At 42.0% G+C, this 72089-nt stretch overlaps 1 long non-coding RNA gene across 1 annotated transcript; it reads left to right on the forward strand.

Annotated features, from left to right (window-relative positions):
* The first annotated feature begins 5843 nt into the window (after positions 1-5843).
* Positions 5844-37769, forward strand: LOC125100762 (uncharacterized). The gene is made up of 3 exons (XR_007127646.1): positions 5844-5989; positions 33196-33244; positions 37735-37769. It is a non-coding gene; the product is annotated as an uncharacterized LOC125100762 (long non-coding RNA).
* The last annotated feature ends 34320 nt before the right edge of the window (positions 37770-72089 follow it).

The raw sequence follows: 72089 nt of genomic DNA on the forward strand, positions 1-72089 counted from the left end.
TGTCTGTTCATGTCTTCTGCCCATTTCTTGATTGGATTATTTGTTCTTTGGGTGTTGAGTTTGGTAAGTTCTTTTTAGGTTTTGGATCCTAGCCCTTTATCTGATATGTCATTTATCTGAATATCTTCTCCTATTCTGTCAGGTGTCTTTGGTTTTGTTGACTGTTTTCTTGCTGTGAAAAAGCTTTTGATCTTAATGAAGTCCCAATAGTTCATTTTTGCCCTCACTTCCCTTGCCTTTGACAATGTTTCTAGGAAGAAGTAGCTGTGGGTGATGTTGAAGAGATTGCTGCCTGTGTTCTCCTCAAGGATTTGGATGGATTCCTGTCTCACATTGAGGTCTTTCATCCATTTTGAGTTTATTTTTGTGTGTGGTATAAGGAAATGGTCCAGTTTTATTCTTCTGCATGTGGCTGTCCAATTTTCCCAACACCATTTGTTGAATAGACTTTTTTCTTTCTTTCTTTCTTTCTTTCTTTCTTTCTTTCTTTCTTTCTTTCTTTCTTTTTAAAAGATTTTTTAAAAAATTTATTTGACAGAGATTACAAGTAGGCAGAGAGGCAGGCAGAGAAAGAGAGAGGAAGGGAAGCAGGCTCCCCGCTGAGCAGAGAGCCCGATGTGGGGCTTGATCCCAGGACCCTGAGATCATGACCTGAGCCGAAGGCAGAGGCTTTAAACCACTGAGCCACCCAGGCGCCCCAAAGAGACTTTTTTCTATTGGACATTTGTTCCTGCTTTGTCGAAGGTTAGTTGACCACAGAGTTGAGGGTCCATTTCTGGGCTCTCTCTTCTGTTTCATTGATCTATGTGTCTGTTTTTGTGCCAGTACCATACTGTCTTGATGAGTATAGCTTTGTAATAGAGCTTGAAGTCTGGAATTGTGATGCCACCAACTTTGGTTTTCTTTCTCAACATTCCTCTGACTAATCGAGGTCTTTTCTAGTTCCATATAAATTTTAGGATTATTTGTTCCATTTTGTTGAAAAAAATTGATGGTATTTTGATAGAGATTGCATTAAATGTGTAGATTGCTTTAGGTAGCATAGATATTTCCACAATATCTTTCTTCCAATCCATGAGCATGGAATGTTTTTCCATTTCTTTGGGTCTTCCTCAATTTCTTTCATGAGCACTTTACAGTTTTCTGAGAACAGATTCTTTGCCTAATTGGTTAGGTTTATTCCTAGATATCTTATGGTTTTGGGTACAATTGTAAATGGGAACTCTAGTTCTGATATATTACTAATGTCCGTAATGATTAGGTCTCTAGTTGTCAGTATTGCCTCTTGTCTTTTTTTTTTTTTTTTTTTTTTGGTGAGTTTTTCTGTATTGTCATTTTATCCAGATAAGAATAGAAGAATGAGAGAACAAAATACTAAAAGGGTAACAATGACCCCAGAAAAATATATACTAGCCAAATCAGAAGAGACCTGAAACCAGGGAGAGAAGAAAAGGGGAAATAAAGAAAAAAAAAGAATATATATTAGACTGGTGAATAGAACAGAGCCACATCCTTGATTTTGGGTGTATTTTAGTCTGTTAGAAGAAACTACCTCCCTAAATTTTAAAGAAAGAAAAACCTATATGTATATATACAGAAATAAGGGTAAACACAATGAAGGGATGGAATATGACTGTAAAGATGAAAATTAAAAAAGATTCTAAAAAAGGAATTGATAAGAAGTTGGTTGAAAAAAGAAAAAAAAGAGGAAAGAATGTGATCAGGCTGGAGACTAGAACAAAGCCATATGCTAGATTTAGGGTATATTTTGGTCTTTTAGAAGAAATTGTATCCCAAAATTTTAAAGATTTTATTTATTTATTTGACAGAGAGAGATCACAAGTAGACAGAGAGGCAGGCAGAGAGAGAGAGAGAGAGAGGGAAGCAGGCTCCCTGCTGAGCAGAGAGCCCGATGCGGGACTCGATCCCAGGACCCTGAGATCATGACCTGAGCCGAAGGCAGTGGCTTAACCCACTGAGCCACTCAGGCGCCCCTGTATCCCAAATTTTTAAAGAAAAAAACCCCTTATATGTATATAAGAAATAAGGTTAAATACAATGAAGGAATAAAATATGACTATAGCCATGAAAATTAAAAAAGATTTTTTAAAAATGTATTGATTAGATAGTTAAAAAAAGAAAGAGGAAAAATTAAAAAAATAGAATAAGAAAAAAATAAAATTAAAAAAATTTAACTTTGAAAGACTAAAGGATCATGGGAAAAAAGCCACGAATCTGTGTGTTGCTTTTGCATAGCTCTGAAGTTCTGCAGTTCTCATTAATTGGTAAATTTGGTCTTGGCTAGATGTTCTTGCTGATATTCTGGGCGGGGGGGGGGGGGGACCTGTTGCTATGATTCTCAAATGTCTTTGCCCAAGGCGGAATTTCACCGCCCTTGCCAGGGGCCAGGCTAAGGAATCTGCTCAGGTTCACTCTCCGGAGCTTTTGTTCCCTGAACGCTTTCCGTAGAGCTCTGGAGGATGGGAATGAAGATGGCGACCTCCCAGTCTCCAGCCTGGAGGAACTGAGAGCTCGGGGCCCCCCTCCTCAGTGCACCCTCAGAGAAAAGCAGTCAATCCTTCCCGTCTCCCTGGTCTCCAGCTGTGCTCCGAGCTCACGGCCTGTGACCGATGTTTTCTATCTCTGGTGCACAGCCCCGTTTGGAGTCTCCACACCCAGCAGATTCCTGCCACAGGCTCCCGCACCTCCCAGAGGAGGAAGGAAGGGGTCTCCCCAGATCTGCCATGTGTGGGGTCCCTGCCTGAAGAGCAGTGGCCTGTGCCTTGGATCACCGTTTAAGGTAACCCTGAGCTGAGACCCCCCTCCTCAGTTCCATCTCTGTAGCCGGCTTCCCTGCTCTAATACCTGTGAGCTCTGCCACACTCGGGCACCCCTGGTCTTTTGTGTCCCTATGGGTCATGAGACCAGACTGTCCCCCTGGGGGCTCCACCCCTGCTTAGCCTCTGAAGCAACGTCCCTCAGTAGAGCAGACTTCTAAAAGTTCTGATTTTGTGCTCTGCTGCTCCACCGCTTGCAAAGAGCCGGCCCCTCCCTGCACTGTCTATCTTCCTGTTGCTTTGGATTCACTTCTCCGCACGTCCTACCTTCCGGAAAGTGGTCAATTTTCTGTCCCTAGTATTGCTGCTCTTCTTCTCTTCTCTCTCCTGTTGAGTTTATAGGTGTTCAGAATGGTTTGATAACTATCTAGCTGAACTCCTGGTACCTGATGATACTTCCATCTTCTACTCCTCCATCATCTTGCTCCTTCCCCAGGTTGGCTAAATTCAATCTAATCACATAGACAGAAGAACATGAAGCCAAAAGAGAAGAAAAAAACTGTAAAGATTAAAAGTACAGAAAAGAGAGGAAGAAAGAACCTTTAGAGTCTGAAGCAGGTGGCTCACGATGTCTTTGGCCACTGCCTGACTGTGTCTGGGGATGGATCCTGGCAGACAGGGTCTGGTGTTTACTGTCCCTTGCTTGCAGTTAGGGAAGGACTGCCTGGTAAGTAGGTGGTGGGAGAGGCTAAGCTTTTCTCAGGCCCTTGCTTGTCTTCTCTGAGGGATCTGCTACCCTCTGTGGCCCAGTGTTCTCCTGAGTTTAGGAGTCCCTGCCTTCTGGTGAGCTGGTATGTGGCTGGACATTAGAGTATTAATGAGTGAAGGGTGTTTTCATTTAGTTTAGTTAAGTTCCACAAATTCTTTTTTTTTTTTTTAAAGATTTTATTTATTTATTTGACAGAGAGAGATCACAAGTATACAGAGAGGCAGGCAGAGAGAGAGAGGGAAGCAGGCTTCTTGCTGAGCAGAGAGCCCGATGCAGGACTCGATCCCAGGACCTGAGATCATGACCTGAGCCAAAGGCAGCGGCTTAACCCACTGAGCCACCCAGGCGCCCCAAGTTCCACAAATTCTTGATTGTCTGAGAGATGCCAGGTATCTCTTGCCACTGGAAGTAAAGACGGAAATGCCACATGGCCGCTCATTTCATTCTAATGGGAGATGCAAGGCCCTGTGGCAGCAGCAGGTAGAAGGCAAGAATGACTCAGCTGATTGGGCACTCCTTCATCTAGATTGGGACACTTTAGAGACTAAAAGGAGATACTAAAAAAATCATAGTGGAATGGTGTGAAGGAGGTCACCTTATCTTATTGGGGGCTCAGGGAACCAGGAGAAGGGTCTCTTCAGTCCAGCCTAGCTGGTGGGTTGTGGGGTGGGGGCTTAGACTGGAATTCCAGAGAGTTGCTTTGTGGAAACTGTGCTTGTGTGGTGTCTTCAAGCCTGAACTTTTGCATTTTAAAGCAGGACTCTGAGGAAGAGGAGCAGCTATTTCTGGAAATGCTTTTATTGGTGGCATTGAGGATAGTTGCCCCAAGGGGTGCACAGGAGAAAATCTCCCAAATTCTACTACTCTGGGTGACCATCAATAGACCTTCTTTACTTAACAGGCATTTATCATTTGTAGGGGCAGCAAAAATCACTTGATGTTTCACTGTTCCTCATTTCAGAAAAATAAGACCAACTGATGAACTCAGAGCTCTTAAAAACAGGGAGAAGTCATTTCCCCACCTTCCCTCTCTCTTTCTCTCTCTCTCTCACAGTAAAAAGTAAATAAAGCCATGTAACAAGGTCATTCCCGGGCTAGGAGATAATCTCTCATATAGCTTTTAGCATTCAGACAAAGGTAGATTCTTGGCAGCACAGCTAAATGGTGCCTACTGGGTGTGTGCTCTCCCTCACCTGGCATGGCCCCGTGTCTTGCCTTCATCGCCAGGTTTCTTATCTAATCACCTGCCCTACTCTTGCAATCTCACCTGCTGAGAACACAGTCTCACAGTAGCTTAATTGCCTAGCTGTGGCTTCTATTTTGCTACTACTTTGCTGCAAGTAAGGATATTTACAGTCCCTGGGAGATGTTGAAACAATCCCAAGATAGCAGACATGCAAATGCTTTGCCTGACTAGCCACTACTTATTAAAACATATGGTTTAAGGACTGGCAATTTTATGTTTCCATAAAGTACTGTATGGTCTTGTATAATGAGGAAAATGGCAGAATATAAGCTGATGTTTATAGAGCAGTCAGATCTGTGCGTTTTGTAGGCACAGACCATGAATTCTAACTTAAGAGTTTCACGTTAATATAGGGCTTTTGCATTATGGGTTTTTTTTTTTTTGCATTATGTATTTTTAACATTTTTAATTTTTAATTTTTAATTTTTTTACTCTGGTAAGGATTAACTTCTGTTTCTTTTGTTGGATTATACTTCAATCTACTGTCTTTGACCTTGAGATATTTCTGGGTAAATCAAGGGTAAGAAAAGCTTAAGGTTCTTCTTTCAGAAAAAGTGCTAAAAGCCCAGTGTCTGGTTAGGTAGATGGTTGTTATGGGTTAAAATGTGTTCTCTGAAAAAGATACATTGAAGTCTTGACCCACAGTACTTCAGAATGTGAGCTTATTTGAAAACAGGGTTACTGTGATGTAATTACTTAAGACAAAGTCATGTTGGATAAGGTGGGTTCCAAATCAAAATGACTGATGTCCTTATGTGAAGGTGGCCATTTGAAGACACAGACACCCACGGGGAATGCCATGTGGAAACAGAGGATTCGAGTGAGGCACCTACAAGCCGAGCAGTGCCAGAGATTGCTGGTCAACCACCAGGAGCTAGGGAGGGGCAAGGAAAGTTTCCCCCAAGGTTCAGAGGGAGGATGGCCCTGTGAACACCTTGATCTTGGACTTGTGTCCTCCCCAATGGAGACAATAAATTTCCATTGTTTAAAGCTGCCCAATTTGTGGTACAGTAGTTAACACCCCTCCATCTGCACTTTTGCTCTCCAAGGTTTCGTTTGCCTGTGGTTAACTATGGTTGGAAGCAGATGATGGTCCTTCTGACTAATAGCCTAACACTGGGTCACAGTGCCTGCATCATTCACCTTGCTTCATCTCACTGCAGAGACCTTTTACCATCTCCTATCTCCACCAGAAGGGTGAGTACAGGACAAAAGAATATTTTGGGAGAGAAAGGCCTCAGTCACTTAACCTTTATTACAGTATATTACTATAATTGTTCTAGTTTACTGTTAGGTTATTGTTAATCTCTTACTATGCCTAACTTATAAAGTAAACTTCATCATAGGTATGTATAGGAAAAAATTACTATATATAGATTTCAGTACTCTCAGCATCCACTGGGGTCTCGGAACAGGCAATGGAGTCCTGGAACGTAGCCCCATGGGCAAGGTGGGACTTGTGTTCTGGTAGTGCTAAGTGCAAGGTGCACTATGTTCTGGTAGTGCTAAGAAACTCATGGCTAATGTCATCTGGGCCTCTGGTGGATGCCTCATTCCCAGAAATGGCTCGAGGTGGCCTGGATGGAGTAATACGGTGTGGGAAGAAGACATCTGGGACAGAAGGTGAGATAGTCATCCTTCACATTTGTGGGGTTCCTTTGCCTGGATTGTTTTAAGCCTCCTGTTCTTCTCAGTGGCTTTACCATCCCTTTTCCTCTTGGTTTCAGCCCCTTTGATAATGGGTGGGGGGGATGGATAGGGTGTTCATGCTCTTGACAAGACCAGTCATGGTGCTGTAACCCTTGGCAATAGTGGCACATAACTCAGAATGAGGAATGGTCCTTCAGAATGAGAAATGGATAGAGAAGCACTGAGGGTAAGTGCTGTGTGTCCATTGGAATGCTAACTGGGACGCAGGCAGCCATATATTCTGAAGTAGAGAGGGCCTATCTGCTTCCAGGTAATGGAAGCCCCATGTTTTTGAGCCCCTGGGTCTCATCCCCAGGCCACCAGTCTTGCATTTCTGACCTCCATCTTGTGAGCTGCTTTTGGATTCTTCCTAGCTACAAGATTTATTACATTTCCTTTCTGCTTGCATTAGAATTCCTTCTTGTCATTTATAACATTCCAACTCCACCTGCAAATTTTTCCTGACTCTTTCCTTTCTCCCTCTTTCCAGGTAAAGAATTACTTTCTTTTACTTCCATTTTACCTTATAAATCCTCTGATTAGAGGACCCCACAGTAACTTTTTGTTTTGTATGTTGCTGGACCCCATTAGGCCACACATTTCTTGAGAACAGGGGCTGCATCTTACTCATTTTTATTTTTTAGTGCTGTGCCTGGATTATAGCTGTGCCCAATTTTTAGGGAGGTTGACTGGGCAAATGATCAGATGAATAATGAACCAGCTCTAATGGGATCATAATGTTTAAGCAGTAAAGGAACCTAGAGTTGTTCCTAGGTTGGTTCCTGTAATGGTTTTCAAATTCTAGAAGCCGTATCTTTTCTTCAAGGGACATCTTAGGCAGAAGACCATATGTAAAGCATATGGGAATGGAATTGTTCTGGTTGAAGTGGAGGTGGTTGGCCCAGGATGCTGCTGCCTTATCTTTTTCTCTGACCTTTCCTCCCACGAGCTGGCCTCTTTGGAACTTCTAGGGTTTTGTGGATCGCTATTTGGTAACCTTTTTTTGTTAGACTCACTGAACTTGAGTTTCTCCATCTGGATTCCCTTCCTTATTAAGACAGTGTGAGAAATTGTAAACTGAGTCTATTGTACTACAAATACTTACCCCACACGTGTATGTGCACTCAGGCCCACATATACATCCCTCTCTCAGGTCCCAATGAAAATACTGCAAAAGATGATGTACATAGCTCAGAGTCTCGCAGGATAATCTATGGAGTTATAGTGGCTCTGTTGGCATTCTGAGAATAGGACCAGCTTAAAGGATTAAAGGGTAAATCTACTTTCTGAATTATAACACCTTTTCCAAACCCCTTTCCAATTATACTGTTCAACTTACTACTCAACATCGCCAGAACACTTTATATGCTTTCATAAACCACTGACCTGCCATGAGAGATTGAAAATCAACAAATGGTATTGGGAAAACTGGAATGAAACTGGACCACTTTCTTACATCATACACACAAATAAATTCAAAATGGATGAAGGACATACATGTGAGACAGGAAGACTTCAAAATCCTAGAGGAGAACACAGGCAGAAACCTCTTCGACCTTGGCCAGTAGTAGCAACTTCTTACTAGACACATTGTGGGAGGCAAGGGGAACAAAAGTAAAAATGAATTACTTGGACTTCATCAAGATTAAAAAGCTTCTGCACAGCAAAGGAAACAATCAACTGCACTGAAAGGCAACCTATGGAGTGGGAGAAGATATTTGCAAATGACCTATCTGATAAAGGGTTAGTATTGAAAATCTATTAAGAACTTATCAAATTCTATTCCCCCTAAACAAGTAACGTGGGTAAGAAATGGGTAGAAGACATGAATAGACTTTTTTCCAAAGAAGACATCCAGATGGTTAATGGACACATGAAAAGATGCTTAACATCACTTATCATCAGGGAAATACAAATCAAAACTATAAGGAGATACCACCTCACACCTGTCAGAATGGCTACAATTAGTAACACAAGAAAGAACAGGGGTTGGCAAGGACTCAGAGAAAGAGGAACACTCTTGCACTGTTGGTGGGAATGCATCCTGGAGCAGCCACTCTGGAGAACAGTATGGAGGTTCCTCAAAAAGTTAAAAATAGAACTACCCTATAATCCAGCAGTTGCATTACTAGGTATTTACCCACAGGATACAAAAATACTGATCCTAAGGGGTACATACACCCTGATGTTTATGGCAACATTATCAACAATAGGCAAACTATGGAGAAAGCCCAAATGTACATTGACTGATGAATGGTTGAAAAAGATAAGGTATATATACAATGGAATATTACTTAGCCATCAAAAATGAAATCTTGGGGTGCCTGGGTGGCTCAATTGGTTAAATGGCTGCCTTCAGCTCAGGTCATGATCCCGGAGTCCCATGATCAAGTCCCATGTTGGGCTCCCAGCTCTGCAGGAAGTCTGCTTCTCCCTCTGACCTCCCCTCTCATGCTCTCTCTCTTTCTCCCAAATAAATAAATAAAAATTAAAAAAAGAATGAAATCTTGCCATTTGCAATGATGTGTATGGAGCTAGAGTGTGTTATACTAAGTGAAAGAAGGCAGTCAGAGAAAGACAAATGCCATATGATCTTGCTCATATGTGGAATTTAAGAAAGCAAATGAATATATGGGAAGAGGGGGGAAAGGAGCGAGGGAAAGAAACTGTAAGAGACTCTTAGCAATAGAGAACAAATGGAGTGTTGATGGAGGGATGTGGGTGGGGGATGGGCTAGATGGGTGATGAGTGTTAAAGAAGGCACTTGTGATGAGCACAGCGTGTTGTATACAAGTGATGAATCACTAAATTTTGCTCCGGAAACCAATATTGTACTGTATGTTAACTAACTAAAGTTTAAATAAAAAAAAAGAAAATAAACAAACAAATAAAAAGAAACAAACCCAGGAGACTTTCACATTAAGTGAATTCACATTAAGGCAGGGTGTCTGAACTGATTTGAACAAAGGATCCCTTCAAATTATATTGAATTGAAAAAGTACCACAAGAACTTATGAAATAAAATTTGCATGTGAATTATAGTAGATACCAAATATGGAATCAATATGAAGTAATTGCTGTAAAAAATGAATTTTATTTAAAAATTTTTTATAATATAATGGCATAAATTAGATAAATGAAAAGTTTTGTTAAGAATAAAAGAATAGGGGTGCCTGGGTGGCTCAGTGTGTTAAGCCTCTGCCTTCGGCTCAGGTCATGATCTCAGGGTCCTGGGATCAAGCCCTGCATTGGGCTGTCTGCTCAGCATGGAGCCTGCTTCCCCTCCCTCTCTGCCTGACTCTCTGGCTACTTGTGATCTCTTTCTCTCTCTGTCAAACAAATAAATAAAATCTTTAAAAAAAAGAATAAAAGAACAAACTGTACAGATTGAGCAAAAATTTATTCTACATTCTTTACCTAGAGCAATATTTTTGTTGCCATTGTTGAGGTGTAATTGACATAATATATTAGTTTCAGGTGTGCAACGCAATTATTTGATATTTGTCTGTATTGCAAAATGATCACCACAGTAAGTCCAGTTAACATCTGTCACCATATATAGTTACAACTTTTTTTCCTTGTGGTGAGAACATTTAAGATCCATTCTCTTAGGGGCGCCTGGGTGGCTCAGTGGGTTAAAGCCTTTGCCTTCGGCTCAGGTCGTGATCCCGGCGTCCTGGGATCCCCACATTGGGCTCTCTGCTCCGCGGGCAGCCTGCTTCCTCCTCTCTCTCTCTCTGCCTGCCTCTCTGCCTACTGGTGATCTCTGTCTGTCAAATAAATAAAAAAAATCATAAAAAAAAATCTATTCTCCTAGCAACTTTCGAATATGCAAGACAGTATTATTTATTTATTTTTAATTGACATATAATATATTATTCATCTCAGGGGTACAGGTCTGTGATTCTTCAGTCTTACACAATATATAGTGTTCACCACAACCATACCCTCCCCATTGTCTACCATCCAGACACCCCTCCATCTCATCTCCCTCCCCTCTAGCAACCCTCAGTTTGTTTCTTGAGATTAAGAGTCTTGTATGGTTTGTCTCCCTCTCTGGTTTCTTCTTGTCTCATTTTTTTGTCTCTTCCCCTATGATCCTCTGCCTTATTTCTCAAATTCCACAAATGAGTGAGATCATATGATTATCGTCTTTCTCTGATTGACTTATTTTGCTTAGCATAATATTCTCTAGTTCTACCCATGTCATTGCAAATGGTAAGATTTCATCTTTTTGATGGCTGCATAATATTCCATTTCGTGTATATGTGTGTGTGTGTATAAGATCTTCTTTAGCCATTCATCTGTCGATGGACATCCAGGCTCTTTCCATAGCTGGCTATTGTGGACATTGCTGCTGTAAACACTGGGGTGCTGGTGCCCCTTCAGATCACTACATTTGTATCTTTGAGGTAAATACTCAATAGTGCAATTGCTGGGTTGTAGGATAGCTCCATTTTCAACTTTTTGAGGAACCTCCGTACTGTTTTCCAGAGTGTCTGCACCAGCTTGCATTCCCACCAACAATGTAGGAGGGTTCTCCTTTCTCTGTATCCTTGCAAACACCTGCTGTTCCTAACTTGTTAATTTTTGCCATTCTGACTGATGTGAGGTGGTATCTCATTGAGGTTTTGATTTGTATTTCCCTGATGCTGAGTGATTTTGAGCACTTTTTCATGTGACAAGACAGTATTATTATCTGCAGTCATATTACATCCTTATGACTCACACATTTAATAACTGGAAACATTTAAAATATTTTTTAAAAAAGATTTTATTTATTTATTTGACAGACAGAGATCACAAGTAGGCAGAGAGGCAGGCAGAAGGAGAGAAGGGGAAGCAGGCTCCCTGCTGAGCAGAGAGCCCGATCGCAGAACCCTGAGATTATGACCTGAGCCAAAGGCAGAGGCTTAACCCATTGAGCCACCCAGGCACCCCTGGAAACATTTTAAAAAACTATTTATTTGTTTATTTGAGAGAGAGAGAGAGAGAGAGAGAGAAAGAGCAAGTGGGGGAAGAGGCAGAGACAGAGAATCTCAAGCAGACTCTATGCTGAGTTGCTGAGTGCAGGCCAGATGTGGGGCTCAGTCTCATGACCCGAGATCATGACCTGAGCTGAAACCAAGAGTTGGGTGCCCAACTGACTGAGCCACCCAGATACCCCTTAATAAGTGGAAATTTTTACCTTTGACTTCCTTCACTCATTTTGGCCACCCTCCATTCCCTCCCTCAGGCAACCACTAGTCATATCCATGACCTCCATTTTTGTTGTTGTTTTGTTTGTTGTAGATTCCACATGTAAATGAAATCATACTTTATATATCCATTTCTGTCTGAATTATTTCACTTAGTGTAATGCCTTCAAGGTCCATCTATGTTGTCATGAGTGGCGAGAGTACATTCTTTTTTATGGCTGAATAATATTCCAATGAGTATGTAAACCATATTTTCTTTATCTACTTACCCATCAATGGACATTTAGGTTTCCATTGTCTTGGCTGTTGTAAATAGTTCTTCAGTGAACATGGGTGTGCAAATATCTTTTTGAATTAGTGTTTTGAGTTAGTGTTTTCATTTTGTTTAGATAAATACTCAAAAGTGGAATTGTTGGATCATATGGTAGCTCTATTTTCAATTTTTTGAAGAACCTCCATACTGGCTTTTTCCACAGTGGCTGCATGCATTTACATTCCCACCAACAGTGCACAAGTGTTCTCTTTTCTCAACAGCTTTGGCAGTACTTGCTATTTCTTGTTTTCCTGATAATAGCCATCCTAACAGGTATGAGGTGTTAAGTCATTGTGGTATCGATTTACGTTTCTGTGATGATTACAGTGCTGTTGAGCATTTATTCATGCACCTGTGGGCCATCTCTATGTCTTCTTGGGAAAACGCCTATTCAGATCCTCTGCCATTTTTATTTATTTATTTATTTAAAATTTTAAAAGATTTTATTATTTATTTGATATATATATAGAGAGAGACAGTGAGAGAGGGAATACAAGTAGGGCAAGTGGGAGAGGGAGAAGAAGACTCCTTGCTGAGCAGGGAGCCTGATGCAGGGCTTGATCTCAGGACTCTGGGATCATGACCTGAGCTAAAGACAGACCTTAACTGACTGAGCCATCCAGCTCTGCCCATTTTAAAACGAGATTGTTGTTTTTTTGCTATTGAGTCATACAAGTTCTCTATATATTCTGACTACTCTTTATCAGATAAATGGTTTGTAAATACTTTCCTCCAGTAGGTTGAATTTTTTTTTTTAAAGATTTTATTTATTTATTTGAGAGAGAGACAGTGAGAGAGAGCATGAGCGAGGAGAAGGTCAGAGAGAGAAGCAGACTCCCCGCGGAGCCAGGAGCCCGATGCGGGACTCGATCCCAGGACTCCGGGATCATGACCTGAGCCGAAGGCAGTCGTCCAACCAACTGAGCCACCCAGGCGTCCCTAGGTTGAATTTTTTATTTTGTTGATGATTTCCTTTGCCATGCAGAAGTGTTTTAGTTTGATGCAGTTTCTTGTTTATTTTTGCTTTTGTTCCTTTGCTTTTGGTATCAAATCTAAAAAATAATTGCAGAGACCTATGTCAAGGAACTTACCTCTTATATTTTTTTCTAGGAATTTTATGGTTTTAATCATAAAAATAAATCATAAAATTTAATCATTCAAGTCTTTAGTCCATTTGGAGTTAATTTTTGTGTATGGTGTAAGAAAGTAGTCCAGTTTCATTTTTTACATGTAGTTGTCCAGTTTTCCCAACACCATTTATTGAAAAGACCATCCTTTCCCCATTGTATATTCTTGGCTCCTTTGTTGTAAATTAATTGAGCATATAAGTGTGAGTTTATTTCTGAGTTCCTTATTCTGTTGTATAGATCTACGTCAGTGCCAATACCATAGTTTTGATGACTGTAGCTTTGTGGTATAATTTTGAAAATCAGGGGGTACTATGCCTTCAGCTTAGTTCTTTCTCAAGATTGATTTGGTTATTTAGGGTCCTTTGTGGTTCCATATGATTTTTGGGTTATTTGTTCTATCTGTGTGAAAAATTCCTTTGGAATTTTGATAGGGATTGCACCGAATCTGTATGAAAGCAGTGTTTTTACTTTTATTTTATTTTTTATTTTTTATTTTTTAAAAGATTTTATTTATTTATTTGACAGAGATTACAAGTAAGCAGAGAGGCAGGCAGAGAGAGAGAGAGAAGGAAGCAGGCTCCCCGCTGAGCAGAGAGCCCGATGCGGGGCTCGATCCCAAGACCCTGGGATCATGACCTGAGCCGAAGGCAGAGGCTTTAACCCACTGAGCCACCCAGGCGCCCCGAAAGCAGTGTTTTTAATCATTTTTCTATGTCTACTAAATTTTATAATGATACTGCTGAGTCAATTTCTCACATCAAAAACCATGTAGAGCCCACTCTTCTATATTTTAAAATTACAGTTTCATTTGGAAATTCCATTTTGTATGAGGAGTGTTGTAGCAGAAGGAAGATTAAGATCACTTATATATTCTATTATAGTCAGGTCAGTATGAATTAGACTGCTTTAAAATTCATGAATTGTTTTGCCTTGGACAACCTCTTTCTCAGTTTCTTAAAAACCCAAGACAGAAAATTTTCAGTTTTAATTTGAAGAATTCCAAATTTGTGTATGTTTGATTTAAACACACGTTGGGGGCTACAAACCTCTCTACTTTCTTTCTTTCTTTTTTTTTTTTTAAAGATTTTATTTATTTGACAGAGAGAGAGATCACAAGTAGGCAGAGAGAGGCAGAGAGGGAGGGAAGCCGGCTCCCTGCCTAGCAGAGAGCCCGATGTGGGACTCGATCCCAGGACCCTGGGATCATGACCTGAGCAGAAGGCAGAGGCCTTAACCCACTGAGCCACCCAGGTGCCCACCTCTCTACTTTCTATGCAAGTTATCTTTCTTTTAGAAGTAGCACTGTGGGAAGTATGTATGTGAGGTGTAGATGTTCAGTACTCAATAAAATAAAAAATATCAAATCCATACGCCAGACCAGGTTGGAGTACAACCTGCCTTAGAGATATGGTTTGCTCTGCCCACCAGGAAGCGCCCTGTGAGCTCATCATTTGCAAAAATGCCTGGTGCCTAGTGTCTTAGATGCCTGGGGGTCAGGTCAGGTGATGTCTTGTACAGTTGCAGACCACAGTATTTCATTGCTTTGAGACACCAGTGGTTGCACCATTGATTTAATCATAGCTTTTTAGGAAAAAGATGTGCCACACATTAATTAGTAAGATCATGTTGATTCCAGAAACTTTAAAGTGTGAAACAAATGACTCATCTTAGAAACAAAGAAATAGTAAAGCTATACCTATGCGCCTAGCATTTTTCTAAGTTTTGTATATTTAGAGGAAAAATATTGCCTCTTAAATATCTGTATCTATCATATATACATATTATTATTTATTGGTTTGGAACATAGTTTGGAAACATTGCTATAAGTTAAAAGGGAATACAGAATTCATCAAACAGAAAAATAACTCTCATAAAAGTGGTGCTAGCCAAAGGAAACCAAAGTGGGGAGGAAGGCACGCCAAGGCAGGTCTGAAATAGTCATTGACAGCAGATCAGGACCTTGCAAGCAGGATGCCAGCAAAGTGCTCTCTGCTCCCATGGTATGTCCCCACAAAAGAGAATTTGTGTAAAATTTGGGCAATTGTTTTGAAAGCCACAAAGAATATCTGAAGCTTGTGTCATTTTCCACATTTGTTCCTGCTTAGCTGAGAACAGGAAGCTGCAGATGGCCATTAGTCATATGAATTGTGGGGTCTGAGAGTGCTTTCGTGGCCATTAGGGTCACTTGTGGGAGGGGCCAGACTCCCAGGGTCCTGAATTCAGTCATTGCCTTCTCTCCTGGGTCCCATCCCTGCCAACCCAAGGTGCCCATGCTGCCCTGTTACTGTGCTGGAATATGCCTGGGGGCGAGGGGTGAGGGAGGGTGTTTTGATATAGCTCCATAGTTCTTCAACTATAGATTCTTTGGGGCCATATTGGCAATTTGGAAGTATTGATTCCCACTCCCTCAACCCCTAGGCTTTTAGGTGTTCCAAGTTTCATTAGAACTTCCCACAGAAATTTGGCCAAAATATAGAAAGGACATGATTTCAAATGTACATATTTTAAAGTATCCCAAAAGATTTATTGCAGAAGTAAGTTAAAGTTGATGAAGAGAAGTTTTCAGATCCTATGTTAAGATGTCGGCTGACTTGAGCCAGAGGGTTCAGACTTAGAGCGTGTGAAGGAGGACATGTGTGAGTGTCTACAGGATTCTAGTATAGCCGTTCTGGCCCCAGTAGGAGATAATGATGGTGAGCGACAGAAATATTTTCACTGCTCGTTTATTGTTATTTTTCATTATTATTATTATTTTAATTTTTATCATGGTAAAACCCACATAATTCAAAATTTATCATCTTAACCATTTCTAAATGTACAGTTCAGTAGGATTAAGTGCATTCACTGTGTCATACAATCAAGCTCCAAAAACATTCATCTTGCAAAATTGAAACTCTGTACTCAGTAAACAACAATACACCCCAGATCCCTCTTTCCTCAGCCCCTGGCAGCCACCATTTTATTTTCCGTCTCTGTGAATTTGTGTTAGATGCTTTATATCAGTGGACTCATATAGAAGTTGTCCTTTTATATCTGGCTTATTTCATTTAGCATAACGTCCTCAAGGGTCATCCATATTGTTATATTGTTATATGTGTCAGTGTTTCCTTTCTCAGGGTGAAGGGACAGACATTTTTAAAGAATTTTGAGAGTAAGCCACATCAGCTGGGTATGTAGAGGGCACTTACTGCATAGTCACAGGATAATTTTCATATTTCTGGTCATGTTTCTTAAAGTCTTTCAAGTGTTTATGGTTTGAAGTTTCAATAAGCAGAACCAGTAAGGACGTCCTGTAGATGTGGATGATGGATGGAGGAGACCTGAGGGTGCCTGAGAGTCTCTGAATGTTGTACAGATGGTCTCTGCCATTGCTGGTTTTCAGAAAAAGACTTTCTTTTTACTTTCTTTTTAAAGATTTTATTTATTTGTCAGAGAGAGAGAGAGAGAGAGAGTGCGTGTACATAAGCAGGGGAAGGGAAGGAAGAACAGGCAGAAGGAGAAACAGGCTCCCCACTGAGTAGGGAGCCTAATGTGGAAGTTGATCCCAGAACCCTGAGCTCATGACCTGAGCCGAAGGCAGACACTTGACTGACTGAGCCACCCGGGCATCCCTTCTTTTTAACTTTGAGTAGTGCTTTCCACTCAGGTGGGGCATGATTCTGCCCTCCCTCAGGGGACATTTGGCATGGTCTGTAGGCATTTTTTATTGTCACAACTTGGGGTGTGATATGGGCCATTGGCATCTGGAGGGCAGAGGCCAGGATGCTGCTCAAACAACCTGCAATGCACGGGATACCCCCTCAACAAAGAGTATTTCATCCAAAGGTTAATAGTGCTGAGGTTGAGAAACCCTAACACTGAGGCAGAAATTCGAGACGGTCACATGGTCACACTGTGTCTCTAAGTTTAGTCAACAGAGAGCTCCCAATCATTACATATACGGATGATTCTCCTCTTTGAGAAGGTCTGGCATATACTGAAATAGAACAACGTCCATCTACGTCAGACGCTCAAAGTTGATACAAAAGATCACATCAACAGAGGCTTTCTTACCTAAACACCATTTGTCTAAACACAAAGCATTTCAACCAGCTGACATTCAGGGAACGCAGTCTCTGCCCTGTTCTGGGAGCCCCAACCCAGGATATTTCATGCTAATGTAAACAGGATAAGCCTTTTCAGCTGCAGTGCTGTTTACCAGGAACCTGCTAGAATAAACTAGGTTGTTGAGTTTAATTTAGTCAGCAGCAGTAATTACTGGGGTTCTTCCATTTGTTGAGAGGCAACAAATGTGTGGGCACATCTGACAGATGCTGTAATCTGGATTTGCCAAATACTGAGGAGCACTTTGGAGGGTTTCTTCTGCCAGGCAAATGATGAACTTATCGGTTAACGGCCTCCCTCCCTGACAGGAAAGAGCAGATTTAAAACGAAAGAATCAAATGAGCACTGGGTATTGTATGCAACCGATGGATTCTTGAGTGCTACATCTGAAACTTAGGATATACTATGTGTTGGCTAATTGAATTTAAATAAAAAAATGTATTTGAGGTTTACTGAAAAAAAAAAAAAGAAAGAAAAGTGAAAGAAATAAGTCTCACGGCTCTTCTCTGAGGGCAGGAATGGAAATGACCTCTGGAGGTCCCCATTACAGCTGGGAATCAGTGAGTCAGTGACAAAGCTGAAATGAAATATGGAAGGTTTGTATATTATTTATTATTATTATATAATATATATTATTATTATTATTTATTATTTATTATTTTATTTATTATGTTATTTTTCTCCCCACAGGTGGAGAAAATACCATTTCATAAAAATTGTACAAGACTTTTTCATGTTTACCACATTAGAATTCCCATCTAGAGGAGAGCAGGGAAAAAGCTCTCAGGACTGGGAAAAAATATCAGTGTCCCTTAGATGTCCAGTTCTGTCCTACTGAAGAGCAGCAGCATCTCTTTTCCTTGTAACCACAGTTCTGGGCCACAATGGACTGCCTGTGGTCTAATTTCTGGCCAGGTCTGGTTGACCTAGAGCAAGATTTTGTTAAGTGTGGCAAATACCTCACAGGGAAATGCAAGTGAGTTCATGTCTAGGGGGCTCATTTCAGCTATACTTCTTCAATGATTTCCTCCCGTCTTTTGCTCTGTTTGACATGCTGACCTTCTCATTGTTCCTCAGCGCAGGGGTTAGGAGTCCAGGCTGTGAACTAGACTTTGCAGGTTTTAATCCTGGTTTGGCTACTACCAGCTCAGTGCTCTTCTGTGTATCATTTTCCTCACTTGCAAAAATAAGGATGAAAAGACCTGTACCTACCTCATATGGTTATGCCGATTTAAACGACTTAATGCTTGTACAGCCTACAGAACAGCTCCAGACAAGTGGTGGATACTGTATTTACTAAATAAAGAATACGACATTTGGCATCTTAAACTGGAAGCTTTAAATTCACACATTAGATTGTAACTTAGCAGACTCTGGAGTGTGGAGCTAAATCATTACAGGGTGCGGGGGTCCTAAAAGTTAACCTGCGTTTACCACACCAGCGCACCTCCCCAGAACTGATTTTAATCAACTGCCAAGGACCCTACCATCTCAGGCCTGCCCCAATGAGGGGTCCAGTTATTCTGGAAAAAGGGCCAGATGGTTTTTTATCAGGTCAGCAAGGGACGGATTGCCTGCCTTTCCATTCCCTGGGTGAGTGCGATGTTGGATTAACTGCAAATCGAGGGAAGCTGGGAGCTGGGTTTCAGAGGACAGACTGTGTGGGACCCTAGGCATGGAGCTGTGCACAGCAATTCAGGCAGCAGCTGACAGGGCCTGGGTTGAGGGAGCAGAACGAGGAGCTTGCACAGGCTGTGGGCCGGGGCTGTCCTCACGGTCAGCTGTGGTGAAAGAAACCACACTGAGCAACCTTGTCAGTGGAGAAGAGGGAATTGGGAAGGGGCCTTTGTGGCCTCATGGGGGAGTTCTAACGCCTACTTCTATCACATCCTGCTGGACAGTGAGGCTCTACACCTCTTCCTCCTCAGGGCCCCTGGAACCCTCCTGTTAGACTCACATGCTCCAGGAGGAGGGCAGGTATCCTTTTTGGGGAAACTGGCTGAAGAAAAGCAGTCCACAGGTACTGGTATTTGAGGGTTCCTCAGTGAAACAGGTTCTTCCTGATGACAGTGAAGCCCAACTGGCAAGCCTGAGCGTCTGTCTTAGTGCTTTCTCCTTAGATGTGAATGCGGCTCAGGGACTGCTCAGACCAAGGCCAACTGGGCGAGGAGCAGGCTGGCACCTCCGCCCCAGCCGGGTTCTCTGGCACCTTCTTTCTCTAGACTGCCCCTCTTCCCCTGTGTAGAAGAGGGAGGACACAGATGCTTTGGAGCAAGCAAACAAACAAACCAAATGACTTGGAAAACAATTGTACACAAATAGCTTGCCTACTTCCTTGAGTTCCAAAGAAGTTCAACCAAAACACGGTAAGGAAAAAATCCCAGGTCCCAAGTGCCTATGTGCAGGCCAGCATGGGCACAGCTTCACAGGCTTTGGAATCCCAAAGGGAGAGACTCGTGAATGTAACGGGCTGCTGTCTGCAAAACTAGTACTTCCCACTTTACCTTTTTCCTTTGAAATTCTTACGGACAGTTTTCTTGGTATTCAATGTTGATGAGAGTGGGGAAGGTGGCAGAAGAAATTATTTGGAGGGGAGCAGGGTAGAATTAAGACTGGTAACCAAAGGATGATGATTACTTCCCATCTGCCTTGAATTTGGGAGGAGAAACAATGAAAAAGGCTGGTTCTGAGGAGGAGAAGCTGCGGGCGTAGTGCACCCGCTGTTCTCTCCCTTGATTTTTATTCATCCGTTTGAGGAGAGAAAGGACTGGCCTTCTGAGGGCAGAGGGCTCAGACTGTTCTTGAATTATCAGCTTCCTCATCCCCCCCCCCTTTTTTTTTTTAAATTTTATTTATTTGAGAAAGAGAGAGAGACAGAACAAGCCGGGGATGAGGAAGGGGCAGAGGGAGAGGCAGACTCCCTACTGAACAGGGAGCCTGACATGGGTCTCCCAGGACCCCGGGATCATGACCTGAGACGAAGGCCACCCCTTAACTGACTGAGCCACTCAGGCGCTCCTCAGCTTCCTCATCTTAAAGAGAAGCTTTCAGAGGTTAGCTCTTCCAGAAGGACTTTTGCAGCTGGGTAACGTGCTCTCCATACCCCAGGAAGGCCATGGCTTTTCTGAAAGCCTGACTCATAACCCTCCTACTAACTGTTCCCAAGGCAGAGTTTTCAGCTTTGTTGTCAGGATGCTTTATATCAGACCTTGTTATGGGTTGAATTGTGCCCCCTCCACCCCAACAGCCAACTCATGTCAAAGTCCCCAGTACCTGTGAGTGTGACCTTATTTGGATATAAGGTCTTGGGCACCTGGGTGGCTCAGTTTGTTAAGCATCTGCCTTCAGCTCAGGTCATGATCTCAGGGTCCTGGGATCGTGCCTTGCATTGGGCTCCCTGCTCAGCAGGAAGCCTGCTTCTCCCTCTCCCTCTGCACATCCCCCTGCTTGTGCTCTCTGCATGCCCACTCTCTCTCATGAATAAATAAAATCTTAAAAAAAAATGGACATAAGGTCTATTGTAAATATAATTAGTTAGGATGAGATCATTGGGGTGGGCCCTAATTCAGTGTGACTGATGTCCTTATAAAAGGGATATTTGGAGACAGACACATGCAGCAGGAAGAATGCCTTGTGAACAAGAAGAAGAGATCAGAGTGTTGCTTCCACAAGCAAGAAGTAGGAAAGATTGCCAGCAAACCACCAGAAACCAGGTGAGGGGCAGAGAGCTCCCTCGTAGTCCTCAGAAAAAACCAGCCCTATTGACAAATAGATTTGGGACTTCCAGCCTCCAGAGCTGGGAGACGGTAACTTCTGGTTGTTAGAGCCACCCAGGTTGTGATATTTTGTCATGGCCACCTTGGGAAACTAATACAGGCACCACTGGAAGGTTGGACTTCCTGGAAGAAAACACACAAATTCATCACTGCAGGGATAATCAGCCCTGCATTGTCCATACAACCCTAGATTTGGCTTTTGCCAATAACGTTTTGTGCGGTGACTCTTGGTTTCATTCTGTCCCGGATACCCCTATATCTCTCTGGTGGAAAATTTCCTTGCTGCTTGAGGGTGTGTGTGGGGGACCAAGAATGGAGCTCTTTGTTTAGAATTTGCGTGGTATACATAAATAACGAGCATATGGGGAACTTTCAAGCCGGAGGCATTTCAGAATTGGGCAAGGGAAGAGAGGCTTCATTTGTTAAGGACATTTCCTGTTCAAGTTCATCAAGAGCTTCCCTACATCCTCCCTTCCCCGTGTCCTGCTTTCCCCACAAACCCCAAATATGTAAGAGGCTTTCTTCATTGCGTAGGCCCAACAGGATGTTGTGAGAAACGGATAATAAAAAATAGTACATCAAGCCAGATGAATGGAAAGAACCCTGTTTCTTTCTATGCATGTAGCTTCAGAATTGTAAAGAAAGAGTAAGAAAATCTCCTCGCAGTGAGCATGCCTTTTAGTGTGTCTAAATTGTTTATACAAAGGCCAGCCTTTAGAAATTAACCCTGGTGGTTTCTTTTTAGATCTGCCTTTAGCGTTCACACAGAGACTTCTTATACTACTGGCTTCTGTCTACCCCAGGCTGTAAAGTAGGGTGAGCGGGTCAAGTCGAAGGTACACAAGTTGTTCTACCCCAGCCCAGCCCCTCCAAAAAGGCTTGGCCCTGGGATGATTTGAACTCCTTGATCCATGAATGCAGGATGCCCCACTTCCTGAGTGTTATTTCCTATCGTCATGTGTGTTCTCTACAGCAGCTTCATCTATTGGCTCTGGAAAAGCCCTTTTATTTTTATTTTTTTAAAAGATTTTATTTATTTATTTGACAGACAGAGATCACAAGTAGGCAGAGAGAGAGGAGGAAGCAGGCTCCCCGCTGAGCAGAGAGCCTGATGCGGGGCTCCATCCCAGGACCCTGGGATCCTGACCTGAGCTGAAGGCAGAGGCTTTAACCCACCGAGCCACCCAGGCGCCCCTGGAAAAGCCCTTTTAAATTCAACTATTTCAATAGCTGCCAGGGACTTAGCGAGATGAGCTGTGAAAAAGGCAGTTGCATTTGCTTGGGAAGGAGGTTGTCTCCTGGTTAGCACAAGCATCCCAGTTTCACACCCCATTAACAGGGTGTCAGTCTGATTTCTTCCTTTCAACCCAAACCACTTGGGGAAGCCAGCCAGCCTTCCAGTGGCTTCTGCTGCAGATCCTCATGGCTTCGTGGTCCAACCTAATGGAAGCGATTTCTTTTTTTTTTTTTTTAAGATTTTATTTATTTATTCGACAGACAGAGATTACAAGTAGGCAGAGAGGCAGGCAGAGAGAGAGGTGGAGGCAGGCCCCCTGCTGAGCAGAGAACCAGATGCGGGACTTGATCCCAGGACCCTGAGATCATGACCTGAGCCGAAGGCAGAGGCTTTAACCCTCTGAGCCACCCAGGCGCCTAGTGGAAGCCATTTCTTTTCTTTTCTTTCTTTTTTTTTTTTTTTAAAGATTTTATTTATTTATTTGACAGAGAGAGATCACAAGTAGACGGAGAGGCAGGCAGAGAGAGAGAGAGAGGGAAGCAGGCTTCTTGCTGAGCAGAGAGCCCGATGTGGGACTCGATCCCAGGACCCTGAGATCATGACCTGAGCCGAAGGCAGTGGCTTAACCCACTGAGCCACCCAGGCGCCCTGGAAGCCATTTCTTATAACAGTTCCAGAAAAGGCATTTCCACATTCAAATATATAGGAACACATTCCAGGGATAAATCCACATGATCTGATTGCTTCATATTTTGAATTATGGTGCCTTCTAGACAACCCTTCTGAAGCCAATGTGTTTAACTGGTAATTTGCAGTAATATTAGAAACACAGAGGTAACAAAATAGTCATGATTTCTAGTAATACAGATACTTGTTAAATGGTATGGTGCAAGGGGTAGAATATAGAACATAAAGCATAAAACTGAAGAAGTCAGATTTTGGGAAAATGTATTGAAGACTTGTTTATGTGCTAGGAAATGTATCCTTAAAAAGGAGGGAGAATGGGGTAGAGGGAGGGAGGGAAAGACGGAGAAGGAGAGACAAGGAGAAAGATGAGCCCCATTTAGAGAACTTAGCCCCTATCATTGAAGAAGAGTAATTTATATGAGTGTCAGGAAAAGTCATTTAAGCATCTGAGGGGAAGCATAAGGGAGGTAATTATGTAGCAACCAAACCAAACCAAACTATTTTTCTGATTTTCAGAAGGGTTGATTCCTTGAATAAGGTTCTCAGGGTTAAGGCCCAAGCTTTTCTTTGAAACAATTGGCCTGATACCTGGAATAAGTGGTTTTTGGCTTTTAGCCAAGTAAGTTGGCTTTTAGAGACCAATACACTAATCAGAAACAGCTTTCAGGAAGATTTTATTCTGTTCCAGCCTACTACTTGCACATAGTATGCCCTCAGATAACATTTTGTCTAATGGATGAATACAAGATTTTATACTGAAGGGTTGTTTGTAGAAGGCAGTTTCTCTACTTATTTTTTCACTGCAAATGAAGAAGAAAGACTTGTCTCAATTACAGTAAGAGAAATACAAGAGAATTCCCAGCTGCAAGCAGAAAGATACATTGGTAAGAGCTTAAGAGGGTTAATGAAGTTCTTTCTAGAGGTATTTATGGCAACAGAAAGGCTAAGCATAGTTTCCTGAGAAGAAAGGTTAGGACCTTGATGCTTTGTTCCTTGTTTCCCTTTCCACCTCCATTTATTCTCCACTAGGAGACACAGCTATGCTCAGCATGATTCTAAATCCCCCAAGCAATGAGGTTTTTCTTTCTTTCTTTCTTTTTTTTTTCTCATGGTCAAGACGCTCCATCTTTTTGAGGACACAGTGGTTACTCAGCTCAGGTTGCTGGAACCATGTTGTGGTATAAAGGGGGTTCAAATCACTTAGGAATTGGTTCATCTGAGAGCAAAATGAAAACTCCAAATAAAATGGCAGACACGAAATAGAAATTTAAGAATTTCGGTTTATGATGTTTTCAGGAACCATCATTCTCAGCATATAACTTCCACCTCATGGTCCAAAATGACTGCTTGAGCTCTGGCCATCATGTCTACATTCTACTCAGGAGGAAGGAAAGGATGAATAAAGGGATATCCCTTTCCTATAAGGACACTTTCCAGAAGTTGCAAAAGATACTTTTGCTTACATCTCACTTCCCGGAAGTTGCAAAACACACTTTTGCTTACATTTCAGAAGTTATATGGTTTAGAATGGTTGAGTAATGTGGCCAATGTGCTCTCCCTGTCCACAGTTGGATTCCCACAGATAGCAGGCTACTCTCATCTGGCAATCACTTGACACTTCCCTTGATTTGTCTCTGGGTTTTTCTGTGTAGCTGAATCTGATTTTCAAATCTTGACAGCAGGAACGTTAAGGCACATCCTGAAGGTGTTTACAGGGCCTTAGGGTCAGCCTGGGTTCACTGGAGCATAATATCGTTTCTAAACTCTAAAGGAAAAATGCACTCTGAGCTAGCAGGTCTGCCTGGGGCCTGAAATTCTGCATTTCCAACAGGCTCCAAAGTGAGGCCATGTGGCTGGTGCATAGACTATGTTCTGAGTGCAAGGATTTAAAGAAGGTTCTCTGTGGATGCCCAAATGTTAGTTTTTTGTAGACTACTTAGGTGGAGAGGAGCAGTGGTGGTCAGGTTGTATCTGTCCATGGTTCCTGCATGCTGCTGTTCATAAGAATGCCCCGCAGAGCTTGTTAAAATGCAGACTTCCAGGATCCCAGCGATCCTTTTCAATGTAATAGGTGGCAGGCATCTGATTTTTTACAACAGGCACTCTGGGTTATTTCTGATAAAGGTGGTCTAGGAGTCGCATCATGAGAAATGTTGGCACTAGGCAATTGTCTTGACCTCTGGATCATAATCCTGTAGGATCCTGGTATTCTGGGATTTCTCTAAATAGTGTAGCTTAGTTCCTTAAAGGAGAGACATTTTCTTAACTGTCATGACCCAGGATAATTTCATCATAGGCCCATGCATCTTCCTTTCCTGTTTTGGAGCTAAGTAAGAGTGTTTTTCCTCCAGGAGCTTTGCAGTCACCTTTGTCAGCTAGGGCTGCAATGACAGAATGCCACACACTAGGTGGCTTAAACCCCACATATATGTTTCTCACAGTTCTGGAGGTCAGATGTCCAAGATTGGGAGTAAGCATGCTGGGTTCTGGCGAAAACCCTCTTCCTGGCTTGCACATAGCCTCTCACTGTGGCTGCTTTGTGTCTGTAACCTCATAGGTGCCCCTGCCCCCCACCAAACCTCATCTAAACCTAATCAATGTAGGAATTTTAGGGGCATGCAAATCAATCGTAACAGGGGGATTTTGTGTCACCGAGAGTGGTGCTGGTCGATTAGCTAGAGGTCTGGTGGGGAAAAGGCATGTGTGGGGCAGCGGTAAGGAGGATTCAGAAGGGAGGAGGAGTAGGGGAGGGGAAGCCCACCTCTCCTGTCATCTTGTGTATGTGAGCATGGCGCTAACCATTGTGTTAGTGCTCACGTAGACCTCACTGCTACCCTGTGAGGTGTAAGGGCAATCCTCCTTTACTACAGCTATGTTTTAATACTCTTTTGCATGTATTAAATCTTTAATATGATTTGGAGGGAAGGGATAGCTTTTGTGACCACAGGATACTAGAGGACTTTTGCCTCTTTACTTCCGCACCATTTTCACTCCCTGGAAGGTACTCCCTCCCTCTATTGCCTCTTTCCTGTCCCCGGCTCCTTTTTATCTTTTCCATCTTCTAAGCTTCTCTGCTTATAAAGGCCTAGTTCAGGACTCGATTTCTCTGTCACCCTTTCCAGGAGTCCTAGATCACAGCAAACTTCCATGGATTCAATCTCCCACTCACATGTCAGAGGTTTCCCTAGGCTTCTGCAATCAGCCTGGGGACTCATTATATCGACCATGCCTCTTTATTTCCTGTATTTTTCATGTTTTAACATCTGGGGCCTTACAGACCCTGGAAGGACTGCCTGTCTGAGAGTTACCCAGTTCCTAGAGTTGGTGAGGGACAAGCCTGCTGGTGCGTCTTTCATACGCAAACTAGGTGATGCAGAGCTCACTCCCTCAGCTGGCCTCCTCACCGAGCTCTGATATCCCGGGCCACTGTCTTCTTGCCGACGTATCCTCAGCCACATCTCAGGCAAGTAAGCACTGCCCCAAGCCACACAGCCTGCTGAAATCCTTCAAGCTAGCCAGTCTTAAGCCCCCATTCAACTGGCCTGCCCCTCTCATTTCTTCCTGTGGAAACCACAATAAAGGCACTTGCCCACGTTTTTCCTCCTCCTACCGCCACCTTCTGACTGAGACTGGTGCTTCCCCAGATGGCACCCCATGGCCAGGCATGCCAGGTCTTTGGGGATCTGAGTATAACAACAAACTGTCTTTCACTGGCAATCATCTCCTGATCTGTTGGTCTTACCATACCTGAAAGACAATAAACCCCACATTTTTTAGCTTTTTTTTTTTTTTTTTGAGGCATAATTGACATACCATATTATATTAGCTTCAGGTCTATCATGTAATGATCTGATATTTATATATATTGCAAATGATCACCACGATTAGTCTAGTTAACCTTCCTCACCATGTATAGCTATAAGATTTTTTTCTTGGGGTGAGAACTTTTAAGATTTACTCTTAGCTTTCAAATATACACTACTGTATTGTCAACTGTAGTCACTGTGCCCTACATTATATGCCCATGAGTTTGTACCTCTGACCCCCTTCATCCCTTTGGCTCATCCCCAACAGATGCCCTGTCTCAGGAAACCACCAATTTGTTCACTGTATCTATGAGCTTAATAAAACCTACATTTTAAAATGTTCATGTCAAATTTCATATACCATGAATCCCAACCATTTGGCTCCTTTGTTCTCCTGAGATTGAATTGCTGATGAATGAAGAACTCATTTGGTGGCTCTCCAGCAGACCCAGTAGCTCCTGGTTCTGTTTACTGGGAAATGAACCCATTTAGTCTTTGAGGGGAGAACCCTAGGCTTTTTTTTTTTTTTTCTTTTGATTTTCAATATATTGGTAGAGCTGCTCGGTGTTGAAGGACAGGCTGATTGTAGCCCTGAGCTCCACAGCTTCCCTTTCTAACAAGGTCACTTCCTTGACCAGGGAAGAGCCATTGTTATGGCCACACAGATATCCTGTCCTCTGTCCCTGCAAATGTCTGGAGCTTGATGGTGGTGGGCTCTGCTCTACAGGAACACTGGTGTATATATTTTTTACATTTGTTTGATATTACAATGTTTTGACATCTTGAAAAATCATTCTGCCTGGGGAGGGAGAGACCGCCCCTCTGGAAATTAGTGCAGGCTTGTAGATAGCAAGGGCTTAGCTAGAGCCTGCTTTTGATATGCAAACTAACCAATCCAGAGGCGGCCTCCTCTGTGGGGCTCTGCATCCCAAGAAGCAGTATGCTTCTGCCTTAATCATCCCAGGGATATTGTACCAGGCAACCAGTGACCATCCCTCTAGCCCAAAGCCCACCAAAATTATTCAAACTAGCTGACCTCAAACTGTTCACCTTGCCCTAGGAGGAACCCCAATAAAGGCTGTGGTCTCGTTGCTTCTTTTGCTTCCATCTTCTGCTTCCTGGTCATGCTGGTGCTTTTCCATGTGGCCCTGCCTGGTGTGGCATGCCTCCTTTCTCTAGAACCTGGGAGTGTAATAATTTTTGCCTTCTTGAGCTTCTCTTGTGTCTTGTGGCTGCACCAGACTGATCATCTCATAAAAGAGGATAAAGCAGCTGACCATGGGATTGAGGTGCAGATGTGCCTGGCTGAAGCTTGTGGGAGAAGGAGAGCTCAGGGGATTGTGCCCTCTGATGCTTCTCCGCTTGTCATCCTCCCCCGTCCCATAAACCCAGTGATGTGTGTCCATGACCCCTTTGTGAAACAGTTTCCAAACTGGTCGTTAGCCACTCCTGCATTTAAGGATAAAGTGACTTCTGTGATGACAGGAAGTTAATTTACTCCCCTGTTAGATTGTGGACTAATAACAAGTGGTGCGATCATTGCTTTCTTCCCACCTAATAAATATTCCATGAATAACTGAAGCTTATTGAATTAGTTGGGCCACAAGTCCTTCTTCCTCCTTTGCTGGGAATGCAGCCAGGGTTGTGTTTAAAAGACACACACACACACACACACACACACACACACACACACACACACGTGCTGACGCTGAGCGAAATCCCTCGGAGAGAGAAAGCAGGCGATTTAGAAAGACAGAGCAACCCTGAAAGCAGCACCAGAGGAAAGAAATATAAAAGCTTCAGTAGATGATACAAAAGGAATGGCGACACATTCCCCAAGAGAAGGAGATGGTGCTATTTGTGGCATTGTATATCCCGCTTCTTTTTGTGATTCAACTGAAAGAAATGAATAATGTGGGAAGGGCAGGCAAGCTGATGAAAATCCAGATACCTTGGTGTCATGGTGCTGCCTCTGTCCTTGTTTTCTGAAAGCCAGCAGGAGCAGCCTCTCCTGCCTAGGGGAGAAACAGAACCAGTTTCCATGCAGCCTAAACAGCTGGGATCAGAGATAAGGTGCAGAGTTTTCTTTTATTGGCTCAGCGGCCTGTGCCTTTTCAATGAGTGCAGCCAACTTGGTGGGGGACGTGAGAGAGAGAGTCAACTTCTGCTCTGTTCCCAACCGTGGAGGCAGACCACATGGGCAGACTGTGCGAAGTCTGTGTTCTGCTTCCTCCCTGGGAAAGGAGGACCATCTTAGAGGCAGTCCTGTGGGTGGAAAAGAGGGAGGGCTCTGGAAAAGATGACCTGTGTGCGAGTCCTGCCCATTCAGTGACCCCCGAACCTCCCCCCCGCCCCCGCCAAGTCCTTGGGCAAATTGCACCACCTACTTGCCAGGTAGTTTTGGCTGCTGAAGTTAGAGTGCTGAACAGAGGGACTTTGATTCTAACAGGGAAGAAAGTCTAAGAACAGGTAAGGAGAAAACAGAAGAATAGCAATAATAAATATTACAAAGGAAACGCAGGGGCTGAGAGGCTGATGGAGAAGGTGGGGAAGAGGACCAAGTCAGATGTGGTTCATACAGTCAGGGGACTCATGTCCTAGTGGGAGCCTCCCACTCTCTCTCTCTCTCTTTCACTCACACACACACACACACACACACACACACACACACCCACACACCCACCATGAAAAGCTATGAAAGAAATAAAGAAGAGCCCGAGAGAAAGAATGTAGAAAGAAGGTGGCATGTGGGTGAATGATTCTACTTTGGGTGGATTTCAGGGAGGCCGGGGTGGCCTCTTAGGAGGTGACACTTGGGCCAATAAAAGATGTGACAGCACTTGCCCTGTGACAGTGGGAGGACATTCTGATTTCAAGGGCAGCAAGAGCAGCCTGTAGAAAGACCCTGAGGAGAGAAGGAGGTCAGAGCCCTCGAGCAAGTGGCAGAAGCCTGTGTGGCTGGAGTGCTGGAGACAGGATGATGCCAGGGAGCCTGCTGGGGGCTTCTTCGCACACTGCTGTGTAGGCTCTAATGAGGATTTTGGATTTTCTTCTAAGTGCAGAAGAAAGCATTTCAGGCAGGGAAATGACATAAGCCAGTTTATTTTTAAAGAGGTTCATGTCAGTTCTTTCTTAAACTCTGTAAAATGGAGATATTAATAGTATTGACTTGGGAGGGTTGTGTGAGGATTAAATGAGATGGAACTATAAAGCAGTTAGCCCAGTGTCTAGCACACAAGAAGTTTAAGGTGCATTCTCTATCTACTATTGTTATTACTCCCCATGGAAGGCTGGGTTTTGAGTCCACTAAACCAAGGCCATTCTACCCTCAGTTGTTTTCGCCTCAGCCCCTTGGAGCTGTCTTGCAGGGACAAGATGAGGACAGACTGCTATGTGTCTGTCTACTTACCTGTCATCTTTGTATATAAAGATGAAGTAGCCAGAGGTGGAATTAAAGTTTTCTCAGAACACAGATTTGAACCTGCTCTGACATTCAGACAAATGGGCAGTGGGGTTCCGAATTCCCTGACAGTAATGATTTTCATCTAGGAGCTATGAAAGGTCTACCTTGGTCCTAAGGCAACCACAGAATACCTTACTTTATGCTAATACCTTTTGGCTTTCTGGTAAACCTTTAAAGTTGGATACTCTCTTTCACCCCCATTCCAGTGTTCACCCTGCTGTCCCCCTGGGAGGCTGGCCTCTGTGTGCCACATCCCCTCTGGTTGATGGTTTGGGGAAAGGCAGGAGATGGAGGGCAGACAGAGGGGACTGAAGATTCATTCCTCCTGTTCTCTCCCCATCCAGCTGCCTAGAAACAGCCTCCTTCCTTTGGGGTGGCCCCATCTACGCTGCAGGTTTCTCTGAATTCAGGTAACCCCTCTGTCCTCTGACTTCTTCAGGCCCAGGGGTTGTAGAAATTTCTTCTTGTTGCTACCCAGAGATGCCTGTTGGCTTTCCTTAATGCTGCCCACATCTTGATAATAGTCACTTCATTAAATTCCCTTTAATCACCCCCATTAGTATGCACCATCTGTTTCCTCCTGGGACCGTACCCATATACCCTCTAAGAGAAAATGTCTTCAAAATGTACCCTTATTAGACAGTTCTAGCCAGTTACATGTAGGTGTATTTAAATATATATCACATTTCAAGGATTGTAAGATGTACCTCCCCCTGCACATACACATCAGCAGCTCCAAAGTTAGGATGACTTGTAAATGTAGGTTTTTACTCTTGGCTACCGGTGATGCATCTGTTGGTGTTTTCCAGTGCATGCGTGAACTTGGTCATTGCTGGTCACCAAGTCCTCATTTTCATTGAGTTATGTTCACCACTGGGACTATTCAGTGCTGTTGAACATATTTACATTTTGATTCTGCTCTGGGGTGACATAACTGTGTTCAGAAAAGCACAAAATAGAGCAGGGAGGCATAATTCTGATGTCAGTGAAGCAGCTATCCATCCTGGCAGAATGGAGACAATTATATATATTTTTAAAGATTTTATTTATTTATTTGAGAGAGAGAGCACAGATGGAGAGTGAGAGGGAGAAGGAGGCTCCCCATCGAGCAGGGATCCCAGTGCAGGGCTTGATCCCAGGACCCTGAGATCGTGACCTGGGCTGAAGGCAGATGCTTAACTGAGTCATCCAGGCACCCTGACAATTCCATATTTTTAAAGGAAAGGCAGTTAATCAAAAGTAGTTGGAGTGCTGTTAAAATTGTTACTGAGATATGTGCAAAAAAACTGCCTACAATAGAACAAGTGACCAACTGAAGGCAATAGGAATTCCCAGGTCCCTTGGAATTAAGATCTTTTTGTTTCTCCACAAAGGATCTTGAATACTAGCACAAACTTGCTGGATATGGAGTTTGGTGAGTTTGTCTTTCCAAAGAGAATTAGACGTTAACATTTTTCAGTCACAGTTGCAAGGGATACCCAAGGGGAACTAGGGCTTCTGTGGACAGTTGTTGAGGATGTGTAATGATAACTGTAGGGGGCACCATTCATATGTACTGTTACGCAGTGCACAACCTGCACATCTGTTCGTGATAGCCCAAGGAGGGGCCACAATTACCTTCAGTGTTGATATGGAAGAATTCAGGTGGAATTTAACTATTGTCCACATTGCTTTTGGCCCCTCTGCAATTTAAGCTTCTGACTTGACTTCAGATATCTGGTTTATGGAATGAGTTTTGCTTTTACTTTCAGCTCTTCATATAGTATAGCTAAATATTTTACTGAAAATGTTTCAGTGTTTGAGAGTGTTATGTGGTAAGTTCAGTTTGGAGAGCACCAAGATGAAGAGAAGGAACACTGAACCTGGTTATTTGGAGACCTGGATTCAAAACTTGGCTGGACATTTGTGAACAGGTTCCTTTAGGACTCTCAGAACCTCAGGTTTCTTAAGTGTAAAACATGATTAATAGTGGCTTTTTTGTAGATTTCAATGGATAAACAAGATTGTATATTTGAAAGAGCCTGACACACAATAGATGCTTAGTAAATATTAGTTTACTCTTACAAGGTAAAGCCCATAAAAGTGAAATAGCCTCTTATAATGCTGTTATATGAATTTTTAGAAAGATGAGCCTCTCAGGTGCCAGTATAGAGATGTCTTCATGCAAGAAGAACCATCTGAGAGGCCTAAGAGGGCCGTCCAATTGGAGATGAGGCTGGCTGCAGAGAGAATCTGGCTCCTGGGGTGCAAGTCTGAAGTCCTTGGATGGAACAAAAACCGTTCCTGGCTTGTGCTTTTCTCTCTGATATCTTAAGTTTTCCTATCTATTGACAGGACCATCTGGTGAAGAGGTGTCTCTCTTTATTTTCAAATCTGTGCACAACCTCCTTTTGTGACTGGAGAAGTTTCATAGTTAGAGCTGCGTTCTTTCACCCTTTTCTTGATTTGGGACTCATGTCATCTATTCATGCTGGATGCTGGGGAGGTGATTTTTAGACCAAAGTGTGGCCCTTCTTGCCAAGATGTTTGGGTATCCCCAGTGGATAGATGCTCTCAAACACAATGTGTGTGAGGTCCAAAAAAAATCAAAGGTAAAACCATTACATGAGGTCTGCATGGATGGTCACCTCTGTGAGGGACTCTTGTTTGCTGGCTTGCTGCTCTCAGCAATTCCGGTCACGTCTCTTGAACATTGTTTTCTGTGGTGATGGGACTGGGAATGAAAAGGGAAGGATGTTATAGAGAAGGGTTTGACTTGGAAAGGGCCACCATCTACTCTGCTAATACATGACTCCTGATTCTTGAAGCCAAACTTTTCCAGCTTCTGAGATTCCGAGAGACAAAACAACCAAGGAGGACAGGTTCCAGTAACAATAAAGATATCTTACATTTGTATAAAGCTTTGTACTCTGGAAAGCAGCTTTGCCTGTATAATCTTATTTGACCCTCTTATAAACCCAGTGAGGTGGTTTGGAAGGCATTATTTTCTTTATTTTACAGCTGTGGAATCCAAGAAGATATTAAGTGTCTCGCCATGATCTCATAGCATGTAAGTGATAGAGTCCACGTCTCCTAGGTCCTGGTCTAGTACTTTTTTTTATATTATAGTGAATCATCTTGAGCGTTCACTTCTTAAAATTTTTAAGTGAATCTTTAATGCTTATGTAATATGTGTCCATGATTTAAAATTCAAGAAGGTGTAGTAGATATGGGATTTAAAAGGAAGCTTCTTCCCCCTTTCCCACTCCCTCAGCAATGTATTGACCCTTTCTGGAGGCAATCATTATTCCCTGTTTCTTGTGTGTTCCTTTGGTGATAGCCTGTGCATTTATAAGTATAAATGTGTATCTTTCCCCTTCCCCCAGGGACTTAAAAAATAAGCAGTAAGGAACACCCTAGAGCAATTTGCCTAATAAAGTTAGGAAATGATTTCACTTAGGGTTTATGAGAAATACAGCTGATCTTTGTAGCTTACCTTTTGGGGGGGTTTAAATAGTACCTTTTAGCTTTATGAAAATAACAGACAATAGCTTTGCACTATAGATCTTGAAAGTGATTGGGATCCATTTTAGAGATGTTCTTAATATGAAAGTTTTTTCTCAAATGATGGTAATAAATAATAATAATAAAAATAGAAGTAGTAGTTATTAAGAGATTTACTAAACACCAGTTGCTATTCTAAGTACTTCTTGTGTAATATTTCCTCTAATTCTCACAACAATATTATGATAAGGGCACTATATTATCCATTTTTACAACTGAGAAAACGGGGTCTCAGAAGGGTTAAGTAATTTGCCCAAGAGCACATGTATAAGAAATGTTGGAACTGGGATTCAAAGCCTGACCCTAAGGCTCACATTCTCACCCCCCCCACAAAAGATTTTATTTATTTATTTATTTGAGAGAGAGGGAGCAAGCGAAAGCACGAGCAGGGTGGTGGGAGAGGGAGAAGCAGACTCCCCACCAATCAGGGAGCCTGAGGTGGGACTCGATCCCAGGACTCTGGGATCATGACCTGAGTCGAAGGCAGATGCCCAATGACTGAGCCACCCAGGTGCCCCCCAAGGCTCACATTCTTAACCCTTTTATCATTGTGAAGAAAAGAATTCTTGCAAGTTGAAGATCTGGGAAATACTCCATTTAGGAAGCAGGATTATTTGGAGAACTTGCCCTTTTCACTCCTGGGTTACTTATGGTGTTAAAATTGTCACTTAGTCTTGGTTTGCTTTTGCTTTCTATCTGAAGTCTTTCCCTTCTCCAGCCTAAAGGTTATGCTTAAGGATCAGGAATTTGCTTTCTGGTTCATAAGGTAATTTCCTATCTTCCTCCATAATCTCTAAACCAGGGTAATAAGAGCTTTCTTGAGTGTTTGACAATGTTTCTAGAACTTGAAGTCATCTAGGTGGGACTTGAGAAATGGCCGTTGGAGAAAGCCACCTAATGTAATGACTTTGGGTCCTTCTATACCGAATCGTAGCTTTAGCTCCTGTATCAAAGCTTCACTATTCCACAATGGCACAATATATCAGCTCTCCTGATAGAGTCTATTGTTTGTAATATTGTTCTCAAACTCTGAGGTGAAGGACCAGGTCGATTTCTCCCAGTCTGTTGCACACCAAAGCTAATACCCAGTTCACTCTGTGTGAAACTCACCAGACTAGTTCCATGCCTGAGCTGGTCTGCACTTTGTTCAATGAGATGAATCTATGGATGTTGTGTCATCGTCAGACTGCTGCAAGACGTTTCTAGGTGCTCGTTCTCTTTGCAAATCAACAGTTTAGGAACTAGCAGTAACGTGAGCACCGCACTTTAAGTAGGTCTTTGTACAGGGTGCTGTGAACTGATGAATCAAGTGGATGAGTGCTAGCACCCAGCTGCTTCCCTGGGAGAAATAAAGCCAGTGCTTTCATTTGCTTGTTTATTTACAGCTTTTTAAAAAAGATGTATTTATTTATGAGAGAGAGAAAGTGGGGTGGTGAGGGAGAGGGAGAGCATCCCAAGTTGACTCTTTGTAGACTACAGAGACAGATGTGGGACTGGATCCCTGATCCTGAGATCACGACATGAGTCAAAACTGAGAATCGGACTCTTAACTGGCTGTGCCACCCAGGTGCCCCTTATTTACAGCTTTTAATGAGAGGATACCCTCCTTAGTGTGGTCCCACTTTTTACCTTTTCTTTTTTCTGGGAAAGGGGGTTGGCTAGTGGGTGTAACTTGTATTTGAACTTCTGAGTATTTGTTCAGAAGATGAAATAAAAAAATCAGCGTGATCTGAGCACACGGTTTTCACCCTTATGAAGCTATGCCAGGGGAAAAAAAATCAATATGTGCCTGCAGGGGAGAAACAAACAGACAAATATCAGAAGAGAAAGCTGGAGTCAGCATCCTGAAGAGAGACACCCCATCATCCATTCACCTGAGAGCTCTGGAAGGCTCAGCCTGCTGTGTCCTTTTCATCCACCCCAAGTTGCCTGGTTGCCACCCACCCAGAAGTGAACCTGTCATTTAATTGACATTGTGAAATCTGGTTTGAGGAAAACTGGTTCTTTCTTTGAAAAGCTGAAATCCTCAATTGAAGTTTCTTTCTCTTAAGTCAATGAAAAAAAATTCCCCAAATGCTATCAGTCATTTCAGGGCGTTATTAACCCATCAGCGGATGCCATAGACTTTTTTGTTCTGGAGAGAAGAAAATCTCTGTGTTACTCTATTGTAGGCCTGGATCACTTAGACGATGCAAAAGATTCTGAGAGCCAACTGCCTACTCCCGTGAGTGTTGCTGCACATTGTTGTACACCTTCCTACTCACCAGTAGATAATTCTAAGTTGAAACCTCAGGAGAATTAACTGGAACTGCTTTGATGAGAGGCTAAGAAGAGAAAACTCTTCAGGGAGGGTTCTCAAGCTATGAACTGAGTACCATCCGGACCAGCTCGCCCAGTGCTTGTAAAAAGGCAGATACCAGAGATACTGACTCAGACTCTCTAGAGGTGAGATTATAGCATTTGAATTTTTAACAACCTCCCCATAGAGTCTTAAGCCTATAAAAGTTTAATAACCACTGCTTTAGGGGTGACAGTCGTTTTGACATAATCCTTAGGCTTCACCTACATATCTCCAGGTGTTTCTCTAGACTCCATTATCCCAAGGATGCTAAAAGGAAGGAATTTGTGTCAAAATAACACTAGTAACAATGGAAAACCCTGATCTTTCCAAATGTCCCAGACATCCCCCTGAGGCTGTCACTGTTGCTAGGCTCCCAGCTCTGGCTCTCCCTGTTGGTGCAGCTCCCCCTATGATGGGCTGTGCTTTACATGTAGCCCAGACTACCAGCATTTTCTTTTGAGTCTATCACTAGCAGGTTGCTGCCAGTCTGTAAAAGCTCAGCCCTGGAGGTCGGACTGACTAGGGTTGGGTTCTGACTCTGTAGCTTACCGTCTGTGACCTTGTGCTGGTTAAATTCTCAGACTCTGGTTTCTCATTTCTGAAATGGAGAGAATAATGGTTCATACCTCATAGGATTGTGTCAGGATTAAATGAGACAATCCAGGTGCCCAACACATATTAGTACTCAGTAAATTTTAGCTGTCATGACTTTTATTTATTTATTTATATATTTGACACACACACAGAGATTGATCACTGGTAGGCAGAGAGCCAGGCAGAGGAGGAGGGAGAAGCAGGCTCCCCGTTGAACAGAGAGCCTGATGCGGGGCTCAATCCCAGGACTTTGAGATCATGACCTGAGCCAAAGGCAGAGGCTTAACCCACTGAGCCATCCAGGCACCCCTTAGCTGTCATGATTTTAACACTAAATGCAGAACCACAGCATTTATCATTAACATTACCAGAATCAAGGGCCATATCCTTGGCCTTAAGCCCTAGTCTAGGTGGTGGTTCCTCTGCCCAGTCCCGGAGCAGGGCAGTTCTTGCTCCTTAGGCATTGCCTCACTTGGTCAGAGCTCTCTGTCCATGGGCACACAAATCCACCACTATCCAACTGCCTACTCTCTATCTTTGTCTGAATCTCCCACAGGACCTACACACTGACATGTCTGAAGGTGAGCTTCCCTACCAAGTTGACCACTTCCATGTTTTCTTTCTTAGCAAAAGTTACCATGATCTTTCGAGTTGCATGAAATAAGAAACCTAAAGGTCATCCTTCATCCCAACACCACCCTACACTTTAGCTCTCATAATGAATCTGTCACTAAGGCCAGAAAACTTAGCTTTATAAATTTTTCCAACCCATCGATTTTTCTCATCTTTATTGCCATCACCCTAATTCAGGCTATATTATTATTATTATTATTTTTTAGTAACTTGGGCCACTTCAGTAGTCCCCCTAACTGGTTTTCTAATCCCACACATGCCTTCACCAATATAGTCTCTCCATGTCAAACAGAATAGTTAAAACATAAATTTTGTTAGCGCACCATCCACTCCTCTCCATTTATTCTGGTGTATTCTTCTTGACATTTATTTTACCTGACATTCTTTTTTTTTTTTTTAAAGATTTTATTTTTTTATTTATTTGACAGACAGAGATCACAAGTAGGCAGAGAGGCAGGCAGAGAGAGAGGAGGAAGCAGGCTCCCCGCCGAGCAGAGAGCCCGATGCGGGGCTTGATCCCAGGACCCCAGGATCATGACCCGAGCCGAAGGCAGAGGCCTTAAACCACTGAGCCACTCAGGCGCCCCTTTACTTGACATTCTTGACAAGTATATTACTTGACATTATATTGCACATTTTTTGGTTGGATTTCTGGCTATTCTCTGGAATGTAAGCTCCATGAAGACAGGAACTTTGTGTTTACTGTAGATGAGTGCCTGTCTCATGGAAGGTATTCGAATTTTGTTCAGTGAATGTCACTCCCTGTCAAGGCCTTCTCATTGCTCTCAGGATATGGAGCAGATCCACAGCATGGCCCACCAGGTCCTGTGTACTCTGGCCCTACAATCTCTCTGGTTTTAGCTCCCATTCCTCCTCTTAGCCTTGAGAATCGGAGAAAAGCCAATTTTACCTTTCTTGAACAGTTCATGCTACTATCTGCCTCAGGGCCTTTGCATATGCTGCTCACTCTGCCTGAAGCCTCTTTCTTCACCCAGCTCTCAATTTCTCCTCAGTCATATCTTCTCTCTGTAGGGATATCTTATACTAGCATCCCCAGGCTAGGATAGGTTTTCTTGTTATGCTCTTAACCCTGCAATTTTCTTTGTAGCGTTTGTCACAGTGTATAATTCTATACCTGTTAAAGGGATTTTTCGATTAATATCTCTATTCTTGTAGACCAAAGATCCACAAGCTATGGCCACAGATCATATTTGGGCCCCCAACATGTTTTCTCCAACAGCACATATTGCCACAGTTGTTCATTTATGAATTGTCTGTGGTTGCTTTCACGCTAGAATGGCAGAGTATGTGACCTCGTTGAATGCAAACCTAAAATATTTACTATCTGGCTCTTGACAGAGAAGTTTTGGCAACCCTTCTCTAGACCATAAACCTCACGAGGAGAGGGACCATATTTGTCTTAGTCATCAGAGCCCATTATAATTATTCAATAATTATTAATTGAATGAACAAGTGACTTAAGAAGGTTAATATTCTTTTCCTACTCCTTCTCTAGAAGATAAGTCTCCACTCCACTCGCCATTCCAAGACTCTTGATAATTGACTTAAACTAGTAGTTGCAAAAAGAAAAATTATGACTTGTAGGCATTCATTTATTAGTGTTAGTATTTGTTAAACGTGATGAATTTGGGGTTGGTTTTGTGCATATTGTACAATGGTGAGTGGGTGAATGTATGAGTAGAACTGTGAACATAATTTATTTCTGGAGATGAAAGACAATAGAATTATTACCCAGTGTCCTTTATTTGTAGTGGAAGCATCATATAAATTTAATAAAAAATGTTTCAGATGAAGTAGAAGTGCATGTTTGAATGAAAAGAAAAGGAAAGAAATAAACTCATTGTCTGAATACTTAAAACTCTAATCTATTAGTTCTTCCTTCCTCACCTTGCTTTGGGACTGTGAACTCATCAATAATAGCCCCAGGCTACAGAAATATACTACTTACTGGAAAATAAAATATCTGTTGACCAAATTTTTGATAGATCTTTGGGTCAATTTAATGCTTTTCTTTTCTTTTTCTTTCCCTTTCCCTTTCCTTTTCTTTTGTTTTCTCTTTTCTTCCCCCCTCTCCCTCCTTCCCAGTCTTCCTTCCTTCCTTTCTTCTAAAGAACAGTGATATCTAGTGAATTATACTGGGCTGATTTTCTGGGATTAGATAGAATAGCATATTTTACTATTAGGAGTTGGTTGTCTACAAATAACATGATATCTTTATTCAGGCTGAGTTCCGTCAATGAAGAAATATATTGTCTCACAAAAAGCAAGTTCAGAGCTGAGGCACTCCTAGGTATGGGGCACTTGTTTATTCAACAAATATATCTTCTACGAGCAGACATTGTTTGAGGAGTCAGGAATATCACACTAAATAAAACTGACAAAAATCCCTACCTCTCAGAGATCAGGTTCTAGTGGGGTAAGGGAAGGAAGATCTTTGTAAGGCCATAGTAGATCATTGTGAGATTTTGGATTTTACTCTGAGAAGTTTTGGGAGTCATGAAAGGGTTTTGAGCAGATGAGTCACTTACACAGGTTTAGATTTTAAAGGGATCCTACTGACTGTTGTGTCGAGGATAATTTATAGGGACAAATGCACAAGGGTAGAAGCAGGGAAATCAGTTAGGAGGCAGGGGAGAGCTGATGATGGCTTGGACCAGGGTGGTAGTGGGGCAAGTGTTAGGAACGATTGATTGGAATCCACATTCCTCAGCATGAAACACAGTGACATTTCAAGGGCTAGAGATGATGCTGTTGTTTTGGGGGTTATGAAATGTACCTCAAAAAAATATTTGGCAAGCAAAAATCTTTGTAGGCATAGAGTGGTTTTCATTAAAACAATAGCAGTAGCTAAAATGAGACTCAAATTCTACAAACTGTGGAACATCTTTGTCAGTTTTTAATTTGTTGCCTCTCAGTTCCATCTCCATCCTTCATTGCTTGCTCTGAGATAATGGCCCTGGACCCTTTAAGCATTTCTTCTGTGCAGCAAGAACAATGATGTTGATTGAAGGTACTGGAGGGACACTGCAGGAGGAAGGGGGCTTTTCTTGCTGGTTCCAGAATGTTCAGCTCATCCATCTTCCACTCTGATGCTAGCTGATGGATACTAATAATGTTTACTAATAGTATCACACTACTAATCACAAGTAGTATCACACTATGATCACACTACTTCCATGATCAAAATAAGCCACATAACAACAGTACCACCATCGCATTTAGCTCAGTCATGAAGGTGGTCTGGATACTCTGATCCAGTAACCCACATCAGATGGTCTTAACTTTTTTCCTGTTGCTCAGGATGAACGCCATCTATATTTGCCCTGCTCTTCTCTCAGAACCAACAAAGGGCAAATGAGCAGGACTAAAAATAGCTCTGATTGTCCCATGCCTGGAATTGGAAGGGCCAGGTACTTCACACTTCCCCTCGATGTAATTGGCCCACATGTTTCTCTTTTGTCTGCATCTGTTATTAGTGTTTCTCTGAGCAACTTTCAGTCCACTCCATTCCTGGTTTCATGGGGTAGGTCCCCCTGCTTTGTGCTTTAGAAGTTTGCCCACAGTTCATCTCATGCCTTGGTGCTACTGTGTCCAAGGGTTAGATTTCATTCTGTTAGTCATTTCTGCTTGTTATATGGAATTCCTGAAATGATCCATGTTTCTATCTGATATTACTACTGTGTTTATAATGTACTTCCAAAGCCATACTCTTGCCCTGTCCTAGGTCAGATGTCACTGGTTTTCCATGTACAAATGGGATTGGCCCTGCCTCTTTTGAGTCTGGTCTCTGATTATGGACCCTTGCCTGAAATTCATTACCTTTATTCCTTTTTTGTTCCTATTATTTTCCTGCTAACTCTCTGCCCCAGTTCAGTACCTCCTTTATTTCTTCAGGCTGAGTATCCAGTGCCACTGCCTGGAAACAAAGAACTAATTCTGATATGGTCTAATTATGTTAGTTGTCAATCTAGAGCCTAATAAGAAACCATCTGGGGTTTATCATATCCTGTATATGTATGGGAATATAGCATATACCAAGATAGTGACAGTGGTTACCTATGAATGGTGTGATTGTGGGTTTTTAAAATTCTCTTCTCTCTTATTTTTTGGGGTTAAATTTTCTACAATGAATATATATCACTTTTGTTATAAGAAAAAGAAAAAAAGTTATTTTTATTTTTTAAAGATTTTATTTATTTATTTGACAGAGAGATCACAAGTAGGCAGAGAGGCAGGCAGAGAAAGCGGGGGGAAGCAGTCTCCCTGCTGAGCAGAGAGCCCAATGTGGGACCCGATTCCAGGACCCCGAGATCATGACCTGAGCCGAAGGCAGAGGCTCAACCCACCCAGGTGCCCCAAAAAAGTTATTTTAAATTTGGAAATGTATATAACCCTTCATCTTTAAAACTTGAAAACAATGGCATGCATTCCTGGTTTTTAATCTTAATATTAAATATATAAATATAATATTAATATTTAATATTAATATTCTGAAAGAGGTAAATTTTTTTTAATAATTTTTCCTTGTTTATTTTATGCCACATGCATAGCTCCAAGGAAAAGTTACCTTGAACGTTTGAACTTCCTGAACACATCCTAGTTAGAATAAATGGGCTTAGTTGTTAGAGGAAACTTGGGGCCTCAGTGTTGTTGAGAATTTGAATATATCCTCCATTTTGGAAGACAGGCCTATAATAAGGACATGCCTACTGTTGTCTTGGGACCTCATTTGCAAGACTTTCCTATCAGACCTGCAGTTTGGAGGGGTTCGTGTGCCAAGGTGTACAATAAAAAATAACCAGACCCAAAATAAACCTGGCAATAGGACAAGTTTTGAATTTTAATGCATGTTAATAGTGTTCACCCCATCCTGGGGCTGCATTTCAAAGAGAGATTGAAAGATAAAGGTCGATTTTTGGAGGTGTGTTTGACTGGGTGACACTCTTATGGTACAATAAAAGCTGATGACAGCTGTGTTGGACAGTAGCTACTTAGGGGCCCACTTACCATTAGTTTATTTTTCGATCTATGAAGCGTAGGGGTTAAGAGCATAAACTCCAAAGCCTAAATGGTATGAGTTTGACTCTGTCACTTACCAGATGAGTGACTTTGGGTAAGCTGCTTACCCTTTCTGTGCCTCAGTTTCTTCATCTATAAAATAGGGATAATAAAATCTCAGAGTTATTGTGAGGATTAAATAAATAAATAGGTGCAAAGCTTTAGACTGGCCCTTGGCACATAGTAGGTGCTGTAGGTGGGTGAGCTGCTATTATTGTTATTTTTATTTTTGGGGGAACTGGGTAGAGGAGGAATTGTGATTGCAGTATGGCAGACATTCTTGTTTGGTCGAATCAATCATCATTCTCAATCCTTCTTCTCGTGCCCATTTCACCAGAGAAGCAAGAAGAACAAACATTTGCTCTTGTAGTTGCCCTTGTGGCAAGGGTTGGGCATCCACACAGCTCAAGGCCGGAGACATTAGTGAAAGCTTGTGGCACAATTTCTTGAGACACTTTTGCTTTCTCTATAAAAGGGACAGTTGCACATGTCACGGCCCACCCCTCTTACTCTTGGTTGGATCATGAATGTAATTTCATCACTGCAGCAGGCATCCATCACCCACGAGGTAACAAACAAGTGGGAAACTAAGAGAATCTCATCAGAGATACTAGTTCTAATATCTAGAAGCTCGATGGACATTAAATTTGAGAAACCTTATCCTCAGGTATTGACTTACCAAATTCATTTTCCTGGACACTCATTAAGCACTTACTGAGACACTATAATCCGGCACCGTAGATGAAAAGATGGGTGGAACAACAACTTTTCCCTTGAGGGGCTTATATTCTGGCAATAATTTCAGTACAAAGTTGCTTACAAAAAATGTTAGCAAAGCCGCAGGCTGGTCTGGGAAATGAAGAAACTCTTTCTGTATGGGAAGGATATTTTAGTCCTGCATTTCCAACCAAATAGATGTTTTTACCCTGCTAGCTTGACTCAGTGGGTGTTCCTCTCTGTATTTGTGAATGTAACATTTAAAATAGTGTTATCCCCGCTTGATAAAATTTCGTGGCAGCATATTTTATGGAGCTAATTCCATAAAGCCAACTCAATGCCTTAATCGATTTTATATTCAGGGTAGTTAAAGTAATCCATTATTTTCTATTTTCATTATTTACCAAAATTATTTTCCTTCAGAGCAATTTTTTTTCATGAAAAATTCACAAGGACAGTTTGCCAGCTTATAGTTATTGAATTGTATTTTGTGGTAATTGTGTCAACCAAACCTAATTTACCCAGTCAAATGTTACAGATTCAAATTTAGTCAAGAATGGTTGATTTGTCTGTCAGATTTAAGTTTTAGCACGTGAAATTTTAGTTGTGGCTAGTTTGATATGCTTTTGATTATTTCTCATAGGATAATTTTTAGTTTATAACAAAATGTAATTATTCAATCAGATCTAAAAAAAAATCTGTTCAGGCTTCCAGTTATTGAATGAATAAGCCACAGGAGTAAAAGGTACAACATAGGGAATATGGTCAGAAACATTTGCAATAGCATAAGGTGACAGGTGGTAACTACACTTGTGGTCAGAGCATAGCATAACCTATAGAGAAGTTGAATTCTCACATCCTACTTCTAAAACTAATATAACATTGTGTGTCTTCTAACTCAACGAAAAAAATTAAAAAAAATCTGTTAGAAGTTTTCCATGTATTTTTTATTTTGTCATTATTTTGAGTTGATTATTTCTACCAGTAATATTTACTATAAAATTAAAATTATTAAGGGTCTCTATTTACTTTTTAAAAGCGAATTCTTGAGATAATTGGACCATTCTTTCTCAGCCATTCCTGGCTAAACTTTTAGGCAGTCCCTAGGAGGGAATGGGCAGTGGGGGATGGAAGCCAGGTTGCTGAGATATTGAGGGGATAGTGAGAAGTAAGTACAAAGAGTGAATTGTACCTCTCTAAGAAGCTTGACTAAAAAGAGAAGGAGAAATATAGACAGGAGCTACAACTTTTTTTAGGATGGTACAGATTTGACATGTTTCTAGGCTAATGGGAAGACGCCAGTTGGGAGAAAAAGGCTGAAGTGCAGGGAAAGAGGGTTATCAGTGGAGCACCACCAATGAGTAAAAGTGAGGGAACAGGACCAAGGGCACAGGTGGAGAGCTCCCTTTGAACTAGAAGAAAGGAGAAAGAATCGGTACATACTTTAATTTTCCCAGTAAAGCAGGAGGCAAAGTCCTGCTGAGTAGCAAGTGTAGTTGAGGGCTGCAGTAGGTGGTGGGCTGTGGAAATAACTAATTTGGCTTGGCCTGCAGGCTTTTCCACCTCCTTTCTGGTATTAATGCCCTCCTTCACTTGAAATTTGGCATGTGACCCAGACTGAGTCATTAACTGAAATGAGGTAAGCCTGGTGTTAAGTGTAAGTGAATACAATCAGAAGGTCAGTTTGAGTCATATTAAATTTAAGCATGTCTATTACACATCCAAAAGGAGATGTTAAGTAGAGAACTGGATTTATAAGTTGGCAATTGGTTGTATAAGTTCAGAGCTTAGGAGAGAGGGTAGATGCCATCTGAGTAGATGACATGTCATGACCTAGAACTGGATGAGATCATATAGGTGATGAGTCTCCATAAACTGGAGAGAGGGCCAAACAAGGAATCCTGGGGCATCATTCAGGTCTTCCAGATGGGGTGGGGGAAGAGAAAAAGGTCTAAGCTAGGAAGAAACCTGGAGAGCACAGATCTGATGAAAGGCATGTTAACAAAGTGGGAGGGATTTGCTGTGCAAACAGTGCTTGAAGTCATATAAACTGAGGGTTGCATTGACATTGGCTCTGTCAAGGTGAAGGTCATCAGCTTTGACAAGAGTGGTTCCGTCCGTCCGAGAGGTAGAGATTAAAAGTCACATTAGAGTTGGTTGAAAGACACTTAGAGTGGATTGAAAAAGAGGAGATGAAGCATAAGTAATCTTTTGAGGGGAGCAGAGAAAAGGAGTAGTATTTGGAGGCTGGATGGGGGACTAGGGGAGGGTTTTTGTTTTGTTGTCCTTTTTATTGTTTTGCTTTTTTTTTTTTTTAAGAATTTATTTGTTTATTTGACAGACAGAGATCACAAGTAGGCAGAGAAGCAGGCAGAGAGAGAGGAGGAAGCAGGCTCCCTGCTGAGCAGAGAGCCAGATGTGGGGCTCCATCCCAGGACCCTGGGACCATAACCTGAACTGAAGGCAGAGGCTTTAACCCACTGAGCCACCCCGGCACCCCTGTTTTGCTTTTTAATAGGGAAATATTATAGCATGCATATATGCTGGTGGGATGATCCTATAGCAAAGGGAAAATTGAAGAGGTAAGACAGAGAGGGAAAAATTGTAATCGGAAAGACCTTTAGAAGGTAAGAAGAGGCAGAGGGAATAGTATCAAGTAGAGGGTTTGGACTTAGGGTCAGCGACAGTTCATCTTTTGTCATTTAGATGAGGGAGAGCCTGTGAGATAGATGAGGCTGTGTTGGTAAAGTTACTGATAGGGAAATGAGGGAGTTTTCCATTGATTGGTTTTAGTTTCTTAGTGAAGTAAGGAGCAATTTTATTAGCTTGGGATTAATTGTGGTGGTTTCTTAAGGTAAGGTAAACAGTCAGTTTGGATAATGTGAGGAATGTAAAGAAATTAACCATTAGTGTTGGAAAAGTTGAGGGCATTGTTGACCTTGACCAGAGCCTTGACCAGGCATTTTGTAGGGGTAACCCAGGTAGTGCTGAGGCTAGAGATGGAACTGGCTGATGAGGAGCTGGAGCTCTGTGCTGCTTCTCTTATCCTGCTGAGAACAGGATTCAGACTGGAGGAGGGGCAGGTAGCAGCAATGACAGTGGTGGTTGAGGATATTACCAGTGCAAAAAGTTGAGAGAGGAAAAGTTCTTTTTCTGCTCTGGTTCCTAAGTGGTACCATGTAAACCTGGTACTTTGTCTACCTGTGTAGAAGAAGACGGCTGACTCCAGCAGGGCTGAAGATGACCCAAGGAAGGCTAAGGTAGGTGAGAGAGAGATCGAGAGAGATTGATCATGTGCACTGCTGCATCCAACTATGCCATCCATTTGTCCTCCCATGGTTTCAAGCTGCAAAAATAAAACCCAAATGAGAATAAGAAAAACATTTATTCAGAGCTTCATATGACAAACGAGTCAGCCATCATCATTTTCTTTGGCAGAGAGTCAAGGGTAGAGACAGAGGACTGCGAGGGCCTTATATTAGAAAAATGGAAAGACTTCAGGTATTCCCTAATTGGAGGTTGTTGGCATGGGACATCCTGTGTGATTGGTAGGGGAACATACTTCCTTTTGTCTAGTTGGTCTTAAGTTGGAAGCAGGTTAAAAAAATCAGGGAAGGGGCGCCTGGGTGGCTCAGTGGGTTAAAGCCTCTGCCTTCAGCTCGGGTCATAATCCCAGAGTCCTGGGATCGAGCCCCACATTGGGCTCTCTGCTCAGCAGGGAGCCTGCTTCCTCCCTTCTCACTCTCTGCCTGCCTCTCTGACTACTTGTGATCTGTCAAAAAAATAAATAAAATCTTAAAAAAAAAAAAATCAGGGAAGTAGGAAGTTACTGACCAAGTATTGAAGGTTTTGGGCCAATTGCCATGGAGGTTGTTGTTTGACTTCCTGGGATGATTGCTACAGACATTGTGGGTTAGAATTCTCTTTTTACATATGATCTGGCAATTGTCTGTTTCTATATTCAGTTTCTCAAAGCCTAGATATTCTCTTTTTCCTTAAGTTAGTTTGCATTGGGTATCTGTTGTTAACTGAAAGAATCCTCATGACTGTGGTGAAGGAGTCTGGGGCAATTTGAAAATGACGTGGGAGGTTGAAGGGATGGATGGATGAGCAAAACAAACCCCAGAGATGATAATCACCATTTTGAACATCTGCCTTCTACCAGGACTCTACATATCTTATTTCATTTAATCCTCAATAATCCTGTGATATAGATAGGGTTATTTCCTCCATTTTTCAGATGGGGAAATGGCCTCACAGTAGTCAAGTATTGCTTCAAGTTAGGCAATGGCAGAGCTAAGGATTCACTCTTGGGTTCTCTGTTCTGAAGTTCAATGTTTCGGCCCTCAGGCTGTGCTGCTTAGGATCAAATAGGAAATGGATTTTCCTCCTTCCAGATCCCCAGCTGCTGGTGCCATACCATGAGACTCAGAAAGACACCTATGGATTATCTGCATGTTTCCTGCATAATATTTATAGGATTCCTATGTACATGTGTTAGCACATCTTTTGTGGCTGATTCTTTGGGTGGATGTCTGTTTTGTGACCCTGACTTTATAAGGAGCAGTTGTGATATGGATGAAAGCTTACTTTTGAATCCTTGACCAGAGTTTTCTTGCTTCCCCATCATATCTTTTTGTAACTTTTACAGAGTTCAAAATGATTTGTTGATGTTAACAATTCTGCCATGCAAATTGATCTATAAAGTTCACATTGTATGGTCCAAGAGACATCATGTTTTGATGGTAGTGAGTATGTGTTAAAATAAATGCACAAACAGAAAAAAAATTATTGGTGTATCATTGAAGAAGCATTTGATGAGAAAGTTAATTTCAAATGTGAGGAAGAAAGTCTGTCCCTTGGGAGGGGTGTGGGGCAGGGAGGGAAATAGTCTTTATATGAGGGTGTTAGAACCAATTAGAAACTGACTGGCATAATTTGAGGGCTTTGTTCTCCATTCAGACAGATCACATTACTTTAGCCAAGAAAGAACCTGTATTTGTTCTGTGTTGTTTTGTACATCCAAGTAATCTCCATGGATAATTAGGAAAGTTCATTGTTTTCTGAATCTTGATGGAATAATGAAAAAAAAAAACCTCATTTTTCCTCTTCTGGAAGATCCTTATTTGAATTCTTGATGTTCTGCTATTCCCCCTCTCTCTCCTTTAAAAATCATTCTCCCTTAGAAACTTCTGGTAAAGATGGCATGTTTATCATGTGCAGGTGATAAAATTATTGATGTCCCTAAGGAAGTACTCTTACTCTCTAAGACATAGAGACATTTTTCTTTTAGCATTAGTATAGATCTGATAGACTTTCCCTAGTTTTGCACATCAATACATTCCAGGAGAGGGAGGAAAGATGTACCTGGAGAGATTACAATGATAGGTAGGGCTGATCCAGATCCTCAGACCTGTGCATTTGTTATAGTCTATCACATGTGAATTTGGTTAACACCTCATTAATTTATCAAAGCCAGTGAACAAAAAGCTGAATAAAATAATGGCGGTGTTCCCAGAATAATTTTCCACAGATGGCTGACTGAATCTAGTAAACAAAATAAAACAAAACAAAAATCAAGAATATCATTTGGTCTGTTGTTGATGGTAGCCTCTAAAATCTCATATTTCCCTTTTAATGCTTGGAAATGGGTAGAATAATCAGTCAAACTTTCTGCAGTAATTAATATTGGTTTCAGTAGTTGTCAATACAGGTGTTTTGTGATAATGGACAAACAATGTTAGACCCAGGAACCGTCACTGGATTTTGTTTACTCAAAGTCACAGCAGCTTCTTTTTCTTCTTCTTTTAAGATTTATTTTGTTTTTATTTTATTTTTTACAGATTTATTTATTTATTTATCAGAGAAAGAGAGAGAAAACAAGTAGGGGGAAGGGCAGAGGGAGAGGGAGAGAAAGAGAATATCAAGCCTATTCAATGCCAAGTATAGAGCCCATAGTGGGGCTTGATCTCATGACCTTGACTGTGATCTGAGAAGACATTGATCGTCAGAGGCCCAACCAACTGTACCACTCAGGCACCCCTAGATTTATTTATTTATTTGGGAGAGAGACAGTATGTGCACATGAGCATGGGAAGGGGGAGAGGGAGAAGGAGAAGAAGAGAAGCACACTCTCCACTGATTGGAGAGTCCCTCGTGGGGCTTGTGCCAAAATCAAGGAAGCAGACTGTCCACTGAGCAGGGAGCCTGATGCCCAGCTTGATCCCAGAACTCTGGAACCATGACCTGAGCTGAAGGCAGATGCTTAAATGATTGAGCCACCCAGGAACCCCAGGTGTTAACTCTCTTAAACACTTGAACTAGAGAGCAATGTGAGAAATAGTGGCCTTGTATCACCGTGAATGGAGAGCCAAAATACGACATGGACACGATGGGTGCCTGGGTGGCTCAATGGGTTAAAAAGCCTCTGCCTTTGGCTCAGGTTATGATCTCAGGGTCCTGGGATCAAGTCCCGCATCAGGCTCTCTGCTCAGCAGGGAGCCTGCTTCCCCCCGTCCCCTGCACCTGCCTCTCTGCCTACTTGTGATCTCTCTCTGTTAAATAAATAAATAAAATCTTTAAAAAAAATAGACATGGACTTGACACTTGGAAAACTAAAACAAACAACGAAAATAACCAATTAGAACTCAGAATGCATACCTCTAGTGAAAACATCTGTCTGGATTTTTTGAAAGACTGAAAGTTAAAAAATTTACATTGCTAGTTTAGTTGAAAATCCATTAAATATATCTGGGGAAAATCATTCTCATGTCTGATGAACTGCTTTCATAATTAGGAATCCAATGGCTATAGCTGTAAATGAGAGGAAAAATTGTTTAAGCTCTTAACAAGAGAAGGCATTTTATTTTTTTGTTTATTTATTTTTAAAATTTTATTTATTTTTAAAGACTTTATTATTTATTTGAGAGCGAGAGAGAGAGAGAGAGATAATGAGAGAGAGAGAACATGAGAGGGGGAAGGTCAGAGGGAGAAACAGACTCCCTGCTAAGCAGGGAGCCTGATGTAGGACTTGATCCTGGGACTCCAGTATCATGACCTGAGCTGAAGGCAGTCGCTTAACCAACCGAGCCACCCAGGCGCCTAAGAGAAGGCATTTTAAAACCATTTTTATCCATCATTTTCATGAGATTGGACTCCTCATTTTTTAAAACCAAAAAATGAAACTCAGGGTGGTTAAGAAAACAACCAAGAAAATTTTAAGGGGGGCAAATCACAGTTCCAAATTTTATATTACCTCTTTATATTGTTTCAAAATTTCCAGTCTGCTCTAGTGGGCACAGGTCCTCAGAAACTACAACATTTGGAGAATCCTAGAGGATCCACATCTGGTACTTTCAGTGAGTAAGATACTGTAGGCTGTGAATTATAAAGAACAAGAATGCTCTTTACAATGAGCAGTTGCCTTTATGTGAAATTTTTAGGTGTAACTTAATGGTCCCTTTACATAGGCCCACCCTGCCTTTTGGGTTAGCTCTCCCTGCTCCTTCTTGAGAACCCTCTCCAGCAGGAAAAGGAAGAGGGTGATGTAGTCATATCTAGGGATGAGTTTAAGTCCTATTTGCTTAGCTGGTCAAGGACAAGGAGTCTAGTGTGAACTCAAGAAGGGTCAGGGAGTTATACAGAGAATCAAGGCAGTCTGTTTGTTTTTCCACAAAACATGCCAGGAGCAAGACAACATCCACTGACGAATAACATCAATAAGTGACATCTGTCATCAGAGCAGCTCAAAGTATTTGTGAATACTTGCTCACTGAGCTATGAGCCACGCCTGTGTAGAATCTATGACTCACTTGAAGAGTAAGAAACTGAATTTTAGTAGGTTTGATCCTGTGACTCAACAGGGAGTTGGGGAATGGATAAGAACAGAGCCCAGGTTCCAAGTCTTCTCACTCAAAAGAACCATGGTGGAGAATGGATGTCAGGAAGTGACAGTAAGCATCATTGTTATCTTTATGACATTCATTGGCCATTATTTTGAACTATGGGGGTTATAGAAAGAGGGGAGGTAGTTTCTGTCCTAGAGGAGCTTACAGTTTAGTTTGGGAGATTTGGCTCATGTGCAAAAACAAGAAGTAGATGACACTAGCTTATGCTAAGTGCCAAATAAAGAAACCACGACACGAAGTTCAGAGGAGGGAACTGTTGCTTGAACTGAGGCAGTCAGGGAAAACTTCATGGAGAGAGACCACAAGGAGCTTTGAGGAAACATAAGAACTCAGGAAAGATGTGGGCAGGTGATTTCCAGGCTGGAAGATGTGAGGGGAGTGTATGGGGGGATGCGTGGCATCTTTTGGGGGTGCTCTTGTGGGTATAATGACCAAGATGGAAGTTCTACCTGAAGTGAGTTTTTAGAACCCCTTTAGAAAGTCTTTCTGATCAGGTAACAAGCTATCTTTTCTCTGAATTCCTTGAAGTGTTATTTCTTTTGGTCTGAGCTAACTGTCCGACCCTGTCCAACAATGCCTTCTTTGACTGTTAGGACAACCAGCCGGAGGTTCTACTTTGAATTTCTTGTTTGGGCACAGTTCTGCTGAGAGGAGCAGTCCCTCTCACTGCTTCCTCCTCCAGAGTGGAGAAATTGTCTGTACTTATAGGAAGAGGACTGAAGCAAATTGAGGTAATGGAGTTTTGTGAAAATCAAAAGAAAGATTTTTAAGGAGAGAATGGTCAACAGTGTTGACAGAAGCAGAGAAGTCATAAAGAATGAAGTTCTAGGGGCACCTGGGTGGCTCAGTGGGTTAAAGCCTCTGCCTTCAGCTCAGATCATGATCCCAGGGTCCTGGGATCGAGCCCCGCATCGAGCTCTCTGCTCGGCGGGGAGCCTGCTTCCCTTCCTCTCTCTCTCTGCCTACTTGTGATCTCTGCCTGTCAAATAAATAAATCTTTAAAAAAAAAAAGAATGAAGTTCTACATCTCTGATTTTCTATGGTCAATAAAGTATAACTACATATTAGTTTATTCTTGAATTAAGGTGATGTAGATAATATGAGCCATCCACTGCCAGCTGTTCTGCACAAGCTTAAAATAAACTTTGCTATGATTCTTACAAATGTTAAAAAATGGTAAAAAAAATCCCACCATTATCTGTATTGTAAAATTTAAATCTGGCTTTAAAAAAAATTCTGCTTCAATCTACCCTCCTTCAAGATGCACATGTCTGGTGCATGTGTTCTGTAGGCTTTTGTTATGTTAAAGAGTTACAATAGTCTGTTATCAAATTAAGTGGCTTATTTCCGCATTAAGCAGAAGGGTATGATTGATGTTAATGTTCTTTTTTTTCCTTTTATTATGTTCAGTTAGCCACTGTATAGTAAGTACAGCATTAGTTTTTGATGTAATGTTCAATGATTCATTAGTTGCGTATAATACTCAGTGCTCATGTTAACATTCTGAGAGAAATTTATGGAAAACAGATTTTTTTAAAGATTTTATTTGTTTATTTGACAGACGGAGATCACAAGTAAGCAGAGAGGCAGGCAGAGGGTGGGGGGAAGCAGGCTCCCTGCTGAGCAGAGAGCCCAATGCGGGGCTCAGTCCAATGTGGGACTTGATCCCAGGACCCTGGGATCATGACCCTAGCCGAAGGAGAGGCTTTAACCCACAGAGCCACCCAGGCATCCCTATGGAAAACAGTTTTTAAGTTGAAAAATCAATGCACCTGATACTAATTGCTAACCTCCCAGTAAAGCTTATACTTTTTTTTTTTTTTTTTTAAATTTTGGTAGGAAAGTTGAAGGAGGATTATTAGTGGAAGAAATGACTCAGTTGATTTCCCAGTTAGGAAAAGTCTAGGAATAAATCAATGGGAAGAAGAGACGCTTTGAGTAGGGAAGTAGAGGAAAAGTGAAATGAACAGATTTTAGGGGGGGAATATTTAATTGTAATGGTAACTATTAAAGAAAAAATTGTTAAATTCAATACCATTATCACAGCAACTAATTTTTAGTTTTTGAGATATCCCGCTATTGCCATGTTGAGTTGCTGTCTATAATCATGCATTTTAAAAAACATTGTTATAATATCGGGAACATAAAATGAAATATACTGCTTTTGACTTAAGATGCACTTGACATATGTGGATATTTCTACTTAGTCTCTGTACTTGATTTTCAAAGTTGCACTGTAGTATTCCAGTAGACATTTCCTTTCCATTCCTGCATCTGGCCAGTGACCTGTTTTTCTCTCTGATGGTTGTCATCTCACATCTCAGGGGCAGAGTCCATGGGAAGTTTGGGTTTAGGATCTTGAAAGTAATGCTTGTGGTTGATCTTGCCAGGGATATGCTGTCAGTGGGCATGCCAGGCTGGGGAAGATCATGAAACAAGAGAAACAGGATTGTAGAGTGTAAGAGAGAGGTGCTCTCAGCATGCAGGAGAGGTGCCAAGGCAGGATGGCAGTGGTGGTGGTGGTGAGTGTGGTGGGGCTGATGGGGAGTGTTGGAAGTTGGGGGAGGGAGTGCTGGGGAAGATGGCTTCATTTTTCATCCTTGTCCTTTCTCTTTTTGATTTTCTCTGTCTGCCTACATTCAAGCTCTCTGCATCCCTGATTGCTTATTCTCTCATTTGCTATTTCCATCTCTATCTGTCTCTCTAGGGTCCTCCCCCTGCTGTTGGTATAGTTCAGAGATTCTCAACCCCTTCTATGTCTACCTTTTAAATACACATTTTTGTAACATACCCCCCTTTATTTTCTAGAAATTAAATTTATAGATCATAGAAGCTCAAAACACATGATTTAAAAAATCAATATGTTCTAACTGTAATATAAAGAATTAAAAGATATCAGTTTAAAATAAAATGATGCACACATGCAAATTCAGGCATAACCATACTAGAAGTCTTATTGCAAGCCACATATACTTGTACCCACTGGTGATGAATGTGCTTGGTTTTAAAGGAAACAGACACCATCCATCTGGATATTATTGACACTAAGAATATTTGACACTTGAAAAGTATCTTCTTTTCAAGGCATCTCTGGCTCCTTCCCATTAAATACCAGTTGTGAGGCTCCAAGATGGTGGAGGAGTAGGAGAACTAAATTTTGTCTGGTCCCAGGAATTCAGTTAGGTAGTTATCAAACCATATGAATACCGATGAACTCCACAGGCGATAAAGAAAAGAATAGCAGCAGCTCTATGAACAGAAAAGCGAGCACTTTCCAGAAGGTAGCACATTCAGAAGTGAATCTGAGATGATACATGGGAAGACAGACCATGGGGATGGGGGAGAGAGCCTCCGTCAGCTGGTACCAGCAAGCAGCAGAGCAGTGGAGCACAAAAATAGGAGCTTTTAGACATCTGCTCTGTGGAGGGATGTTGCTCCAGTGGCTAAGTTGCGGGGGATGGAACCCTCGCTGGGGCAGTGGTCCCTGGACCCTTGGGGGGCCTGGGGTACCTAAGTGCAGCAGAGCTCCATCTGAGTGGGGAGGCCATCTGCAAAGACAGAGCCAAGGAGGGGGCTCTCAGCTTGGGGTTGCCACAAACCACGGTCAGTGGCACAGTCGGGCTACTGCTCTTTGAGAAGGGACCCAACAAGCGGCAGATCTGGGGAGATTCCCCTTCCTCCCCTGGGAAGAGCAGCATGGAAGCGTGCTGCAGGAATCTGCTGGGTTTGGAGACTCCAAACAGGGCCAAGCTCCAGAGATAGAAACAATGAGTCACAGGCCAGGTGAGCTCGGAGCGTGGACAGAGACCAGGGAGATGGGAGGGATCGAATGCTTTTCTCTGAGGGTGCACTGAGGAGTGGGGAAGTATATAGCAATACAAGCCTTTCTAAGAAACAAGAAAGGTCTCAAATACACAACCTAACCCTACACTCAAAGGAGCTGGAGAAAGAACAGCAAACAAAGCCTAAACCCAGCAGGAGAAGAGAACTAATAAAGATCAAGCAGAAATCAATGAAATAGAAACCAAAAGAACAGTAGAACAGAGCAACAAAATTAGGAGCTGGCTCTTTGAAAGAATAAGATTGATAAACCCCTGACCAGACTTATCCAAAAGAAAAGAGAAAGGAACAAAATAAACAAAATCATGAATGAAAGAGGAGAGACCAAATCAACACCAAAGAAATACAAAAAATTATAAGAACATACTATGAGCAACTATATGCCACCAAATTAGACAATCTGGAAGAAATGGATGCATTCCTAGAGACATATAAACTACCAAAACTGAACAAGGAAGAAATAGAAAATCTGAACAGAGCCATAACCAGCAAGGAAATTGAAGCAGTAATCAAAAGTGTCCCAATAAACAACAGCCCAGAGCCAGATGGCTTTCCAGGGGATTTTTCTACCAAACATTTCAAGAAGAATTAATACCTATTCTTCTGAAATTGTTCAAAGAAATAGAAATGGAAGGGAAAATTTCCAAACTCATTTTATGGGGCCAGCATTACCTTGATCCCCAAACCAAAGGTCCCATCAAAAAGGAGAATTACAGACCAATATCCCTGATGAACATGGATGCAAAAATTCTCACCAAAATACTAGCTAAATAGGATCCATCAGTACATTAAAAGGATTATTCACCAGGACCAAACTGGATTTATTCCTAGGCTGCAAGGTCCGCAAGTCAATCAATGTGATACACTATATTAATAAATGAAAGGACAATGGGCACCTGGGTGGCTCAGTGGGTTAAAGCCTCTGCCTTCAGCTCAGGTCATGATCCCAGGGTCCTGGGATCAAGCCCCGCATCAGGCTCTCTGCTCAGTGGGGAGCCTGCCTCCCTTCCTCTCTACCTCTGCCTGCCTCTCTGCCTACTTGTGATCTCTCTCTTTCTGTCAAAAAATAAAACCTTTATTAAAAAAAAAATAAACGAAAGGACAAGAACAGTATGATTCTCTCAATAGATGCAGAAAAAGCATTTGACAAAGTACAGCATCCTTTCTTGATTAAAAGTTTTCACAGTGTAGGGATAGAGGGTACATATGTCAATATCATCAAAGCCATCTATGAAAAACCCACAGTGAATATTATTCTCAATGGGGAAAAACTGAGAGCTTTTCCCCTAAGGACAGGAGCACAGGAGTGATGTCCACTGTCACGACTGCTATTCAGCATAGTACTAGAAGTCCTAGCTTTGGCAATCAGACAACAAAAAGAAATAAAAGGCGTCCGAATTGGTAAAGAAGAAGTCAAACTCTCTTTGCAGATGACATGATACTTTATGGAAAACCCAAAATACTCCACTCCAAAACTTCTAGAACTCATACAGGAATTCAGTAAAGTGTCAGGATATAAAATCAATGCACAGAAATCAGTTGCATTTCTATATACCAACAGCAAGACAGAAGAAAGAGAAATTAAGGAGTTGATCCCATTTACACTTGCACCCAAAACCATCAGATACCTAGCAATAGACCTAACCAAAGAGACAAAGAATCTGTACTCAGAAAACTATAAAATACTCATGAAAGAAATTGAGGAAGACACAAAGAAATGGAAAAACATTCCATGCTCAAGGATTGGAAGAACAAATATTGTGAAAATGTCTATGCTACCCAGAGCGATCCACACATTTAATGCCATTCCTATCAAAATGCCATCAAATTTTTCAAGGAAATGGAACAAATAATTCTAAAATTTGTATGGAACCAGAAAAGACCTGAATAGCCAGAGGAATGTTGAAGAAGAAAACCATAGCCGGTCACATCACAATTCCAGACTTCAAGCTCTTTATAAAAAGCTATACTCATCAAGACAGTATGGTACTGGTACAAAACAGACACATAGATCAATGGAACAGAACAGAGAGCCAGAAATGGAGCCTCAACTCTATGGTCAAGTAATCTTCAGGAAAGCAGGAAAGAATGTCCAATGGAAAAAAGACAGTCTGTTCAACAAATGGCGTTGGGAAAATTGGACAGCCACATACAGAAGAATGAAACTGGGCCATTTCCTTACACCACACACAAAAAATAAACTCAAAATGGTTGAAAGACAATGTGAGACAGGAATCCTTCAAAATTATTGAGGATAACACAGGCAGAAAACTCTTCAACCTTACCCGCAGCAAATTCTTCCTAGAAACATTGCCAAAGGCAAGGGAAGCAAGGGCAAAAATGAAGTATTGGGACTTCATCAAGATTAAAATCTTTTGCACAGCAAAGGAAACAGTCAACAAAACCAAAAGACAACTGACAGAATGGGAAAAGATATTTGCAAATGACATATCAGATAAAGGGTTAGTATCCAAAATCTATAAAGAACTTATCAAACTCAACACCCAAAGAATAAATAATCCAATCAAGAAATGCTCAGAAGACATGAGCAGACATTTCTGTGAAGAAGACCTCCAAATGTCCAACAGACACATGAAATAGTGCTTCATATCACTTGGCATCAGGGAAATACAAATCAAAACCACAGTGAGAATGGCTAAAATTAACCAGTCAGGAAACAACAGGTGTCAGCAAGGATGCAGAGAAAGGGGAACCCTCCTACACTGTTGGTGGGAATGCAAGCTGGTGCAACCACTCTGGAAAACAGTATGGAGGTTCCTCAAAAAGTTGAAAATAGAGTTACCCTACAATCCAGCAATTGCACTACTGGATATTTACCCTAAAGATACAAATGTAGTGATCCGAAGGGACATGTACACCCCAGTGTTTATAGCAGCGGTGTCCGCAATAGCCAAACTATGGAAAGAGCCCAGATGTGCACCCACAGACGAATGGATAAAGAAGATGCAGCCATCAAAAAATGATATCTTACCATTTGCAACGGTATGGATGGAACGAGAGGGTATTATTCTAAGTGAAATAAATCTATCAGGGAAAAACAATTATCATATGATGTGGCTGAGATATGGACTTTGAGAAACAAGGCAGAGGCATGGGGGAAGAGAGGAATAAGTGAAATGGGACGAAACCAGAAAGGGAGACAAACCATATGAGACTATTTTATTTTATTTTATTTTGGGGGGGTGGGGGTGGGGTAAGCCTGGTGGTGGGTATTATGGGGGGCATGTATTAATTACATGGAGCACTGGGTGTGGTGCATAAACAATGAATTTTGGAACACTGAAAATAAAATAAATTTAAGAGGCTCTTAATCACAGGAAACAAAGGGTTCCTGGAGGGGAGGGAGGTAGGAGGAATGGGGTGGCTGGGGATGGACATTAGGAAGGTTATGCATATGGTGAGTGCTGTCAATTGTGTAAGACTGATGAATCACAGACCTGTGCCCCTGAAACAAACAATACATTATATGTTAATTAAAAAAAAAAACTGAAAAAAAAATGCCAGTTGTACTCCATGTCACTGTGATAATCCAAACTTCCCTGATAAAGTTTTAAATACCTTTATGGTGTATTTCCATTTCCATTGCAAATCACCCCTGTGTTGAAAAGAAGGCTGAATTCTGAGCTTAGGAACTTATACCCAAATCCCATCTTTTTCCAGCTACGTCTTGGAAAACAGGACAAGTGGGGTTTTCATGGTTGGTGGCACTTTCTGATTGGTGTCTGGGAAGGGCTGTTTGAGTGGGAGCCAGTCTTCTAGGGATATCCTTCTTCCTGATTTGTGTGACACAGTCACACAGTGTGCTTGTCCTGGTGTGCATGCATCACTCCTTCTTTTAGAAAGCAACCTGCCGGGACACCTGTGTGGCTCAGTCCATCTAAGCATCTGCCTTTAGCTCAAGTCATGATCCCAGGGTTCTTGAATTGAGTCTTGTGTCATGCTTCCTGCTCAGTCAGGAGTCTGCTTCTCCCTTTGCCTCTCCCCCTGGCTTGTGCTTTCTCTCTTGCTCTCTCTCTCTCTTAAATAAATAAATAAATAGATCTTAAAAAAAAAAAAAGATAGAAAGCAAGCTTCCTCTCTCCTTCAGCCATAAAGTTCTGAACTCCAAGATAGAACACTTTGGTACGTAGTGTATACTACAGTCCCCTGCCCTCTGAGCCACATGAGGGGCCTTACTACCCAGTCTGGGCCAATCAGAATGTTTCTCTGGGACTTTTCACATCAAAATTGATGGAGACGGATTCTCTCTGTTCTGGGCATGATGCTAGATGGAATGGGTTCAGATGCTTCTAGAAGTTGTAGTTCTAGTTTGTGGAGACAGCTGGCATGTGGAGGCAGAAATAAGAGAGATAGTGATATCTAGTAGCTATCTTTGAGGTGAGCTGTATTCCCGTCCCATCCCCTCCTTGCCCATGCCAATTTGAATTGTATTTCTGAGATGGGAATCTCACAGAATTCTGACAAACACAACTGCATTTTCACGCAGTCCTGCCCTTATCCAGGGCTTTAGTGGGAAGTAGCTCTTCCAGAGTCAACAGGTCAGTTTGGTAGACTTGTTTACAGAAGGGTTCCTGTACGCAGATCTCAATTTCAAGGTATTATCCTGCTATTTGTGTGTGAACTGTGGCCAAGAGACTGGAGGGCTTTCAAAGAGCATGCATGGGCTCAGCTGCTGGTCCATACGGACACCTCTGTTTACAGCGATCACCAGTGCTATGGCCTAACACTCCCAAGTAATGACACATTGCTGGTTTCCAGTTGGTGCATAGTGAGTTTTTTCTCTGAGAAGAAAGAAGCGTATAATCTTGTCCCTTCACTCTATTGACATTTATTAGTGCTTTTCAAAAAGCAGTGACATAGATTAAGGAATTCAGTTGCCAACGCAGTTCCTACTGTACTTTAGAGAAACATTGATGGAATGAGAGATTTTATGTGGCTGTCAGCACCTCCAGATTTATCATTGACCATAATTGTGGGGTATATGAACACCAGAGATTCCTAAATTATTGTTTGATGCCTCACACAAATTAGGTCCTGATTAGCTCCTGGCAAGGTTTGGTAGTAATTGATAGAGTTTATGGCATACACTCATATGTGCGTCCTCCTACACACATGGATACGCAGTGTGTGTGTATGTATGTCCACATACTCTAAAGCGTTCCTCATTCCCAGAAAGTGATCAAGGCCTCATAAGTGAACAGTTAGGGTCTAGATTCTGATGAATTCACTTGTTCAGAGAATATTTGTTGGTGTTACAAGTCTTTCTTGGGGGCCCCAGAGCTAAGGGGAGTGTGCTAATCAGTATGTTTTTGGTTGTTTTGGGGCTACCGAGGGTAACAGTCACTACCAGAGAGCTTACTGCAGTAGTCCACGGGACCCTCCCCTAGCAGAGAATGGGAATATGCTGGAAGATTTTGCTGAAGAATCATAGTGCAATGAGAAGAACATGGAATATTGAGTTACAAGATAGGACCTGGATTTGAGTCCTGGAAACCATCATTTATTAGTTGCTATGACTTCAGGATGTTGATGAGCATAGTTTACAAACCCATAAAATAATAATGATGTTAATAATAATAAAAATAATAATCTCCAGGGGCAGGTACCTGGGTGGCTCAGTCAGTTGAGCTTCAGACTTTTGATCTCAGCTCAGGTCTTGATCTCACGGTCATGAGCTCAGGCCCTCTCCCCTCTCTGTTCAAGCCCTCTACACCTAGTGTGAAGCATACTTAAAAATAAATAAATAAATAAGTAAAAATTAAAAAAATTAATCTACTTGTATGGTTGTTTAGAGGATTTGCAATGAAACATATCTAAAAACAATTTTATTGATTGTAAAATATTTTTATAAATATTTCTTAACTTCCTAATTAATAAATATTTTGGCTCTGGAGAAGTGTTACTTATGATGTATACATATAGGGTAGCAATTTCCAAAAAATTGGACAAAAAATACATTAGTAGTAAAATTCCACTGAACATTTAATATTTTTGGATTATTCTGAAGGCATGTTGTTTTTTTTTTTAAATTTAATTTGATTTTTTTCAGTGTTCCAAAATTCATTTTTTATGCACCACACCCAGTGCTCCATGCAATACATGCCCTCCTTGATACCCACCACCAGCCTCACCCAACCCCCTCCAAAACCCTCAGTCTGTTTCTCAGAGTCCACGTTAGGTTTTTGACATGTCTTGTAACTCCTAATTGCCACACCTATGATCTTACAAGATGTGGGAGACTAGCATAATCAGTTAACCTTGGGATGAACAAAAAAGGACATTTTTTTAAAAAAGGCAGGATTCTTTTTAAATTTTTAAATATAATTATTATTTTTTCTTATTTTATTAACACAATGTATTATTTGCCTCAGGGTTACAGTACAGTACAGTACAGTACAGTTACAATTCATAGCACTCAGTGTTTATTTATTTATTCATTTAAAAAGAGATTTATTCATTTATTTGAGAAAGAGAGGGAGAAAAAGAGCACCTGAGTGAGCACGGGTGGGAGGGGCAGAGGTAAAGGAAGAGAGAATCTTTTATGCATACTCGGTACAGAGTGGTGAGCCTGACATGGGTCTTGATCAGGACCTGAGCCAAAACCAAGAGTTGGAGGCTTACCTAACTGCACCACCCAGGCACCCCACTCTACAGTATTTTAAATAGACCCTGTCCTTCCTATGATCTTCACAGATGCCCTAATGATAACCCATAAATAAAACCTAACATCCATTGCAATTTCCTTAGCAGATTCTAGTAACTGCTGAGTTAGGCTAGACCATAGGATGGGTGCGAAAGATGCCTGGGATTTAGTTCAAGGTTGCTTTTACTTGATTTTCTCCTATGGTGGGTTATTAATGGTATAAAGGATACACATAATATCTAACATAACTAATAACCTGAGTGGTTGTGGGTCCCATTGCTTCCTTTGTATCTTATGGAGATGTCCTCTGAGTTTGTTGGCATTGGCCAACCCGGGTAAGCTGAAAGTCTGCCAGCTCGAAGAGCACAGAATCAACTGCCTTTTATACCTGGCATCCATAAATATTTTATTTGGGCATATAATACAAAAATTTGCCCTCTTAGCAATAGGTCTCTGAGGTCCAGGTTTTGGGACTTACTGGACCAGCCCTGGAACAGTGTACTCCAGGCCAGTCTATGGGCTACCTTGTCCTTACAGGGACAGTTCTTTCATTGGCTGTCTGTGTGGACTTAGAGTATCTAAAACACATGCCTGGATTTATAGTCTGCTTTAAACTCCATTGTTCTGTTGAGACAGAAACTTTCTGTTTGAGACATAAACTTTCAAGAATTAGGGAGTCAGTTCTTAGGATTTACACTGTCCTTTCTCAATGATTCTGTTTTAAAATATAATTCCCCTTGAGAGTGCACCAGCATGTTATTGTTATTGTGAATTAGTTTTTATCTGCTTTATTCGATTTCTTCCACAACGGGAACAAGGCTGCGTAAACACCTTGGATCCCTGTGGATTGAAATGAGGTTTAGAAGGGTGGATGACTGGGCAGAAAGGGTAAGTAGAGGTCACTGCAAACATATTTACCTCCTCCATGATTTTGTTTAAGGCCTGCCGGGCCAAGGTGACTATTCCTTTGACTCTCTCTATAGTCAGTCCTGCATTTACCCTCTAAAAGCAAACCTAGTGGAATTGTTCACAGTGGAGTATTAGAGCTTGCTCCAAACAGTGGCTGAGCAGGTGGCCCCAGCTGCTACCTCTCAGTCAGGTGCAGAGCTGCGTTCATATTGCTGAGAGGACATCCCTTACAAAATAGCTTGTTGGTTTTTAGGGAAGGAGGGTTGGGTTTCTTTGTGTGCCTAGTTTGTCAAAAGTGGGTCAGGAATGCCCTGTTTTTAACCAATGGGTGTACAGCTGAGTATCACTTCTTTCAAAGTGAATTGGCAGTTGGGCCCATGACTAGAAGAACTAATAGCCAAAGAACTTTGGAGAAATGTATGAATTCCATCCATCCATCCATCCATCCATCCATATATCCAGTCTCTCACCTTACTCACTTCTCAAGTGTTTATTGAATACTTATTACTGTGCAGAGCACTGGTTAAATAGAGGATGTAGCAGTAAGTTACATATGGTTTCCATCATCAAGTTTTTAATATGAGAGATAAAACATTTGCACGCTAAACCTAAATGATCAGTGAGCATTCATTTATAACCTACTGCCCATGGGACACATCTTTTCTGTATTAAAAAGTTGAGAAGACATAGTCTCTGTCTTCAATAAGCTTGTCTTGTATGACTGGATTAGTCATATTCCAAAATAATTCTTAATAAAGGCATATTTAGAAAAAGGCATATTAAAATACAAGACATGAAGGAGCCACAAAGACAATGCTTTGGGAATGAGAGGGAAGGTCATACATTTGAGTGGGACTGAGGGGAAGGGGAAAGTAAAAATCTTGAAGAAAGTAAATTTGAGGGTCACCCGGGTAGCTCAGTGGGTTAAGCCTCTGCCTTCGGCTCGGGTCATGATCTCAGGGTCCTCGGATCAAGCCCCGAATCAGGCTTTCTGCTCAGCGGGGAGCCTGCTTTCCCCTCTCGCTCTGCCTGCCTCTGCCTGTTTGTGATCTCTCTCTCTCTCTGTCAAATAAATAAATAAAATTAAAAAAAAGAGAAAGCGAATTTGAGCTGGGGGACAGAAGATGAATTGCATTAGGAGAGATGGAGGTACTGGGGGAGTAAAGACAGAAGTAAGGAATCATGAGGCCTGTTTAAGGAAGAATGAGATGTCCAGTTTAAATGAAGTATAAGGTAGTATGGAGAGGGGTATAGCAGGAGAATGGAATGCTTGGAATCAGTGAGGTGCCAGTGAAGGTTGTCACGTGGGTGAGTGATGAGCGAGGAGCTGAGCACCGGGAACTGGGAACTACCAGTAACTCACAAAAATAGAGAAGAGGAGGCAGCTATGGTAGGTGGAGAGATCCATTCAAGAACCAATTAAAATGGCTCTCAGAGGTGAAGAATGTTTAAAGTAGAGCAGAAAGTTTCAGGTTTAGGGATCTTATAGTGGTAGAATACATGTTATTTGGCAACTAATTAGACAATACACTTCCATTATAATATTTAAAAAGAATAGGAAATGGTTATTGAGCTCTCTTTATGTGATACACACTGTGCTAAGTGGGTTTTCTCATTTAATTTTCACAGCAACCCTTCATGGTAGGGACTTTTATTATCTCCACATAGCTGATGAGGAAATGGCATTTTTAAGAAGTTAACTTACTGGCTTAGGTCACTTAGCTTTACATGGCAGAGTCTGGATTGGAGTTGCCATCAGTCAGCCAGCAGAGCTCCAATCACCAGGCCACTCCTGCCCCGCCAGGCTATAGCCCAATAGAAGAGCCTCTGCAAAGCCTTTCTGTACATGGTTTTATGCTCTAAAACAGAACAACAATGGCTTGATACCAAATAAAGATAAGATCGGTGCTATTTTCCATATTTAAATGGATAATTTAAAATAATGGGTACGGGGCTCCTGGGTGGCTCAGTGGGTTAAAGCCTCTGCCTTCAGCTCAGGTCATGATCCCAGGGTCCTGGAATCGAGGCCCGCGTCGGGCTCTCTGCTCGGCAGGGAGCCTGCTTCCTCCTCTCTCTCTGCCTGCCTCTCTGCCTACTTGTGATCTCTGTCTGTCAAATAAAAAAAAAAATAGTGGGTACTGTATTATGAATTTCCTTTCTATCTCTTGGCGCCAGACTGCCTGGGCTTGATTTCCATCCAGCTCTGTCAGTTACTAGCTGTGTGTTCTTGGGCAAGTTACTCAACTTCACTGTGTGCCTTAGTTTCCTTATCACAGCAAAGATAGTAACAGCACCCTCTTATAGGGTGGTGGAACAAATTATATGCGGTGTCAGCTAAACCCTGTGAATGGTGTCTGCCACAAAGTATATGCTATATATAGTAGTTATCATTATTGGATTACTTGGGAGTTGTTAATTTCTGCCTCCTCAGATTTTTCTTTTAGGGCCTGCTTCTGCTAACCTACCCTCCACTTTTGCAACCTACCTCCTCCATCAGCTCTTACACTGGTTTCAGTAACTTTTCTGTTGTCAAATGTCACAAGGGCCCAGTTAATGTAGGAGGCACACGGTTTCGATTGGCAATTATCTGGACACTGGAGTTAGACGGATGCAGTTTTTAAATTGTACTTTTATTATTTAATCACTATTTGACCTTGGACAAGTTAGTCATCTTCCCTTTACTAATTAAAGCAATGCTACTTGCTGTAACCAATAAACTTTCAAAGCACAGGCTTGGTCCAGTAGAAGCTTATTTTTAGTAGAGTAGAACAATGATAACAATAGCAACAATGGGGACGCCTGGGTAGCTCAGTTGGTTAAGCAGCTGCTTTTGGCTCAGGTCATGATCCCAGCGTCCTGGGATCGAGTCCCACATCGGGCTCCTTGCTTGGCGGGGAGCCTGCTTCTCCCTCTGCCTCTGCCTGCCATTCTGTCTGCCTGTGCTTGCTCTCTCTCCCTCTCTCTCTGACAAATAAATAAAAAAAAAAAATCTTAAAAAAAAAAAAACAAAAAAAACAATAGCAACAATGCTCCTGAGCAGAGAAGGAAGACGGGCACCTGCTCAGACTGTGGTCTCTTGTGGAAGAGAAAGGAGCATGAAGAATGATGTGTGGGGCTTTTCAGGGCCAGAACTTGGAGCTGTTTCAGCACTTGGACTCACTTCGTAAAGACAGTAAAAATTTATGGTCACACTTGTGAATCTGAAGGTTGGGTGCAGCCTAGGTGATCTTGACTGGGTAGCTTGGGCTCAGGTCCACTCCCCATGTGTTTATCCTGGGGTCCAGGCTCATGGGGCAGCGGCCACCTGAAGGAAGCTTTTCCCAAAGTGGTGGCAGGAGCATAGGAGTTGTATTCTAGGGCTGCCATGACAAAATCCCACATGCCGGGCAGCTCAAAATAACAGAAATTGATTCACTCACAGTCTGGAGGCTGGAAGTCCAAAAATCAAGATATCAGTAGGGCCATCCTTCCTCTGAAGGCTCTAGGGAAGAATTTTTCCTTGCTTTCCCTAGTTTCTGGTCACTCCAGGTGTTCTTTGACTTGTGGCAACATAACTCCAAACACTGTCTCCAACTTCTATGGCCTTTTTCTCTGTAGGGCTGTGTTTTTTTCTGTCTCTCGTTGAATTTAGTGTCCATCCTACTTCTGTTTGATCTCATCTAAAGCTTTACCACAGTTACATCTGCAAAGCCCCTCTTTCCAAATAAGGTCATATTCTGAGGTTCTAGGTAGATAGGAGTTTTGGGAGAACACTATTCCACCCACTACAGGCAGAGAAGAGCAACCAGGCAAGGGCATCATATCTGCTTATAATGGCCCACAGAAGTCACGTGGCTAAGCCCAAAGTCAAGGGGCAGGGAAGTGGACCCCATCCCTAGTGGAAAGAATTCCAGTCACTTGGCAGAGGGTATGGACATAGGGAGAGGTAAAAAAAAAAAAAAGGGCCAATAATTAAACTGATTATAAGAGCATGGTTTGTTGTGAGCCCAGAAGTAGAGGAGATTGGTTGGTGATTCTATAACAGTTCTTGGAGCTCCATATCCTCCTCTGTGTAATGGGTTTCTTGGGAAGTACATGCCTCATGGGGATTAGGGTGATTAAGTGACAATATATGTGATCGGCTTAGAATAGTATGTGGTACATAGTAAGCACTAAATTAATGTTAAGGATTATTGTCTTCGTTTGACTTCCACTCCTCCTCTCCCATCTGCTTCACTTCTGCTTATTATCCCTTATTTTCTTCCCCTTTTGCTAATTTTCACTGAAACTAGTCATTTTCATTTTGCATAATTCACATAAACCAGAAAAGAAATTTTCCTGGTGATGAATCCTGTTACATTAGAATTTAGAAGAAAGGAGGCTCAATTATAGGGAAAGAGAGCTGTTTAGGACTTTAACTGTGAAGACAGTGCAGAACAGTGGGCAATAAACAAGGCAGACAAGTGCTTTGACCTCCTGCAAAGGAGGTTGGTTTGAGTGAAAGGATTCGGTGAGGCTTTCATAAAAGCAGTGCAAATCGAGCTGCACCACTACCTCTACAGAGCAGAAATGGTCCAGCTCAGTGTTGAAGCACCAGCTGATCAGATAAGGACAACATGGCAAAGCATGCTGTGTCATCACCCAAGCTGGCCTCTTGGCTAAGAGAAGTACGGTTACCCGGGAGTAATTACACTCCATTTGGAATATGAGCTGTTCTATGCTAATGATTCATGTTTCATCATTTCCGGGAATTGATGCCTGGGAAGAGACTGTCGTTGCATGAAGCCTTTTTATAAAAACTGTTTATTTGGTGGAGTCTTTATGTTGAACTTTTGTACCAAAAGAATTTCTGCATGATGATTCACTATCCACCTACATGGCAGGCACAGATGCAGCCAAAGTGAAATGATGTTAATGTTCATTATTTTCATTTTAAAGGGCCAGCGTGCAGCTTGGGCTGAGGTCTCTGGATTTCTTGCAATTTCTGTGAATGCAGGATTGCAGAACTGCATCCCGGGGAGAGTGTGACAGGAAAGGATGTGACTCTTTAAGGACTGCATGCTTAGCTGGAGTGCATGGGTAGCCTGAACGCTGCACATGGACCCAGGGACTCTTGTTTGTCTTTTGGCTATGGATGATGTTTCCGGTTCTGAAAACAGCAGTTGTTTCTACTAGCTGCATGGGTTCAAACTTCTGATGGCTTACATGTAAACTCTTGTGTTACAATAGAAAAATGGGTCCCCCCTCACAGCATGCAGCAGGTGTCACTGTGTTAACAAGCTACTGTGCAAAGCAACACACTCTTCTGGCCAAGAGAAGTGGGTGTGGGTTACAAACATGAAGCCCTTGGCTGAAGGTGGAGAAGGGGCTCTGGGACTTTGGGGCAGGAAGTGGCCCCATCCATCAGAGGGCAGAGCTGGAAGAGGCCCTCCTGGGAGTTTTTGCACATGGGTCACCTGGAGAGTGAGAAGTCACCCTTCTTCCACTGATTTCTGGATCCAGGAACTGATCATGTGCTTCTTGGTGCCTTGTCCACCATCCACGAGCCTGTGTGTGTATGTGGGTGCTGAGTGTGGGTGTGTGGGTGTGTAGCAGGGGGTGGAAGGGAGGCTGGAACACCAAGATGAAGAGTAAGGTGTCAGTGATCTGCTCTCCCTAGTGCTCTGCCACTGTGTCCATGGCACCCAAATGCATACACTTGGCTTCTGTTTTGCTGATACTTGCAGCTAAATCCTTTGGCTTGGTTTCACTGATGGCTATTTTCTCAAGCTCTGAAAAATGTGAGATTGCTCCAGTGCAGGGAACTGGTGACAATGTTGGAGAAGAGAAGAAGGTGATCTAGCCAAATAGTGCTGTCTTCCATCTTACCAGAATTTTGAGGTGCCGTTCTCTAATAACAACACATACACATCACAAATGTGATGCTAAATATGTGTAAGTGGCCTGTGTTAGTGTAGTGGGGCTTAACTTGGTTGGCAAGTGAAGACTTCCAAGGGAACCTGGAAGTGACTCTCTAATTGGCAAAATGGGATGGGAGCGTGGGATAAGCCTCAGGGGAAACAGAGGAGAAGATGGGATGGTAAAGGAAATAAAGAAGATCCTGATCCTCAAGTCACCTTTCCACCATCCTGTGGGCTTCAGAAGGAGGCGCTGTTGACAGTTGACAGTGAACCTGGGCAGCCAGGGCAACAGAGAGCAGAGAGCTCTCGGGTCCCAGGGCTGAACACAAGTGTCAGGGGAGATACTTTGGCAGCAGGACAGGAGAACTCTCACATTTAGTGATGAAATGTACCAGATCTGGAACATGGTGGCACGAGAGAAGGGCTGCCTGCCAGTCTTATACACTGACTACAGAATTAGTGTTGTTACATATTATTTTATGTACGTGTGAACCTATGTAACACTAAGAATGATGTTGTTGGCCAGGGATTGGACCCAAATGCCTCCAGTGACCAGGTGGTTTATGGAAATGATAGAAACACATGCCTGAGGGTGGAGTTGGGCAAAATGGGTGAAGGGGAGTGTGAGGTACAGGCTTTCAGTTATGGAATGAATAAGTCACAGGAATAAAAAGCACAGCATAGAGAATATAGTCTGATACTGTAATAGCAATGTATAGCGGCCTATGGTAGGTACACTTGTGGTGAGCACAGCATAATGAATAAAGTTGTCAAGTCACTCTGTTGTATACCTGAAACTAATATAAGAAATATATGAAATGGATGACTTATTTAAGGGGAGCAGTTAATACTATCCTCCAAACCAGTTTTGCCAGAGTTTTCTGGGGGACCTGAAGAAAATACTGATTTTCATATGAATTCTAATTTTAAAGGTTGTCAGTGAAGCCCAACTATCTATCTGTCTGTTTGTCTATCTATCTATCTTAAGATTTTATTTTTAAGTAATCTCTACACCCAATGTGGGGCTCAAACTCATGACCCCAAGATCAAGAGTTGCATGCTCCACTGACTGAACCAGCTAGGTGTCCTGAAGATCACCTTTCTAAAATGATATGTGGCCAAACCAAGCATGGCTGATGGCGTCCCTGGCTAATGGGCCTCCAGTTTACATCCTTGCTGCCACAGAGTAATTCTCCAAGGTACTATTGACAGGCAGGTGCCCACAGGTACTGGAAGGAAGGGATACAGACCCAGAGAGGACTGGTGAGAGAGGCAGAACTTAGTCTAACCAAAGTGTTTTTATTAAGAAATAAAAACTGGAAGCCAGCAATTTACATATTGAGAACAAACAAGGCCTTCTTTAAACATCCATCTATGGAGGATTTGGCACTGAGAGACTGTTCTTGGACCAGTTCATATAAGAATCATAAAGTAAATGTGATTCCTCGGTAGCAAGGGGCCTGACATAAAAAGGAGACATTGCTGTGCAGAAGACGCAGAACAAGGGAAGCAGGACAAATGGAAAAGGCCTAGACAGGATGAGAAATGCTTTGTTAGCCATGGGATTTAAGAGTTATCAACAGTACTTTAAAAAGAATTAAAATATCATATTAGAATTCCTTTAGATATCTACATGAAGCCCTGAGTTAAAGTTAAATTTGCCGATATTTTGGGTATCTGAAGACAGATGGGTAGATAGATGCCTGTGTAAGTGGGTTGACAAGTAGGTCCCTGGACTGGATGGACCTTATACAATTAAATCAGAATTAAGAGTCTGGTGACCCTACTGGGCAAAACCCAGTGGTCTGCCCCTTGTATGGATTTCTGCCTTCATTTCTCTTTGGATGTGAAACATGCTATACTTCTATGATGCACAGGAAAGGAAATCTACCTGGCTCTACCAGTCCTACCTGGAACATACAGAACAAAGTATTGATAAAGTTCTTACTTGAGCTCTCTCTTGGTAGCAGTATTCCAACAAACAATGAATAATACTGCACCAGACACCTGCATCTTCTACTGAATCACCTCCTGCATAACCACACCAACCAGGGCAACACAGATGGGTCTAGGCTTGGCTCTTGGCAACAGTGTTCTCCCCTCTGCAACAGTTATGTGACTGCTTAAGTATTTATGATCTTAGTTTTATTAGTCATGTTCTTTTTTTTTTTTTTTAAAGATTTTATTTATTTATTTGACAGACAGAGATCACAAGTAGACAGAGAGGCAGGCAGAGAGAGAGAGGGAAGCAGGCTCCCCGCCGAGCAGAGAGCCCGATGTGGGACTCGATCCCAGGACCCTGCGATCATGACCTGAGCCGAAGGCAGCGGCTTAACCCACTGAGCCACCCAGGCGCCCCTAGTCATGTTCTTTTTAACCATGCTTCCTCTATAAAGATGCCTTAAGGGAGAAAATAATTATGACAAAGGCCTTCAGTGTGCTATATGCTTTAGAAAGAACCATGTTTCTAAAGACCACTAATGCACTGGTTCTTGTTCGTGGTGGTTGTACTAAGTTGAATAGTGTCCCTCCAAACTGATGTCCTTCTAGAACCAGAGAATGTGACTTTATTTGGAATTAGGGTTATAACAATGTAATTAGTAGACTTAAGGTCCTATTGGATTACATCCAATGACTGCTGTCCTTATAAGAAAGCCATGTGAACACATAGACTCACATAGAGGGAAGAAGTTGTGTGACAATGGAAGGAGAAATTGGAGTCCTAGGATGACAAGCCAAAGAACACCAAGGATTGCTGGCAGCTACCAGAAGCTATGAACAGACAGAGAAGGGTTCTTTTTTAGGACCTTTAGAGGAGCATGGCTCTGCTGACACCTTGATTTGGATGTCTAGCCTCCAGACGTGTGAGAGAAGAGTTCTGTGTTGTTTTAAGCTACCGGGTTTGTGGTAATTTGTTATGGCAGTGCTATGACACTTGGTGGTAGGGCAGTTTTCTTTACTCATATTTCCTGTCATGTGGCATGAGTTCCCCTAGTAACATACCTGGCTCCTTAGTCACTTGGAAGGAAGAGTGACTTTGATAGGATCACCTGAGCAGGTGTACTCAAGCCTTTCCCCTCTTTTTGTTTCTTGGGAAGAGGCTGGGCAGAGAGCGCTGTTCTGTGTGGGGAGGCGGGTGGTGGGCCAGCATTAGTAAGCCCACCTGATAGCAATAGGAGCCATGTCTTCCAACAGCAGCCTTAGCATTAATGAACTTGATATTTGAATTCTTCTCACTTTTTTTTTTGTATTATTTTTCAATTTGTTCAGTACTCAGTGTGTGTATCGATTAAAGTAGGGGAAAAAAATCCCCTTCACAACCTAGTACTAACCAAGTTCTTTCTGTTCTCTGTAAAAGTGTTCTTAGTTTCCACTGAAATGATCATTGTAAGGAGAAGGATATCCTGAGGATATCCTGAGAGTTGAAAAGAGTCCTGTTCTCTACCTCAGCCAGGGTCATAATACCTTAGTCATACCCAAAGACAGAAAGTACAGCCACTTTTCATATCTTCCAGGAGAATGACTTCAGCAGCTTCTGAAAGACTCCTTGAGCGTTTCATATACTTTTTGGCAGGGACTTCTTTTCCTTAAGTTACTTAATAGGATAAAAATAATGTGGGAAATGTTAAAAATTTTTAAAAATAAAATATTTTCTCTTTAAAATTTTATTGATTATTATGATGGTTATGTTTTTATTTTACACTTTTATTTTGAAATAACTATCAGGTGCTCCATTAATGTATTTTTTCCTTATCCTTTTCTATGCATTATTTTTTTTCTTTACCTAT

This window comes from Lutra lutra, chromosome 5 (assembly GCF_902655055.1).
Source record: "Lutra lutra chromosome 5, mLutLut1.2, whole genome shotgun sequence".
NCBI classification, from domain to species: domain Eukaryota; kingdom Metazoa; phylum Chordata; class Mammalia; order Carnivora; family Mustelidae; genus Lutra; species Lutra lutra.